Here is a 72,089-nt window from a genome sequence, read left to right as displayed (position 1 = left end):
GGACATATATTAAGAGGCATCGTTTTGTTTTCATTTTGCTCTCTTTGTATTTTGAGGACTTTCTGCTTCATGCGCTTAGCAATTTTTATTTGGTTATTCAAGTTTGTGGTTGTTTTATCTTCTTGGTGGGTTGTAACTTTTATGACTACTTAACATCCCTTCATCTCATTAAATGCTTTTGCCTTTGAATGTTCTTTTATCACATCAGATACATTCCCAGGGTTCTGGTTTGAATTTGCCTTATATATCTTTGCTTCATCTTTCACTTTTGACATTTCTTTCTCATTTCAAATACATTTCTTACAAAAAAACATAAGTACTGGGTTTTTAACCCAATCTGACAGTCTCCGTCTTTTGATAGGGGAATTCAAACAGGAGAACTCAGCACTTCCCATGTATTGCCACAAAAAACAGACATGGCTTTAGTTCCTCCATCTGATTTGACTTTTGCTATTTAATGAACATGGTGGTCTCTTCTTTTCTCCTCTCCTTATTTTTATTGAATGAGTGAACACTCTCTTCGTTCTACCTCTGTCCTCAGTAGAAGTCTTGCTTGACATTTCCCAGTGACCCCTGTCTTCATGGACCAGATGAAATATTTAGAAAGAGGTACCGAGGTTTTGCCTTTCACATCCTGGGTTTTGCTGAGATAGTTTAGAACTGTTAAGTACCAGGCTAACTCATTAACATTTACATTAACCTTCATCTAACAAATTAAAATTCTTTTCAGGTACATGTAACCACGAATAATGAAGGGCTCTTCGCTGATCTGTTTCCTCTCCTCTATTGTCATATTGCTGGTTGGATTCAATGAGGGCATTTGCTTCAGAATAAGACATGAGCAGAGGGTGTCTGACTGGCTCAGTCAGAAGGGCATGCCACTCTTTTCCTTTTTAATTTATTTACTTTGAGGAGGGTGGCAGGTGCAGTGAGAGGGAGAGAAAGAATCCCAAGGAGGCTCTGCGCTGTCAGTGCAGAGCCCAACGTGCGGCTTGAACTCACGAACCGTGAGATCATGACCTGAGCCGAGATCCAGAGCCAGCCGTTTAACAGACTAAGCCATCCAGGTGCCCCAAGAGCATGCCACTCTTAATCTTGGGGCCCTAAGTTTGAGCCTTAGGTTGGGTGTAAAGATTACTTAAAAATAAATAAATAAAACCTACAAAAAATAAGACATGGGATAGAATGCTCTCTGAAAACATCTATGTTTCGAAATATCTTTGCATTAATTTTCTATTGCCACAAAGCAAATCAGCACAAATCTTACAATTTATAAATGAGATATCACATCACACCCGTTAGAATGGCCATCATCAAAAAGACAAGAGATAAATGCTGACGAGGACGTGGAGAAAAGGTGACCCTTGTGCACTGTTGGTGGGAACATCAATTGGTACAGCCACTCTGGAAAACAGTATGGAGAATCACCAAAAAATTAAAAACAGAAATACCATTTAATCCAGCAATTCTACTTCTGGGTATATATTCAAAGAAATGAAAATACTAACTGGGAAAGATATCTGCACCCCCAAGTTCACTGCAGCATTGTTAACAATAGCCAAGACATGGAAACAACCTAAGCGTCCATCATTAAATGGATAGATAGAGAAAATGGACATATACACAATGGAAAATTCTTCAGCCATAAAAAAGGAGGATGTCCTACCATTTGCGACAACATGGATGGACCTTGAAGGCATACCTCTAAGTGAAATAAGTCAGACAGAAAAAGACAAATAATTGTGTAGTCTCACTTTATATGTGTATTTTTTTTTCAAGAGAGAGAGAGAGAGAAGTCAGATTTGTGTTACCAAAGGCAGATGATGGGGTAGCAGAGATTGGAGGAAGGTGGTCAAAAGGTACAGACTTCCAGTTCTAAGAAAAATAAGTAGTGGGCGTGTAATGTACAACATGCTGACTACAGCTAACACTGCTGTATGATATACAGGAAACTTGTTAAGGGAATAAATCCTAAGAGTTCTCATCACAAGGAAAAAATTTTTTTCTTTCCTTTCATTTTATTGTATTATGGTATATGAAATGACAAATGTTAGCTGAACCTACTGTGATAATCGTTTCACAATATATGTAAATCAAACCATCAGGCTGTATGCTTCATGCTTGTACAGTGACATATATCAATTCTTTCTCAATAACACTGGGGGAGAAAACATTACAATATACAACGACACCCACTTAGTATCCCATAATACAATTATGGTCAGAAATTCAGGCAAACTTGGCTGGAATCTCTGCTTAAGCTTTTGCAAGGCTGAACTCAAGGTCAGGATGGGTTCTTATCTGGAAATTATGGATACAAATCCACTTCTTTACTCATTTAGATCGGTGGCCGAATTCGTTCCTTGTGGTTGTAGAACGGGGTCCTCACTTTCCTGGTGGCCATCAGCCAGGGGCCACTCAGGCTGCCTATATTCCTTAGCATATGGTCCCCCTTATCTTCAAGGCCAGCAACGGTGTGACTCTCCAACTTCATCTTCTGTTACCAGTTAGAGAAAATTCTGCATCTACAGAGCTCACCTGATTGGGTCAGACCCATGTGGATAATCTCCATAACTTAAAGTCAAGTAACTTGGGTCTTTGGTTACACGCAAAATCCCTTCATGTTGGTATCTAGATTAGTGTTTGATCAATAGGGAGGGTGGGCTGTTAGGGAGCCATCTTTACAGTCTTGCCTAATGATGAATGACAAATGTCACATCAACCGGAAATTGAATTCTCGGATCACAGTTCTTCACTCTGAATGACCCACTCGATTTATTCCATTGTCTTCTACTTTCTAGTGATGCCCATAAGATATCGTAAGCTATCGGCATACTTTTTTGGTATATAAATAACACCTTTTTACCCCCTACTGGAATCTATTAAGAATTTCTCTCCATCCTTGGAATTCAGGATACTTGGCAGAATACTCCCAGAGCTATTCTCCAAACCCCTTACTGCTTCCTATAATCTGCCTCTGTGTTTTAGCTCTCTGTTGTGAGAGATTTCTTTTTTCAAAGTACTAATTCTGTGCTCTGGAGAAATCGTCTTCTTTTTAAGTTCATCTACCCAACTTTCAAAGGCAGAAAGGATGGGATCAGGCTCCCTAAGTACTTTTAATGCTCTAGTTTTGTCTCCTTGAGAGTTCCCAGGGGTTTTTTATTTGAATTCCCTTCCATTAGCTCTAGTTCCCTGGAACCATCTGATCTGATCAGCAAGGTCCCGCTCTTCCATGTTGCGCAGTCCCCTTGAACGGGTCGTAAATTCCCTTCACCTGCTCATGGTCCTGTCTCGCAACCACATTTGCACAGGTCAGGCAGTCGGGGTCTCTCCACGGAGGCAAATTTGCAGGCATAGCATTTTCCACACTTGTAAGGCCAGGTATGTAAAATGAAAACCTTTTACCTTTTTTTTTCTTTTTTCTTTTTTTTTTTTTAGGTACTGAGAGGCTGTTTTCCATTCTCCACACCTCACAGACAGTCGTTGTCTCTGAACTATATAGTAAAGGCGAGCAGTTTACCTATGAAGGCAGCCTGCCCCCAAGCTCCCCCAGGGTTTCAAGGATCTCCCTGAGGTAGCCCCTCTCATTGAAAAGCAACAGGATTTCTCTGCCTCTGACCTCAGGGCACTGTCTACACTATCATCTTTGTCCCAGGTTGAGCCCAGTCTGAAAGGAGAGTTTCCAGAAGAAACCGTATTAGGATCTGGCACAGGTTTGGTGTATTAGCCCTCGTGCCTGAGCCTGAAACCTTCCTTCTCTTGACTTCGTGCTGCGGATTCAGGAAAGAGACCTTGGATGGAGCTGTGGTCTTCTGGGCTCTGGGAAGAGGCAAAGATCAGCAGTAGAGGGAAAAGTTTGCCCCACCAATAATTTTGAGGTGCAAACACAAGTTTAGGACTCCCTAAGGGAAAAACAGCAGACGGATGACAGTAGATGACCCTCCGATGGCAGTCTTTGCTGCAGGCATCAAGCAGGGCAAGCTTCTCCCTAGTGTCCGATCCCTTCTTCTGCTCAGGGTAACAGCTGAGTCCCCACACCCAACCTATACTTAAGACTAGCGCCCCCCCCCCCCCACACACACACAAAGAACAAATGTTTCCAGATATGGGAAATACAGTGGACCCTTGAACAACACGAGGGTTAGGGGCACACCAACCCCCACCCTTGTGATCAAAATCTGAATATAACTTTGACTCCCCAAAAGCTTAACCACTAATAGCCTACTGTTGACCAAAAGCCTTACCAACAACATACACAGTCGATTAACACATATTTTGTATATATATTATATATTGTATTCTTACAATAAAGCAAGCAAGGGAAAAACTGTCACTAAGAAAATCATAAAGAAGAGAAAATACATTTACAGTGCTGGTCTATAAAAAAATCTGTGTATCAGTGGACCCGCACAGTTCAAACGTGTGTTGTTCAGGGGCTCCTGGGTGGTTCATTTGGTTAAGTGTCAGACTTTGGCTCAGGTCATGATCTCACAGTTCGTGAGTTCGAGCTCCGTGTTGGGGTCTGTGCTGGCAGCTCAGAGCCTGGAGCCTGCTTCAGATTTTGTGGCTCCCTCTCTCTCTGCCTCTTTCTCTCTCTCTCTCTCTCTCTCTCTCTCTCTCAAAAACAAAGATTAAAAAAAATCCTGTGTTGTTCAAGGGTCAACCGTGTATCTGTGGCAATTATCTTTTAGTGTTGCAGTTAGAGATCATGACTACTTCCTTTGCATTTTTTATATTGTCTAAAGTTTATTTCATGAGAACAAATTTCTTTTACAATAAAAAGCAATCTTTGATAAAATATTACGGTTGCTACTGACCTGATTTCTCCTGAACTGTATGGAATAATTTGAGGCTCCTGAGAGCTTTTGTTTTTTATGAGATTGCTATTCTGTGCTATGAGAGTTTTTAAGTTGATTGTTTTGATTGCAAAATCGAAAGATCAAGGTATTTGGAAACACCAAGGATCAAAGCATTTGGAAATACATAAATAGCTGCCTTGTTTTTGTTATTCAAATATTTATTGTTTGGTAAATATAGTCTTTCCAGATGCACAGGTCTTATTACTTGGATTCAAAATACTTAGGGGCACCTGGGTGGCTCGGTCAGTTAAGCTTCTTGATTTTGGCTTAGGTCATGACCTCACAGTTCTGAGATTGAGCCCTGGGTCAGTGTCTACGCTGACAGAGTGGAGACTGCTTGGGATTCCTCCCTTGCTCTCTCTCTCTCTCTCTCTCAATAATAAATAAATAAATATTTTTTAAAAAGCAGTCTCTGCACCCAATGTGGGGCTCGAACTCACAACCCAGAGATCAAGAGTCGCCCGCTCTACCGACTGAGCCAGCCAGGTGCCCCTCCTTTCCTCACCCCACCCCCTGGATCATTTTTGGAGTCTTATCTCACTGCTTGTACCTATTAAGAAATCTCATCCTCCCATATTGTCTCCATGAATTGTACCTCAGGGAGATGGAGACATTAAATCACATATTGTCAGGATATATAGAAGAGATCCACAAAATCCATTCTCGCCCTTATGAAGAATTTTGTTCCCACTGAGTAGATGTGTGCCTTTCCAATGTCTGTTATGCAGTCACACACGACATTAAGCTTATTGTGTGATCTTACGATTATGTAAGGTGAAAGTATCCGGTCCCCAGGAATGCAGCTGGGCAGTAACTTCATGATGAAAATGTGACAAGCTGATGGGGGTGACTTTTGGAATGGCAGAGCTGTCTTGGATACTCATTCCTTAGAAATGTACATATCCACCTGGTGTTAAAAAGTGAATGAATAATTTATATAATAAAGAAAGAGCTACTTTAATTATTGTTCTGCAGAGAAACTCTGGGTTGTTAGACAAGCCGCCAGGCTAACATATGGCTTTTAAATTATTTCACCCATTCAGCCAGGAAAATGGTTTTACATGTTTGTTTGTTTTTTTTCCATCCCTGAATACAATAAAGGATGAAAGATAGCCACAACCCGGCTCATGAATACACAATGGACAGGGACTAGAAGAGACGAGTCTGGTAGCACCTAAAAGAGTAAATCAACCATAACCTAGCCCCTGCTTAATTTTCTGCTCAGTAGGGTGCCATTGCTGTGAACTGAAGGGAACATATGAAGACTCTTACTCTTTGGGAAGGCTTTATGCCTTTATGCCCTGGTGACCTCCAAGGGGGCTGCCAATGGGGTTCTCACCAGGTGTCACCTGGGGAGGGTAGACACCTTGGCTGCAGTGTTCTGCTTCTTTCTTGAATTCTTTGGCTCTCTCTAAAAAAATTGTGTTTTTATTATTCTTTAGCAGTGCAGCTGATGTCCATTTTCCATAGGGACTGCTTACACAGATTCCATGCTATTCATGGAATAATGAATATGCTTCTTAGTCTCTTATGCTTTATCCCTCTTATTAATGTATTAGGACTGAGAATTAACCTATTGTACACTTGTTTGATTTCTAGGTTTCAAATTTTTAATAGCTTTTTTTTAATGCATATTTATTTATTTTTGAGAGAGAGACAGGGAGTGCAAGTGGGGGAGGGACAGAGAGAGACACGCGGAATCCAAAGCAGGCTCCAGGCTCCTAGCTGTCAGCACAGAGCCCAACACAAGGCTTGAACTCACAAACCGTGAGATCATGGCCTGAGCCACAGTTGGACACTTAACTGATTGAGCCACCTAGGCGCCCCTCTAGGTTTCAAATTTATACCATTTGATTCCCCAATCACATTGTGATGATTGAGAATCAGGGCATTCTCTCGGTACAGTAGTCCCCCCTTATCCACGGTTTCAGTGACCCAAGATCAGTGGCAGTTCAGAAGCAGACATATTGTCAGAAGATCAGTGGCAGCCTAACACTAGGTACAAAACCTGCGTCATTCACCTCACGTCATCTCATCAGATAGGCATTTTATCATCCCACATCAAGAAAGGTGAATACAGTACCCAATATATTTTGAGAGAGAAAGAGCACATCTACATAACTTTTTATAGTATATTATTATAATAATTCTATTTTATTATTTATTATTGTTAATCTTTTACCATGCTTAATTTATAAATTAAACCTTATCGTAGGTATGTACATATAGGAGAAAACATGGTATATACACCGGGTTCTGCACTAACCATGATTTCAGGCATCCACTGGGTGTCCTGGAATATATCTTCCACAAATAAGGGGGGACTATGGTACTTCCTTCACTGTGTATATCACACTGCCTGACACTCCGTGTCTTTATTTAATAGATGAGTGGAAAGTTGGATGATGAATAGATGAATGGATGGATGGATGGATGAATCTGCAGATGTCTCTGCACCTGATTTGGCGAATGAGTGGGTAAAGAACAAAATATTGATGTATCAGGCTATATTCCTTTTTGTTTTTATTTTATGTGTAGTAGTAAACTAGCTAATTTCCCAGTGAATTAAGTGTTTTTTAAATATTTTATTTATTTTTGAGAGAGAGAAAGATAGAGCGTTCACACACGTGCATACATGAGAGCTGGGGTGGGAGAGGGACAGAGCGAGAGAGAGACAGAGAGAGAGAGAAAATGAATCCTGAGCAGGCTCCACAACCAGCACAGAGCCCAATGCCAGGCTTGATCTCCCAACTGTGAGATCATGACCTGAGCCAAAATCAAGAATCCTATGCTCAACTGACTGAGCCACCCAGGCACTGTGGGTGTAGAAATTGCTTAAAAAATAAAAAATAAAAATAAAATTATCTGGGCACTAGAGGTCCCACCACTGAGCTTTTCGCCATCCATCACCCTCCTCATTGCTCACCTCCCACCTCACTTGACTAAGTTCTATGCCATTGCTCCAATCACTTCTTGGTCCATATCCTCAGTCCTCTTGTCTCTCTCTCTCTCTCTCTCTCTCTCTCTCTCTCTCTGTCACACTCAACTCACTAAACTCCACCAAGCTGAGTCCCACTGTCCATCAACACTCGTTATTGTCAGTCTTTTATACCTTAACTATTATTATTTAAGGGTAGTGGTATTTCATTGTGATTTTAATTTGCACTCCTCTGATAAATAATGATATTTATGTGTAGAGCCACTTAGATATCTTTTTATGTTAAGTGCCAATCCAGGTATGCTGTCCATTTTTTTCATTGGGCCATTGGTCTTTTTCATATCAATTTGCAATTCTTCATATATCCTGGATATGTATCCTTTGATGTTTATGTCTTTTTTAAATGTCTTCTCCCAGGCCAGACCATATCTTTTTGCTTTCCAGTTGGTGATTTTTGATGAACAGATATTCTTATTTTTAATAATGTCCAAGAGATCTTTTTTTTTTCTGTTACGATTAGTGCTTTTTATGTCCTATTTAAGAAGCCTTTGCCAATGAGCTTACATGTATGAATTCACGGAGAAGATAGAAGCAGCCCCCAAATAGCTGTTATACCCTGAATAACAACAAACCCATCAAGCTACCTGCTCTTCCTCTCATACACTCTGCCCTCACTCCTACTCCAATAGATGAATTTTCCCTGCTCCTAAGATCAGACCTGCTTCTGTGTTTCATCCCCTCTCAACCATTTAAGACCTTCTGTCTTGCAAATATCTTCTACCTCTTCTGCATCAAGTTTTCTCTCTCTACTAGATTATTCCCATCAGCATGCACATATGCTTTAATATCACCCGTTGTCCATCAGAGTACCAGCAGGAAATTGATAGTACTGAATTAGGACAATTTGAGGAGGATTCTTAGAGAGACCATTGACGAAGGCAAGGGTAGGGTGTAGAGAAACATGGAAGATATGGAGCACTGTGCAGTTCTTTTTTTTAACATGAAATTAATTGTCAAATTGGTTTCCATACAATACCCAGTGCTCATCCCAAAAGGTGCCCACCAAACTCCACACCCGAAAAACAAATAATCCAGTGAAGAAATGGGCAGAAAACATGAATAGACACTTCTCTAAAGAAGACATCCAGATGGACAACAGGCACATGAAAAGATGCTCAACGTCGTTCCTCATCAGGAAGCACCGTGCAGTTCTTAACAGTGACATCATTACCAAGACTAGGTCTCTAGTGAAGGAAGAGCCAATGGGCACTCAGAAAGAGTCAGTCATGCAAAACGACTATCGAGAGACGACGTAAAGGGAACCAGCTAGCCAGAGGTTTCCTCCTGCAGGAACAGAGCTAGGGGGACAAATATCACAAATTTCCTTTCTTCTGTCTCAGACTAGGGGTCCCCACTGGCCAAATGCAATTAGAAGCCAGAGGGTAAGATGGCTTGTTATATAATCCACGTAGGTCAGCTTCCTGTGGTGTAGAGAAGGGTGGAGAAGGATAGAGATAGCTTTAAAATGTCAAATGGTGGGTGGACAGCAGAATCCATCCCTTCACCCCCTCCAAGTTCATTCTTATTTTTCAATTGGGTGGAAAGTGTATGTCCCCAATACAAGGGACACACATTTCCTTCAGCTCCCATATTAGCACAAAATGATGTCAATGTGTTCTTCCTTCCACATGAAATCTAAAATGCTAGTATCATCACTGTTCTTTATAGAAGATAAGAGAATGGGGGTAGGGAAAAATAATTAAGTGATTACGGCCCCTTCCTCTGCAGCTGTTGCCAATACCTAAGCTGGTAATATCCCTACCCTTTTTCTATCACTCGTTTCATGTTTCCCTCAAGTTCCATTAGCATCCATTAGCATCTGGATGCAGTTAGTTTTTTATATAGAGACATGACTAAAAATTTTTTTCCTGTAAAATCGGTATACTTCATACTCATATCAATGGGTTGCTGAAGTTTTCCATTGACCGATACTACTGGGCAAGGAAGAGGCACTTCAGTCAAACTTCTCTGCCCCTAATCTGTAGCAGAAATACAATTTCTCTTGGAAATTAAGAAGAACTTACCCCAGGGGTCCCTGGTTGGCTCAGTCAATTGAGCATCTGACTCTTGATCTCAGCTCAGGTCTTGATCTCAGGGTCCTGAGTTCAGGCCCTGTGTTGGGCTCCACACTGGGTGTGAAGCCTACTTAAGAGATCACTCACCCCAGTCTGTATAGTGACCCATTTCTTTGCCTGTCAGTTCATTAGCATGCAAAGCCCAAAATGGCCATGGATTGGTCTCATTTTTCAGTTCATCAGAGCTATGACTATTTTCCTTGGGTACTAGAACCTCCAAAATCATCAGCCATGGGGACTGGAAGAAAAGAAAAAAGAACCCCAAAAAACAAAAAGCAATACAAGTGAGTTATTAGGGACAATAGCAAGAGGCAACTCCCACTTCCTCCCTTGCCTTGATGCTTTCTGACTATGGGGACAGCACCATATACAGGCTGTTAGTTTAAGGCATGAATCTCACCCTTCAGGATGGCACCCAATCCTTGGGGAAACTCCACTCCAGCTGGCACCATGACTGAGTCTTCACTGGGCACCCCTTGATTCTATTGTGCCAGCCACCACAGGGTGTCAGGGTAAGACCATTTCAGGAGGATGAGTCTCACTTTCTTTGCCATAAAATGTGCTGCCTGGCCAGACATGATACTGTATGGGATGCATTGGCAATGAATAAAGCAGGCATTCTGCTAGTCCACAAATGGTAGTGCTATCAGAAACCTTGCAAGCAGAGAAGGCAAATCCGTTGTGAAGGATGTATCTTCCCTATAAGGACAAAGTGATGCACTCTGCATAATGGGAGTGGTGAATTAGAATTAATCTACCATGAGGTAGTCAGCCCAACCGGGTAAATGGTACCAGATGGGACCTCAGCATCAGCATCAGGTTTTAGAAGGTTGGGCATTCAACACAGCAGTAGCCAGATTAGCCTAGGTAAGAAAAGCCTATGAATAGCCTCTCTCCCAGCTGCTATGGCCACGTGGTAACATGGATCCATTAAGTTGGCTCCAAGGTAGTTGGAAAAAGAAGTTGACATCTAGAGAATGAGTCATACTGTCCACCTGATTTCTGAGGGTCTCCTTCACAGTGGTGTCCTATGGAACACATTTACTTAAGACATGTATCTTATACCCCACGCCATTCTGAGATGAATATCCACATCTCTTGTTCCCAGAAGTCTTTCTCCACCATTTTCCAATATGTTCCTAACCCCTGAGTGGCAGGTCAATGTGCTAATGCCTGTCCATCAACCAATGTAGATGTGTACCTTACACCATCTCTCCCTTAACGCCAAGTGGACAACAGATGCACCATCTTAGGTTCTGTCCATAGGGAGGATTTCCCTTCACCAGGGCCCTCCCCACCCCCAGGACACCCAGTGAGAGTGCAGTATAGAAGCTGGTTTTCCTTAGCATATGGGGCAGATACATCTGTAACCAGGACCACGTTTTTCCCTCTTCTTTTAACCAGCCAGTGGGAACCAGTTATGAAGTCATAGGTGTGGGCTGAGGGAGAGGCAGTGAAGCAGGAGAAGCAGGTACCATGGGGATCTGAGCCACCTGATCTTGCAGTTTACTTTTGCCTTTTGGACCTGTTCAGACCCTGTCTCCATGTTCTGTTTCTATTTTATAGAGTGTGACTGTGCGTGTCCAATGTTATGGCTCAGTGGATTAGGTAACACAGTTCATGATTGGCACCTGAGGTCACATACTCAACTTCGTGACTCATAGCCATTCATTCAACTCCACCAGGATCCAGTAGCCAGCCAGGGGCTGGGTTTTCTTTAAGTACCTAATAGTTGTTGGTTGGTAAAGGACAACAGATCTTACTCTAAAACGTTCTCTTGTCCTACTTTGGTTTGTATGGTAGGTATTTTTAAAACTCATTTTATTTGTTTATGCTTAAATATTTCAAAGTCAGTTAATGCCATCTTGATATCACACCCTAAATATCTTAGTCTGCATCTCTAAAATTGAAAACGTTTCCTATTTAGCCAAATGAACATCATTTGTCCTTAACAAAATTAGAATTCCTTAATATCATTTCATACTCTGTCCATATTAAAATTTCCTTAGTTGTGCAAGAAATGTTCCTTTCATTTAACCTAGGGTACTTGAAGGGGCACCTAGGTGGCTCAGCCAGTTAAGCATCTGACTTCAACTAAGGTCATGATCTCACATTCATGAGTTCAACCCTTACGTCAGGCTCTGTGCTGACAGCTCAGAGCCTGGAGCCTGCTTCAGATTCTGTGTCTCCCTCTCTCTCTGTCCCTCCTCTGCTCATGCTCTGTCTGTCCCTCTCTGTCAAAGATAAATAAATATTAAAAAAAAATTTTTTAACCTATGGCACTTGCAACTTTCTCTTGGCTTGACCCTTTCTATTTTTTTTTATTTTTATTTTTTTTAACGTTTATTTATTTTTGAGACAGAGAGAGACAGAGCATGAACGGGGTAGGGTCAGAGAGAGGGAGATACAGAATCTGAAACAGGCTCCAGGCTCTGAGCTGTCAGCACAGAGCCCGACGTGGGGCTCGAACTCACGGACTGCGAGATCATGACCTGAGCCAAAGTTGGCCGCTTAACCAACTGAGCCACCCAGGTGCCCCGGCTTGACACTTTTTAAATGACAATTTTGGGGAAAAAAAGTGTAAAATCAGGGAAAATTCGATTAGACTGCCTATAATGGCATACATAAGTAGCCAAACTTCAAAGAAAAGCAAGTCAACGTGGGACACAGTGGTTAACTGCGGGGAGAGGGCCACAGTTGGAATCAGTTAGGTGCAAACAGGGAGACTTGGAAAGCTGGCAACGTACTATTTCTTGACCAGACTGATGGTTGCTTAAGAATTTCCTTTCTGAGACAGATAAAGAAACTGATCCCATTCACAATTGCACCAAGAAGCATAAAATACCTAGGAATAAATCTAACCAAAGATGTACAAGATTTGTATGCTGAAAACTATAGAAAGCTTATGAAGGAAATTGAAGAAGATATAAAGAAATGGAAAAACATTCTGTGCTCACGGATTGGAACAATAAATATTGTCAAAATGTCAATACTACCCAAAGCTATCTACACATTCAATGCAATCCCAATCAAAATTGCACCAGCATTCTTCTCGAAGCTAGAACAAGCAATCCTAAAATTCATATGGAACCACAAAAGGCCCCGAATAGCCAAAGTAATTTTGAAGAAGAAGACCAAAGCAGGAGGCATCACAGTCCCAGACCTTAGCCTCTACTACAAAGCTGTAATCATCAAGACAGCATGGTATTGGCACAAAAACAGACACATAGACCAATGGACTAGAATAGAAACCCCAGAACTAGACCCACTAAAGTATGGCCAACTCATCTTTGACAAAGCAGGAAAGAACATCCAATGGAAAAAAGACAGTCTCTTCAACAAATGGTGCTGGGAGAACTGGACAGCAACATGCAGAAGGATGAAATTAGACCACTTTCTTACACCATTCACAAAAATAAACTCAAAATGGATAAAGGACCTGAATATGAGACAGGAAACCATCAAAACCCTAGAGGAGAAAGCAGGAAAAGACATCTCTGACCTCAGCCACAGCAATTTCTTACTTGACACATCCCCAAAGGCAAGGGAATTAAAAGCAAAAATGAACTATGGGGACCTCATGAAGATAAAAAGCTTCTGCACAGCAAAGGAAACAATCAACAAAACTAAAAGGCAACCAATGGAATGGGAAAAGATATTTGCAAATGACATATTGGACAAAGGGCTAGTATCCAAAATCTATAAAGAGCTCACCAAACTCCACACCTGGAAAACAAATAATCCAGTGAAGAAATGGGCAGAAAACATGAATAGACACTTCTCTAAAGAAGACATCCAGATGGCCAACAGGCACATGAAAAGATGCTCAATGTCGCTCCTCATCAGGGAAATACAAATCAAAACCACACTCAGATATCACCTCACGCCAGTCAGAGTGGCCAAAATGAACCAATCAGGAGACTATAGATGCTGGAGAGGATGTGGAGAAATGGGAACCCTCTTGCACTTTTGTGGGAATGCAAACTGGTGCAGCCACTCTGGAAAACAGTGTGGAGGTTCCTCAAAAAATTAAAAATAGACCTACCCTATGACCCAGCAGTAGCACTGCTAGGAATTTACCCAAGGGATACAGGAGTACTGATGCATAGGGGCACTTGTACCCCGATGTTTATAGCAGCACTCTCAACAATAGCCAAATTGTGGAAAGAGCTTAAATGTCCATCAACTGATGAATGGATAAAGAAATTGTGGTTTATATACACAATGGAGTACTACGTGGCAATGAGAAAGAATGAAATATGGCCCTTTGTAGCAACGTGGATGGAACTGGAGAGTGTGATGCTAAGTGAAATAAGCCATACAGAGAAAGACAGATACCATATGTTTTCACTCTTATGTGGATCCTGAGAAACTTAACAGGAACCCATGGGGGAGGGGAAGGGAAAAAAAAGAGGTTAGAGTGGGAGAGAGCCAAAGCATAAGAGACTCTTAAAAACTGAGAACAAACTGAGGGTTGATGGGGGGTGGGAGGGAGGGGAGGGTGGGTGATGGGTATTGAAGAGGGCATCTTTTGGGATGAGCACTGGGTGTTGTATGGAAACCAATTTGACAATAAATTTCATATATTAAAAAAATTTCCTTTCTGAATATCCATTAAATTATCACTATATGCCTATGCATTTGAAAAATAAAGTGTGATATATGAATAATTTTAATATATTAATATATAATACTATTAATAATAATATGTTAAAATATTTTGGAAAGTAAATTAATATGCAATTGTCAAGCATTATTATAAAAAATAAAAAGTGAAGAGTAATCATAGCATTTTGATTGATAGCGGCCAAATCTAAATAAAGGCAGCTTTTGTAATGTGTACCGTTTAAGTTCAACCTATCAAAAAAAGTCACTGAGGATTTATTTTCTAGGAGAGCATTGCAATCATGACATTTTTACATGAGGCCATTGGCTTCTATCATAATTTATGACCATCAGTTTTAAATCCTGTTCTGTCTGGTATTCTGAATAATTCCCATGCATTATAATATTACGAGCACAGTTTGTTTTGACAAACGTTCTAACAAAAGCTATTTGAAAATTTTACAAGAGGACTCAGGAAGGAAGTTTTACCGTTGTAAGAGATTACATTTAAAAACTAAAAACGTCCTTTTATTGTCAAAGAGCAATGAAAGTATTAAACTCTTGGCAAAGAGAACATACTCTAGGCACTTCTACGGCAGACAGCTACAGAGTGGCTTAGCGAGCTGCAAATAGATCATTTCAGCATATCCATTTCCCCAAGTCTTCAGACTCACCTCCTAGGTATTCTGGGGAAAATTTCTTTTCTCAACTTTTAAAAGTCCACGCCATCGATGGGTTTATGCTTAGAGGTGCCAACCTGGCCGATGCAAACTATCCCTTCCAAGTGCTTGAACCAGCACATCAAATCCTAACGCCTTGATGGTCCACCCATAGCAATGGGTATTTGGCCCATTTGATCCTTGTATGTCATCCCCCCCGCTCAAACACCCTTAGATTTCCCTCCTGCATTCTCCCGAGGCTCCTCCTCTTGATAGAGATTGCTGAGTCTTACACAGGTTTGGGCTATAGGCTATCTCCGCTCTGAGCAGCTCTTCCATTTAAGCTTCCTGGCTATGCTGATTTCTAAATCTTATAACTGCCTTGGAGGTGGTAGGGATGGGTGTTGAAAGGAACTGGCATCGGTTTGGGAGACAGGTGCCTCAAATGCAGTCATTGAAAGGCTTTTACGGGGGCGCCTGGGTGGCTCAGTCTGTTAAGCATCCCACTCTGGCTCAGGTCATGATCTTGCAGTTCATGAGTTCGAGCCCCACATCGTGCTCTGTGTTGACAGCCCAGAACCCGGAGCCTTCTTCAGATTCTCTGTCTTCCTCTCTCTCGCTGCCCCTCCCCCACTCATGTGCTATCTCTCTCAAAAATAAATACACATTTTAAAAATAAAAAAAATAAAAAGAAAGGCATTTATGGAAGTTCCTCCACAGAGAAAGGGAATTTAGGGGAGGTTCAGGACATTTTGGTCTTGCCCAGATCAGCCCAAATGCCTGGATCCCATTTTTTAGGGTCCCACTTTTTCCCCTCCACTGCCCTGACTTTAGTGTAAGAGACAGTGAGGTCAACTCTGCGACCCTTATAATCTGTCCTGGGATCAGCCCGTAGTCACAGCTACCCTGAAACATTAGGAGTCAAAGCATTCCTTCAAAGCTTTCATAGAGGCCTTCAGGTTTCCCATGTGTGTTCTTTACTGAATGCTCACGGCCTTTTGTTTTCCCTATGTACACTGTCTAGGACCATATGAAGACTGAAGATTCCCATCTTTAGCATCACCTTGTTGCTATAGTGACAAAACTTCACATTCCTGCTTTAGTCTATCCTACCAGCGATAACCTGAGTAACAAGGATTCCACCAAGTGCTGTGGATTAATTACCCTGTTCCTCACTCGTCCCACCACCTTCAAAGAGATTCTATTCCTTGTTTCCCTGACTGACTTATTTCACTTAGCAGGATCTTGAGAAACTTAACAGAAGACCATGGGGAGGGAGGGAGGGGAAAAAAAGTTACAGAGAGGGAGGGAGGCAAACCATAAGGGACTCTTGGATACTGAGAACAAACTGAGGGTTGATGGGGGGTGGGAGGGAGGGGAAAGTGGGTGATGGGCATGGAGGAGGGTACTTGTTGGGATGAGCACTGGGTGTTGTATGGAAACCAATTTGTCAATAAAATTATATTCAAAAAAAGACAGATTCTACTTCTTCAAAATAAAAAGCAATGTCATCTAGGAATACCACTTTGAGGATCTATTCCTTGAAGCCACTTAATTTAACTTACTTTGACTTTCTGTAGAATTGTTGTTTTAAGCCACTAAGTTTGTGGCAATCTGTTACAGCATCAATAGAAAACTAATACATCAACTAACAATTATTATCTCAGGACACCCATCCCCCTTCATTTCATTGAATGGCTGGAGTATAGTTACCTAACAGGGCACTTTAAATATCTTTTATTTTTGGTTTTATTTGGTGGAGTATATGGCTCTTGGCAAATTCTAAAAGGGACTAAAAAGTATTTGTTGTCATCCAGCTGTTTGAACGTTTTATTGAGCACTTATACATATTTTATACATATATATTTGTGTCTCTCAAAAAAATAAATAATAAATACTAATAATATGCACACACATTTTAATTATAACCCTGGAAGTCATTACCCTGAAAAATTACTACTATTACTCTTTATTTTAAAACTATACAAACTAGGGGCCCCTGGGTGGCTCAGTCAGTTAAGCATTGGACTCTTGATTTCAGCTCAGGCTATCATCTCACGGTTGTGAGATCGAGCCCCACATTGGGCTCTGTGCTAAGTGTGGAGCCTGCTTAAGATTCTCTCTCCCTCTGGCCCTCCCTCCCAGCTAACACTTGCCCTCTCTTAAAAATAAATAAATAAAACTATACAAACTAAGTCTTAGAGTAGTTAAGATACTTGCTTAAGGTCATAGAGTTAAGATGCACCAGAACTAGAGGCTAAATTCCAGAACTGTAGGAATCCAAAGTCTTTGCTCATTTCATGACACAATGTGGCTTCCACAGACCCAGTGACACTTTACTCCAAGTCCCTTAGCTAGAACATGCTGACCCTGCTTTTAGTAGAGCAACCAAGAGACGTGTACATAATATGAAAAAGTCACGCCTCCTGAATAGGATCTGGAAGGAGAGGGTGTCAGTGGGCACAGTTCCCCATTTTATCCTGGCCCTTTGTTTTAATTTACTCACTTCAGCTTGCCCCAGTAAAGAGAAACTTCCAAGGAACCAGAGAGCTGCAGGAAGCTGAGAGTTGAATCTGTCAGTCATAGCCCTGGATCATATTAAACCAGGTTGGATTCAATACGGAGGCTTCCAGCCCTGCTTAATGAATTACAGGTCAGAGAAGGGATATTAAAAACTGCAATGTGATTAACCCATTGACAGAGGGGCTCAAATATCACTTTCTACCTATTGACCAAAAACTAGAAACATACATTCCAGAAACATTGGCGTACCTGTTTATCAAAAGCATATTCCCACCTATGAGCTCAGATGGACTTGGTATTAACATGAACAACTATGAAAATCTATTTTACTAACTTCCAACTCTACTCACTCCACCCCAGCCCCCAAACCTAGGCTTAAAACCTAAAAGACTGGACAGGGGCGCCTGGGTGGCTCAGTCAGTTAAGCATCTGACTTCAGCTCAGGTCATGGTCACATGGTTCATGAGTTTGAGCCCTGCATCAGGCTCTGCACTGACAGTGCTGAGTCTGCTTCAGAACCTCTATCTCCCACTCTCTCTGCCCCTGCCCACCCCCCAAAATAAAGAAATATTTTTTTAAAAAAGCTAATAGAATGTAGCACCCCACGCTACAGGATCTTGTCACTGAGATTCTGGGACAGTGTGTTTTCTTATCAAAATACATTCATTTCTCAATAGCATGCTCTATATTTTTCTTGGGTAATTGGTCTTACACGGGTAAGAAAATTGCGTTCACATTTTTTACCCCTTTGAAATTATACAGCTCTGCTGCTATAAATAACCAGCATTCCATTTCTATCAGCAGGAGTCTACAGATGATTGACTCTGAATGGTCACCTGCATAGAGGATTGTCAGAGTGATGTCTCCAAGATGAGAAACGTGAGGGGCAACCCAGCTCGCATAGGTGAATGGGCCACAAAGGCCCACATCCATCATATCAGTGCACCATAGCCATTTCGTCTTCATGCCATTGACCCAAACAGCAGGACCCAAATCGCCGAAGCCAAGTTGCTAAATCGATGTAAAACAAGAAAGCTGGTTAAGATGCAACCACCCGCAATTAGAGCTAGAATCTGTGAATCAGGACTGGGACAAAGAATAAGTGGCCCTTTGTCAGCGCAAACATTTTTTTTTCAATAGCAAAAAGCGCAAGAGTGACACTTGGTGGCCAGTACAAGGCATCACAAAGGACTGAGCCATAGGGAATATTTTCCTCACTGACCTCGCTATGGGGAGTTTTGCCAATAGGAGAGAACTATGCTGTTCTTGGAAGAAAAAGACCTGTGTTTGCAAGAATGGTATTACTCTTGCTCTGTTCAGTAGCTAAGCATGAGAAGGGATACAGCACTGCAGCTGTTTTCAATGAATACAAGTTAATGTGTCCAAAGAAGGACATTTCAGGGGCGGCTGGGTGGCTCAGTCGGTTAAGCGCCCAGATTCTTGATTTTGGTTCGGGTCATGATCTCATGGTTCGTAAATTCGAGCCCCACATCAGGCTCTGCACTGGCAGTGTGGAGCCTGCTTGGGATTCTCTCTCTCTCTCTTTCTCTCTCTCTCTGCCTCTCTCTCTGCCCCTCCCCTACTTGCTCTCTCTCTCTCCCAAAAAAATAAAATAAAACCTTAAAAAAAAGAACAAAAACAAACAAATAAAAACAAAGGACATTTCAGGGAAGAAGAAATAGTCTTTAGAGTACTAATTCAGATAGCCATTAAGAGTCTTGGTAAAAATTCTCTTCTGTGATAAATAACAATTTTTAAAAAGCCATTTTCAGCCACTGCACAGAACTTGGTCGCTGATTCCTGCAGCCTGAAGTTACTCTTCCAGGGCAAATGACTCCAACCTTTAATTCAGATCAAAGCCCCTTCTTATTAAGACTTCTGAGCAGGGGTGCATGGCTGGCTCAGTCAGTAGAACATGAGACCCTTGAGTTTGTGAGTTTGAGCCCCACATTGGGTGTAGAGAGGACTTAAATTTTAAAAACTACAACAACCGGGCACCTGGGTGGCTCAGTCAGTTAAGTGGCTGACTTCGGCTCAGGTCATGATCTCGCAGTCTGTGAGTTCGAGCCCCGCGTCGGGCTCTGTGCTGACAGCTCAGAACCTGGAGCCTGTTTCAGATTCTGTGTCTCCCTCTCTCTGACCCTCCCCTGTTCATGCTCTGTCTCTCCCTGTCTCAAAAATAAATAAAACATTAAAAAGAATTTTTTTAATAAATAAAAAATAAAAATAAAAACAACAACAACAACAAAAGACTTCTGAGCATAACCAAATTAGTGTTCAGTCACTTTAACTACCTTCTTGTCTTCATCAAATCCCAGACCAAACAAAGAGCCTATTTCAAAGTATGTATCGAATAAATACATGTGTAAGTGAATGAAAAAGGTGCAAGCAAATGGAAACCAGAGTAGTTTATGAAATGCTTAGCTGCTAGAGAAGTTAACCTTCCTTCCCCTTCCCCACCACCTTTTATTACAGCTCTATTTCCAGTCTATAAGAAAAAGACACACCCTCAACCAGCCCAGAATATTTGGTGTGCCTTCTCTGAGGCACACCTCCAGGGCACCAAATCTAGGACTCAACATCAGCAACTTCAATCAGGATACTCCATTCACTTCATTAAACATATTTTCAATAAAATATGGTGCTTAATAATTATCAGTATGCATTATTAGTATTGTTTTGATCGTGTGTTAATAATAATTGTAATAACTCACTCAAAAAATGTTAATTCTTGGGGGTGCCTGGGTGGCTCAGTTGGTTGAGTGTCCGACTTCAGCTCAGGTCATGATCTCTTGGTTTGTGAGTTCGATCCCCACAATGGGCTCTCTGCTGACATGACAGCTCAGAGCCTGGATCCTTCTTTGGATTCTGTGTCTCCCTCTCTCTCTGCCTCTCCTCTGCTCAAGCTGTCTCTCTCTCTCTCTCTCTCTCTCTCTCTCAAAAATAAATAAACATTAAACATTTTTTCTTAATAATTTTTTTTAATTCTTAGAACCTATGGTAAGAGCAAATCTTTTGAAAATTACACATGCACACACACAGTTACAGAAATGTATAAGAGGATGAGCAACATCAATGAAAGACTTTCAGAAATACAGTATATCAAGATAAAATTCTGTGTGGAAGTTAAAATGGAAATGCAATTTCAAGCAGAAACATGGGATACAAAATGACTAATTGTTAGTTTTTCATGTATATTTTAAAGGATGTTGGGGGCTATCAAATGTCTGTTGTGTTTATATTCTACTGGGTACATGAAAAGAACCATGCTTTAATTTTAAACGTCAATATTTGCAACATCAGATATCACACTTTTAGCATTTACGTAAACTTATGATAAAAAAATTGTATGCCAATCTAAAACTGGGTAAATTTTTTTCAGAATTCTTTTAGGGGTTTGTGAACCTAAAAGGTTGAAGGCCATTGAATTGGAGTATTTCTAAATCTTGCCTTTCTCTTTTCCTATCTGCCAGCTTTAAGGCTTTATAAGATAGCACAAGTGTTATGTGGGGCCTTTGGGTTTTTGGTTTTGTTTTGAGAACACATGACCTCTGTGGGGATCTGGATAGAGCAGAAGTCTGACAACTGGGAAGCTTCCAGTTATCCAGCCAGAGAACTCTGGGTCCATTACTCCAACCAGTTCTTCACTCAACTATACCACTCTAAGAATACAATGGAAAATCACAAGCTCACACACAAAAAGGAGTAATAATTCTTTTTCTTTAATTTTTTTAATGTTTATTTTTTTTTTGACAGAGAGAGAGGCAGAGAGAGAGAGATAGAGCATGAGCGGGGGAGGGGCAGAGAGAGATGGAGACACAGAATCAGAAACAGGCTCCAGGCTCTGAGCTGTCAGCACAGAGCCCAACGCGGGGCTCAAACTCACAGACCGCGAGATCATGACCAGAGCTGAAGTCGGATGCTCAACCAACTGAGCCACCCAGGTGCCCCATAATTCCTTAAAACTCTATTTCAGGTTCCAAGCACCAGCCTCCCAATCCTTCAAATTCCAATTCCAGCACCAGAATGACAAGTCTGGCTCTTCTTTAGTCTTTACTATAAAGAGGGAAATATGTTATAGCTAGAAAGAACCAGAATAACCAAATTTCAAAGCATTTTTACAAAGTGATCCATCTTTCATTTCACAAAAGCTTTAAAGAAAGATGACCAATAATTGGCTTTCAACACAAAGGGGTCCTAAAAATTTGTCCATTTTGAACACCTTCATTAGAATCTAGGGAGAGGAAGGGGCACCTGGGTGGCTCAGTCGGTTAAGCAGTCAGACTTCTGTTCAGGTCATGATCTTGCAGTTCATGGCTTTGAGCCCCACGTCAGACTCTGTGCTGACAGCTCAGAGCCTGGAGCCTGCTTCAGATTCTGTGTCTCCTTCTTTCTCTGCCCCTCCCACACTCATGCTCTTTCTCTCTCTCTTAAAAATAAATAAACATTTAAAAAAAAGAATCTGGGGAGAGGCAGTCTTTGGGGTACCAGATCTATGGGGCCCATACAGAGAAACACACTTTCCTTAGGATCAGTGTCCAACGGCTGTCTGCTGGGTTGCCTGTGTGTGGAGGTAGAAATTCACCACTGGAAATTCAATCAAGTGTTTTAGACTTATGGCATTTGCCAGCCAGCTTTGAGGAAGGGTTCTAGCCCTGCCTTCAAACTCCCTGGGAGAGACAGGAAGGGATGGGAAAGGGAGGGCTAAGACGGTGGACAGAAAGGAAAAGTCCCCAGTTTTCTCCAGACCTTGGATAGCTTGGGAATAGGAGACTGATGGGTGTCTGAGCAGAAATAGAGGGGCCACCAAACAAAGGTGGAAAGAAGGGGGAGTCAGACACTTGACGTGAGTATTCATTACCCACATTAAATTTGTGACGAGCTAAGTAATGCATTCCCCAGCTAGCCCAACAGCAGTGGAGAACGGTGCCTCGCTTATTTTTTTATCCACATTACTAAGCACACAGACTGGCTCAAAGTCAGTGTTTCGTCCACTATGTTTATTTCCGACATACCTCAGCACCACGAGTGTGCCATTCCAGACTCTTAGAACTCTGCGGGTCTAACTCTCAAGGAATTATGTGCAGGCATTTTAAAACTGCCTGAAAAATTTTTACAGGGCATGACTTAACATTTTACCTGTAACAAGGACTTCACTTTTGAGCTCCCTCGCAGGGCGATGATAATTCATCTTAATTTTTTAACATGGGAAGAGAAAACAAATTTAAACCTCAGTTAAACGAGCTACATAGAAATGAGTGGAATCTTGGTCTCAAGTGATATTTAATAATGGCGCGATATTGCAACCAGGTTAGAGTAAATAGAAACTCTGCCTGTGGACAGTGATCACAGCTACCAATTATTAAGCATTTGCTACTTGTCCAGCACTGTGGACATCTTTATGATAACCCCATACATACCGCTATCCCCTTTAACTGGGGAAGAGGCAAAAATTAAAGAGGCTCTTTGACCTGCCTGTGGTCAGAGACCTGGAAATTGGGTGAGCCAGGTTTCAAGTCCATTTGGAAACCTATGGGTTCCAGAAGAATCTCCAGCTCTGAGACTCACTGGGTTGTGTGCTGATCTCCCCAGAGCCACGAGAATGGCTTGCCCATAAATGGACTGTGTAGCAATGAAGAAAGCTGGAATGAGCTGCGTGAGTATCAGGGCTGTGCAGCTCAGCCTTGTACAGTCCTGTGTGAGATTTTACTGTGCGTTAAGACTCCAGTAACTTTTAGTATGGGGGACCACTATCTGAGTAAGCATTTCCACCGGCTCCCCACTGTTCAGATCTCCAGTAAAAGCAAGTGCAATATAAATGAACCATGCCTGGTTAAGCCCATCCATAATTTAAGACCAGCCCACTTGCACCTAGATGATTTTAAACTATTCAGTCGCCAAGTTTAAAAAAATGACTTTTGGGGGCAAAACCTAGAGTAACGCAAAGCATTTTCTGCATGAAGAAGTGCACTTGACAGTTGGGATTTTAACTCTATTTGTAAAGTAAATTGCTTTTCAAAGAAATCCATGGTTAACATGTTCAATACATGTTTGATTTCTCAGAGTTGCAGAATGTAATGTCATTGTTTTCTGTGCCTCTGTCTGGCACTTTTTTCGTAAAAGAAAGCAGTGAGATTCAGCTCCCAAAAAGTACTTGCTATTGCCACAATACTCCTAGATACACCCTGTGGCCCCAAATTCATCATTTAAAAATGTATAAATAGTTTCTTACAGTCATAGGATTGCAGGATGTACTGAGAGTACCAGGTTATCAAGTGTTATTTAAAGGTACCAGGAGGAGCACCTGAGTGGCTCAGTCCATTAAGCATCCGACTCTGGATTTCAGCACAGGTCATCTCACAGTTGGTGGGATTGAGCACTGTTTTGGGCTCTGCGCTGATAGCAGTGAGCCTGCTTGGGATTCTCTCTCTCTCCCGCTCCTCAAAAAAAAAAAAAAAAAAAAAAGTACCAGGAAACACCAGGCTAGATTCTGAGGTAGAAAAGACCAATTAGCAAAGATGAAGTAGGAAAACCCACATTTAGTATTCAAATAACTTGGCTGACACTGTCTTCTTTTTCAGCCCATTGCAAGCCAGAACTAGCCAGAGTCACTGAAGACGCTGAAAAAGCCAACACAGCAAGGGCCCTTTGTGAAACAAACTCAAACAGAAAGAACAGTTTTTTCAGAAATATACAACCTGTGAGCTTACGGTTGTCATGCGTCCGCTATTTCCTGATGACGCAGTCAGGGTCATATGTGGGTGTGTCTAGTCCTGGGCATGAAATTTATCCTGGAAAACTGGTCCAAGATTTAGCATCTGGTGGCACATTACTCTAAAAAGCAATGCCATTTCCTCCTTGGGTGACCACAGAAAGGTCCCCTAAATGAGGTATGTATACTTAATGCAGAGGGTTACTATGACAATTAAGTAGAGTAATATACATGAATATCTAACACGGTGACTTGTGGACAGCAAATACTCAATAATGTGTAATAGCCATATGTGATTAGACCTCACTGGAAATGAATATAAATCTACAAATTCAAAAGATTGGTCATTGGGGTCAAATAGATCTGCATTCAAATCTAAACTCTATCACTTCCTGTTGGTTTGACTTTGAGAATGTTACTTAATCTCTCTGAATCTCCCTTTCTTAATCTTTTTTTTAAAATTAAGATGTAATTAACATATAACATTCTATTTGTTGCAGGTGTACAACATAAGGATTTGATATTTGTGGGTTTTTTTTAATGTTTATGTATTTATTTTGGGACAGAGAGAGGTAGGCAGAGACAGAATCCCAAGCAGGCTTCTCACTGTCAGGGTTGAAGCCCAACATGGGGTTCAATCTCACAAACCTGTGAGATCATGACTTGAGCAGAAATCAGGAGTGGGACACTTAACCGACTGAGCCATCCAAGCACCCCCAGGATTCAATATTTGCATATGTTGTGAAATGATGACCACAATAAGTTACACCATAGTGAGTTACAAATTTTTCTTCCTGTGATGTACACTTTAATCTTTCCATTGGGCTAATGAAACCTATAGTTTGTGATTACTGAAAAAAATAACAGATAAGACATATCGAGTGCCTAACATTACAACAGCAACACACAGGAACCAAATAATGGTCTGTTGCTGGTCAAGGTGGTTGAGTGGCGAAGGCTAATGAATATCTCCAGCCCTGAAAGGGCTTCTATCCTTTTACCTTTAGAGGAAACATGGCATAGGAAGGGAAAGAACAAGAATGAGAAACAAAGAAATGCTGAAGCTTATGATAAGGGATAAAAGAGAAAAGGGGAAAAAAACGAATGGAGAGTCAAAGTGTGTACTCGCAGAAGGAAGGAAACAACTCAGAGATGATGAACTAAGTCACCTTCACTTGACACAGACCAATTTCTCTATAATACCCTCCAAAATGAGGGACGTAGTTCAACTAGTCTTTGTAGAGAATTGAGGGTTTTTTTCATTTAAATAACCCATTGGGGCACCTGGGTGGCTCAGTCAGTTAAACATCCAACTTCGGCTCAGGTCATGATTTCACGGTTTGTGGGTTCAAGCCCCACATTGGGCTCTGTGCTGACAAGTGCTGAGCCTTCTCGGTATTCTAAGTAAGTAAAAATAAACTTTAAAAAACATAGATTAATTAATTAAAACAACACATTAAGAACCAACCTATAGAAGAAAAGCATGTTTAAATTATTCTAGTTCTCAGAATTATGATGCCTCTTCCATGACCAGTGGTGTACGAAGGGAAGGGTGACGCTTGGGTGCAGGCACGAAGGCTTGTGTGGTCTTTACAAAACTTAAAAGCACGAACACAACTAACTCATCGTGTGCCTGCCTTTTATTATCACCGTGGTCAGATGTGGGGTGTAAGCGAACCACCAGATTTTGGCCTCTTAAGGATTTTATCGATCCAAGTTTTATTTTTGCCCTTTCAGGTACTGTGGGGTCTATTTTATGTGGTGAGTGTGTTTCCCTTTCTCTGGTATTCAGAAGCATTCCATGGGTATCACCCAAAGGTAGTTTTTAAGTTGACTGCTGAAATATTACTATGTTCTCATATAAAGGCATTTCCTTTGTATGGACTCTATATGGGCATTTTATACTAGAATGAAGACATTAGAGACATAATGTGTCACCGCTTAACAAGATTGTCACCAAGAATCAGTCCAAAGCAGTTTGTGCTCTCAGACAGCCAGTCAAGCAGTTAATGACTGAGCAAATCCCCTAGTTAATTTGTCAGTAGAAAACTCAGTGGTTAGCAGCTTCATACAGTACATCCTACTCAACAGACTGTCACCTGAAAATCCCAGAAATGACTGCTGTGTTAAAATCCTCTCCCTCCCTTTTCAAATGGCTGCTTTCTGTGAAAAGCAGTATTCTTATCCATGCTCCAGTGACAAGGCTGACGGACAACAGGCAGAGAAAGCCCAACAGCTGGCCAGCCTGCTCTGTGTCCTTGGACAGCCCAATGCCGTGATGGGGTGGGTATTACTGCCACCACGGTCAGGGACCCGTGCCGGAGCAGGTAAACTAGGAACAGGTCCTGTGCAGAACTGACTTTTTTTTATCATTCTTACTGAATTCAAAATGCCACAGGGTCAAAAGTACAATGCAGACATAAAATCACTTCTAGAAAGTTAGCATGTATGATCATAAGTATTTCCAAGGGGTCAAATGACGAGAACAATAAGGGATCTTCCCATGGTCTTCTGAAGGTCACATGTGGGTGATACATAGGAAGCAGAATGAGTCTATGGCCACTAGACACTGGAATGTCCCCGCTGCTTGGGGCCACATATTAAGGGAAAAGGAAGACACAGAGGGACAGACAAGCAGTTTGGTTGGATATAAAATAATTTTTTTTTCATTTGAGACAGAGAGGGAGTGCACGAATGGGAAAGAAGGGCAGAGGAGGAGGAGAGAGGGAGAGAGAGAGAGAGAGAGAGAGAGAGAGAGAGAGAATCCCAAGCAGGCTCTACACTCATCATGGAGCCAGATGTGGCACTCAATCCCATGACCTGAGCTGAAATCCATAGACACTCAACCAAGTGAGCCACCCAGGTGCCCCTAAAATAATTTTTATACTCACACTTGAAAAAAGGAAAGTGGGCATGGTAATGACAAAATGGTAAGATTCGTGTAGCTGGTTGTGGAATGAAATGTGTGTACCTCATCTAAGGCCATTTTCTTTTTTTTTTCCTTTTTTTAAATTGAAGTCTAGTTGACATACAATGTTATGTTAGTTTCAAGTGTGCAACGTAGTGATCCAACAATTCTATCCACTACAAAATGCTCACTGTAGTTAAGTGTAGTTACCATCTGTGACCTTAAGAAGTTATTACAATATTATCGACTATATTCCTTAAGCTGTACTTTTCATCCCTGGGACTTATTTATTTTATAACTGGAAGTTTTTTGTACCTCCCCCCCCCCATTTTCCATCCCTTCTAGCAACCAGCAGATTGTTCTCTGTATTTATCAGGCTGTTTCTATTTTGTTGGTTCATTGTTTTTTTAAGAATCCACATATAAGTGAAATTGTACAGCATCTGTCTTTCTCTGTCTGGCTTGTTTCACTTGGAGTTATACCGTCCAGGTCCATCTATGTTGTTGCAAATGGCAAGATTTCATTCTTTTTTATGGCTGAGTAATACTCCATTGTGTATATATACCACATCTTCTTTATCCACTTATCTATCCATGGACACTTGAGTCATAAAGCTATTTTTTAATTAATTTATTTATTTTGAGAGAGAAATAGACAGAGAACAAGCAAGCAAGGGAGAGGCATGGAGAGAGGGAGAGAGAGAATCCCAGGCAGGCTCTGTGCTGTCAGTACAGAGCCCGATGTGGGGCTTGATCTCAGGAACTGTGAGATCATGACCTGAGCTGAAACCAAGAGTCAGACTTAACCAGCTGAGCCACCCAGGCGTCTCCAAAGCTATTTTCTTAATGTGCCAGTTTTCTGAAAAAGTCAGTCAGCTAGTTGTATCACCCTCCTCAGCAACTTGGATAATCAGCCTTGGAAGGGACAGAGAGAGTTTCCCTTAAAAAGGAAAAATAAGGTCAGAGCATAAAATGCTTTCCCCAAGGTTACAAGTTGAATTAGAGGTAGAGCTGAGACCAGAAGCACATCCTGACTCCTTGTGCAGTGACATTTCTCTCTGCTGTATATGTGACAAGGAACAGTAAAATATCCTAGTCTTTAAGTCTCCAAACCAGTTTTTCTAATTATAAGACTATACTGGAGTTTCCATAAGGAGGGTCTCATAGGTCAAAATTGGGCAGTAGCATTGTATTCCTCCCTATGGAGGTTTGTTATAAAGACCTGTCCCACCACCCTGATTGTTCAGGGGTCCTTACGCTAACTTCTATCCTGGATTTCCTTCTTAGGCAATGCCCCATGGTCACCGACCGTGCTTACGATCATGCTCTCTTATGCTGAACTCACTTGTCCTGAGCCCTGATCTCTCAAAGTCTCAATGAACATTTGGCTGAAAGATCTGATGAATTTATTCTATGTACACCACAGGGTTTCTTTTTTTCCTCTGCTTTATTTTCATTTAAATAAAATAATAAACAAAATAAAATAAAATAAACTTATTTATTTTTATCTAAATCCCAGTTAGTTAATATGCGGTGTAATATTTTAGTGATTCACCACTTACATACAACACCCAGTGCTCATCACAGCTGCCCTCCTTAATCCTCATCACCTATTTAACCCATCCCCCCACCCACCTCCCATATCCATCAGTTTGTTCTCTACGCTTTTGGTTTCTCTCTTTTTCCCCCCTTCTTTTCCTTTACTCAACTGTTTGTTTCTTAAATTCCACGTGAGTGAAATCATAATGTATTTGTCTTTCTCTGACAAATAATACTCCCTTAACATGATACTCTCTAGCTCCATCCACATTGGTGCAAATAGCAAGACTTCATTCTTTTTGATGGCTGAGTAGTATTCTACTATATATACAGAACCTCTTCTTTATTCATTCGTCAGTCAATGGACAAAGGACATTTGGGCTCTTTCCGTAATTTGGCTATTATTGATAGTGCTGCTATAAGCATCGGGGTGCATGTATCCCTTTGAACCAGTATTTTTTGTATCCTTTGGGTACATACCTAGTAGTGCAATTGCTGGGTCATAGGGCAGTTCTATTTTTAATTTTTTGAGGAATCTCCGCACTGTTTTCCAGAATGGCTGCACCAGCTTGCATTCCCACCAACAGTGTAAAAGCGTTCCCCCTCCTCGCCAACACCTGTTGTTCCCGGTGTGGTTAATTTTAGCCATTCTGATTGGTGGGAGGTGATACCTCATTGCAGTTTTGATTTGCATATCCCTGATGATGAGCGATACTCAGCCTCTTTTCACACCACAAGGTTTCTTAACCTATCTCCACTGAGCTGACTCTGGATTAGACGGTACTGTCCATCCCCTCTTGAGCCCCCAGCATGCTAAGGACTTGCATGGATGGTCTGTGTGTTTGCAGCATACTATGTGTGTAAGTGTGTGTATGTACTTGTGTACACACAACACCTTTTTTGACAGCAACCATAGAGGGGACAGTTGAGAATTTCTATAATATCTTTCTGGTTTCACAGTGGTGTTCCTAACCAAAAGCACGAACACAAAGTAAAACAGCTCATTTTTGTACGCTATTCCTTTCCCTTCACACTTTGCCATCAGCTACTAAAAGCTAAGGCGTTCAAGACTTCAAATTTGATTGTTTTATGATGGGATGCATTAGGCCTGAACAAAGGAAATTGCTTGTTGAATATTCATTGTCTTAACTACGCATTTTCCCCATCTGGAGTTATTTTTTCAATGAGGTACTATGGTATTTATATCTCCCTATTTTTTTGACAATCTTTCTAAAATATTTTTTTAATGTTTATTTATTTTTGAGAGAGAGAGAGAGAGACAGAGCATGAGCTGAGGAGGGGTAGAGAGAGAGGGAGACACAGAATCCAAAGCAGGCTCCAGGCTCTTGAGCTATCAGCACAGAGCCCAATGTGGGGCTTGAGATCACGAACCATGAAATCATGACCTGAGCCAGTCAGACACTTAACTGACTGAGCCAGCTGGTGCCCAACAATCTTTCTGTTTTTATATTTGCTTTCACCAATTTTGCTACAAACATTTTAATGTGTTAAATTGTTTCCAACACTTAATTTTTCATTAGCATAATTAAACATTTTTATTTCAATACTTGGGATTTTACAACGTACAAAAAAAGCTCTTTTATTTCTTGGGGGAAATGTCTCCTCCGGAACCACCACATTGATCATGTGTTTAATTCTGTCTCCCTGAGCACAAAGCAGGTTAATCCCACTCTTGGGATTACTGACAGATTGGAAGAAAATAAAAAACAGTCTCCTGGGAAGATATAACTTATGAAAGTGCTGACTTAAGATCATTTAATAAGTTCAGAACCAACTAGTTGTCTTTGGCGAACCAACAGAGTCAAATAGAAACCCAAATGCTTGTATTCCCTAGACTTTTAGAAATGCTCCCCTTCTTCCATAGACATGCATTTTAAAATAAATATTTTGAGAATCTTTTTATGTTTGTTTGTTTACTTTTAAGTTATCTCTACACCCAATGTGGGGCTCAAACTCATGACCCCCAGATCAAGAGTCACACGCTCTACTGATTGAGCCAGCCGGGCACTCCTTGAGAATCATTTTAGATTTACAAAAGAGTTATAAATATTTACAGAGATTCCTGTATACCGCATACTCACTTTCTCCTAATGCCAACATCTGACATTAGTATGGCATCCTTGTCACAACTAATGAGCCAGTATTGATACTAGCTCTAACTAAAGTCTATACTTTATTCAGATTTCCTTAGTTTTTACCAAATGCATGTTGCTGTTGCAGGATCCTATCCAGGACACAATATTCCATTTAGTTGACAGGTTTCCTTTGGCTTGTCTAGACTGTGACAGCGTCTCAGACTTCCAGTGTTTTGAATCCCCTTGACAATTCTGAGTAGTACTGGTCAGCTACTATGCAGAAGGCCCCTCAATTTGCATGTGTATGAGATTTCTCTCATGATTAAAATGGAGTTATGGGTTCTTGGGGAGCAAGATCACAGAGGTAAGGTACCATTCTCATCAACTGTATGAAGGGTATGTGCTGTCAACATGACTTATCACGGATGATGTTAACCTCGGTCGCCTAGCTGAGGTAGTGTCTGGCAGGTGTCTCCACTGTAAAGTTACTCCTTTTTGCTCTTTCTGTTCTGTGCTATTTCGAAGAAAGTCACTATATACAACCTACATGTAAGACGTGTGAAGTTTTGCTCCATCCTCTGAGCGGGGGGGATCATCTATATAAATTATTTTTAGTTCTATGTAGAATATATGTGCATTTTATGTACCCACTCAGTAATTAACTTACATCAGTATGGACTCATGGATACTTATGTTTTAGATTATAATCCAACATTAAACCATTTCTTTTGTTTCTCAAATTATTCCAGTTTTGGCCACTGGCTCCTTCAGCTGGCCCCTCTGTCCCTTTAACATACCACCATCAATTAAATTTTTTTTTGAGGACTTCCTTTCTGGCACTACAAGACACTCCAGGCTCCTCTTTTACACTCCTTGCCCCAATCCTGAAATCAGCCATTTCTCCAAGGAGCCCTGTTTCTCTTTGTAGGAGGGTGGTATTCAAACCAAATCTGGATGTTGGGTTTGCTCATTGCCCTGAGGCATTGCTGCTTCTAGACTCTGTCAGATAACAGAATAAGAAACTCTATGTAGGTACACTAACCCAAGTATATACACATATCCACATCTATCTGTATCCACATATATATTTATATTAAGCTACACATAGGTTCATACTGGTGTTTCCAATTCTGATCCATTCCCACCTGGATTGTTCTAGCCTAACTTCTGTTTATCTGCAACCTGGCTCCCAGTCTCTGCCATCCATTTACTTATCTGTTCAAGCCCACATGTATGCATCATGGTTGCAGACTTGCTCATCCGTACACCCACAGAAAATAAGTGTAGCAAGTAGAATGCCATCTTTTTGCATTTAGTCTCCACTCACTTCCAAAGCTACTTAGGTCAGCACCTTCTCCCTCCCGTCCCCCACCGCCTTCATGAGTCAGGTTATTTCATACACTTCTTCTGACACATTCTGCATACCATCCTAGGATCGATCAACTCCTGATTTTGTTTTCAATTTATAGATAGGAAAGTTTCCTTTGTGACATAAAGTTCTATAAATGCATGTAGCCTTTTCAGATTGGCTCCTTTTGCTTAGCAATATGCATTTAATATTCATCTATGCTTTTATGTGGGCTAATAGCTCATTCTTTTTTTATCACTGGATAGGATCCCATTGTATGGACGTACCACAGGTTACCTCTTCACCTATTGAAGGATATCCCAGCTGCTTCCAGTTTTTGGTGATTATGAATGATGCTAGTGGTGATTATGTTGGTGATTATGAAGAACGCTTCCCAAAACATATGCGGGTTTTGGGTACACATATTTTCAACCAGCTGGGTCAAAACATAGGAATACAACTGTGAGATTATATGGTAAGACAATGGTTAGCTTTATACAAATCTGCAAAACTGCATTCCAAACTAGCTGTACCTTTTTTCATTCCCACCAGGTATGAATGATAGTTCCTGTTGTTCTTCATCCTTAAAATTTGTTCTGCATACTTATTGCCAGCAATAAGTATTATTGGCTTGGGGCTTTTTTAAATTATTATTTTAGCTATTCTCAGAAGTATGTGGTGGTAACTCATCCTGGTTTAAGTAATACTCCGTGTTCACCACTCCTGCCACACACACATTTTAACATTGCTGAAATAGATACAGGTCTTATAAGCCCCATGTATATTTAGTGTAGTGTTTCTGGTGCTGCCTGTGAAATGCTATGGCTCATCTTAGAACAGATGATGCTTTATAATGTACATAGTGCAAAGGGAATGTGACTTTCAGGAACTGAAGTAGGACATCAAACTTGTGTTTTGCCTCTCTCATGAAGTTGTTAATTGGAATTATATTTGGTTGCAAGTAACGGAATTTTTTTAAGTTTATTTATTTATTTTCAGAGAGACAGGGACACAGAGAGAATCCCAAGCACGAACAGTGTAGAGCCCAATGTGGGGCTCGCACCCACAAACTGTGAGATTATGACCTGAGCCAAAATCAGGAGTTAGGATGTTTAACCGAATGAGCCACCCAGGTGCCCCAACAGAATTTTTGATTAACAGTTGATGAAATAAATAGAGTTTTGCTTCCCTCATACAACAGTCTAGAGAAAGACAATTACTAGTATTAATTCAATTGCTCAGAAATGAAGTCAGAAATTCAGAATCTTTAATATTTTGACTCTACCCAAGTATTTCACTTCATGGTTGTAGGATTCCTCCCCTTGCAGACTAGATGTAATGTCTATTTTTTTTAATATTTACTTATTTTGAGAGAGAAGGAGAGCATGCATGCAAGTGAGCGGAGGAAGGGTGGAAAGAAAGGGAGAAAGAACCCCAAGCAGGCTCCACACTGTCAGCACAGAGCCCAATGCAGGGCTCGATCCCACAAACTTTGAAATTATGACCTAAGCTGAAATCAAGAGTCGGACACTTAACCAACTGAGCCATCCAGGCACCCTGTAATGTCTATTTTTAATACAAGAATTAAAGGTGGGGAGTTATGTCAAAAAAAGTTTCAGAAATAGCCAGTTTACTAATTGTCACTGCTGAAACTTGGCTACAAGAGTACCCACAGCTGCATTGGAGGCTAGGAAAGTAAGTGTTCGGCTGACTGATATTTCAGCCTGAACCAAACTGGGCTTCAGGTAGCAAAGTAAATGAGGACACATGACTAGGCAACTAACAGAATTTGAATTTGGAGAGGATGTAAGAGAGGAAATGAGTATTTTGAAACCTTCCTTTACAATAACAGTCTTAATGACTACTATTCATTTTTTTTAATTGTTTTAATGTTCATTTATTTTTGAGAGAGAGAGACAGAGTGCAAGCAGGGAGAGAGAGAGGGAGACACAGAATCCGAAGCAGGCTCCAGGCTCTGAGCTGTTAGCACAGAGTGCAACACAGAGACTGAATTCACAAACTGTGAGATCATGACCTGAGCCAAAGTTGGCACTCAACCAACTGAGTCACCCAGGAGTCCCATGATTACTACTCTTTTCTGACTAACCTTCCTCAAAGTAAGATATTTTTGTTAAATTGGATAAAATATATCACACTGGCTTAGAAAGTTTAGAGATGGAATAGATTTATAGAGGTGGAAATAAAATGGGACTTAGAAAATCGAATTTCAAGGTTTGTCACTGGCTTTCACTAGCTTCTAAACATTCCATAAATTATATTACCACAGCATCTACTTTCTTTACTTATAAGATCCCTGTTTGCCATGGATAACACTGTTTCCTGTGTGTCAAGTAATTTAGGATTATGTCTTGGACATTGTCAGGACGTGTGATAAAGAATGACTTCTGTTATATTCTTCTGAAGATTATCAACTTTTTTTTCTGATTGCTTGTTTGTTTAACCAGGCAGTCCACTAGGCTGATTTCAGTCTGCAAACTCTGTCTCCTCTGCAACTGGCACCAGCCGAAATTCTAGTTCAGTTCTTTTAGCTTTAGCTGGAGTGCTTGAAGTCTGCCTCATACATGCATAATTCAGGGATCAGCCTGATATTAGGGTGGACTCCCTACACAGAATTTGGAGCTCTCCTTCTCCCACTTTCTCTTTATAGCTCCTTTGGTTATACTGGAGTCTATCCCCTGTCTTCAAGCCAGTAAAACTATAGCTTCTCTGCTAGTGTTAGCTACTCCTCTCTGATTCAGTCTGGGGTCTGACTTCAGGCTAAAAGTCATGAAAATATGGGAAAATCCTCTGATGTTGTTTCTCTCTTCCAAGTGTCGATCCCCTTCCATAACAAGCCTATTTGAGGAAATGGTCTAGTTTGGATAGCTGTTTTTTTTAACATTTGCATAGAGTGTGTAATTGTTATTCGAAGAGGTGGTTTGGAATTGCTCAGTCATGACCAGAATCAGGACCTCAGCTTTGTCATCTATAACATGGGGAATAATAATTATATGTGTCATGGTTCCTTTTGGAATTTTTATGTCTGTCAAATAAGATAATACATATGAAAACTGTTTGTGAACTGTACAGTTGCATTCAGCAGTAATTGTGCAAATGAGAAAATTCAGGCCCAGTGAGACGAGCTGACAGTTAAAAACACAGATTTAGTCAGTATTAAAGGAGGATAACAATCTATGTGTCCCAAATCCCGGTCTAGTCCTATTTCAACTATGCCATGCAATTTGCTCCTTTCTCAAAATTTGTCCTCAAGGCACAAGACAGCCATCAGATTTATCCAAATTTGGTGAAACATTAGGCAATTCAGTGAATCAAAATTAGCCAGAGTGGTTGCTTGCTTCAGTAGACTAGTTGACTGACCAAAACAGCTGCTCCAATATCAGCTTATAGAAGTAGCTAGCTCTATAACTATAGAGCTCTATATAGCTCTGTAACTATATAACCTTCAGCTCAGGTCATGATGAGCTCAGCTCAGGTCCTGAGTTCGAGCCCCACATCAGACTCAGTGTTGTCAGCACAGAGCCCACTTCGCTCTGCCCCCAGTCTGTACCCCTCTCTCTCTGCCCCTCCCCAACTTAAACTCTCTCAAAAATAAAACATTAAAAAAAGAAAAGAAGTAGTTAGAGAATCAGAAATGGCAAGCTAGAGGGGCGCCAGGGTGGCTCAGTCGGTTAAGCAACCAGCTTTGGCTCAGGTCATGATCTCATGCTTTGTGGGTTTGATCCCTGCACTGGGCTGTGTGCTGACAGTTCAGAGGCTGGAGCCTACTTCAGATTCTGTGTCTCCCTCTCTCTGCCCCTCTCCTTCTTGTTCTGTCCCTCTCTTTGTCTCTCAAAAATAAATATATATTTAAAAATTAAAAAAAAAAAAAAAGAAATGATGAGCTAGGACTTTTGCTGGCTAAACAGGAAACGAGCTTCTCAGAGGTAGGAGATGCTCATAGGCTGTCCTTTGTGACTTCTCACTTCCCTCTGAGCACCCCATGTCCCCTTTTCCAACTCTAGGTTGGTCTACACCCAGTATTTATGAGAGATAAAATGGATCCTTTTTCTCTTGCCTCCTCTTTTTTTATATTGGATACTACCAATTGAAAATAAAGTCTCCTTTGAGCAAGGTTATGCATTACTTTATTTTTGCCTATTATGCCAGCTGAGACATCACACAGTCTGGGTGGGAGCAGGGAGGGGAGTATGGGGTGTCTTTTCCCTGTGGGCTCCTCCAGCAAGAAAGTCACAGGGATCACCCAGATTCTCGCTAAAGCTGGGTGAATTATTCTGGGCTCTCTGTCCCTATGAACTGGGGTGAAACAAGATGTGAACAGCACAAAGAAGAAACTTTTCATGTTTTATCAAAATGTATTAGAGAAGCGCCTGGAAATCTTCAAATTGGATACTAAAATCAATGGGGAAAAAAATCTGCAGAACATAAGCAAAGTCTCTTAAGCAGCCACAAACTTTAAAACTCATTCATTTTAATAGTTACCAGCTTATTGCTAGCGCAGCTTTTAGCTAAGTTGTGCAGACTATGCAAACCTTTTATCTTTGTCTAAATAATTCCGCACATTTTATTGATCCTGCTCAGAACATGTGACTAATTACTTTAAGACCTTGTGCTTGGGAGTCAGACTCCCAAAGCAGGCTTTCCCAGGGTTGCATTTGGCCAACCTTGAAGTAGCATGCAAATACTCAGGCAGCCAGCTGGATACTTGGATTTCCGAGACCAGTGTCTTTCAACCTGTGGTCCATAGACCAACAAGGTCAGAATCTCCGGATGCTATTTAAAAATGAAGATTCTGGCTTCCAAACTATGGCATGGGGATCTTCTGAGAAGGGTGGAGGACAGAAACCTGGATCTTTAACAAGGGCTAAAAGCTGTTGTGAAAATGGACATTTCCACATGAGGTCTTATATATAATGAAGGACACCTTGTTTTGATGGTCAGATTGGACCTTTGGAGATGTATTTACAAGAAGGATTTCCAGTTCGCAGCATGATAACCTGAAAAGGGACTCTGACTTTCAAGGTGTACCCATCAGGGACTGAAGCTTTTCTACTTGCCAGTTTATCCCATGCTGATATGCCTTCCTTAGAAGAACACACGACAGCCTTTGTCCAGGTGAAATGTGAATAAAATCTGAAATCCTTAGAAAGCACATTCTGAAGGCGCCTGGGTAGCTTGGTCGGTTAAGCGTCTGACTTCAGCTCAGGTCATAATCTCCCTGTTCGTGAGTTCAAGCCCTGCATCAGGTGCTGTGCTGATAGCTCAGAGCCTGGAGCCTGCTTCAGATTCTTTGTCTTCCTTGCTCTGTGCCCCTCCTCCGCTCATTCTCTCTCTCTCTCTCTCTCTCTCTCTCTCTCTCTCTCTCTCAAAAATAAACATTAGAAAAATCTTTTTTAAAGAATGTACATTCTGACAAGTCTTTAGACATTCATTCATTTAACACATAATTATCAAGCATCTATCATGAGTAGCCATTGTTCCCGGCAAGAGAAACATAGTAATGAACAAGACAGATGAGGTCTCTGGCCTCATGTAGCTTATATGTTAGTGAAGAGAAACCTGCATCTACATATACATGCAGACAAATATATATTCAGGCTGAGGAATAAAAGGAACAGGAGGATGACCTACGGAGTGAATCAGGTGAGGGAGAGAGATTTACCTAGAACATTGCAAACAGGACCTCTGAGAGGTTTGGTCTGAAGAATGAGTCTATCCACTATTTCAGGCACAGGGAACAGTGAATACAAAAGCTAAAGATATGGAAAGGAGGTGAGTGTAGTGAGACCCTGGTGACCAAAGGGAAACATTAGGAGAGGAGTCTTGATAGTAAAGGAGGTAAAGCCAGAAGATAACTATGCCAGCTTTTCAGTACAACTAGTCCATAATCTAACATGCTTGCCTAAAAATCATCCAATTCTCAGGGATCATAACTCACTTTCCACTTACTACTGACTAAACCCCAGGCATTTTACATTCTGTAAACAGAGAGATAAATTTGCAGAGAACTGACAAATGGATTTTTGCCAGGGTGAGCAAATATTCCCAAAGGCTATGGTTTTATTTCTCTGTGGTGTTTTACCCATATTGTATCTCGCTTAGCATTTACTTCAGTTTTCTTTGCTTTTATTTCTCTACTGATCTTCAACGACACATCTGTATCTCATATCCTTTGAACCAACTCTGTTATCTCACTGGGTTCCTCACCCATGAGTCAAAGAAATGTTGGAAAATCAGGCATTTGCAGTTGGAGAGACAGAAAAGAAGTGTTCGCATGGGGGTTCAACATGGTCATTGGGTATGCCTTTCGGGGTGAGGGTGTGAAGGAGGGATGGTGGCCATGGAACGACTGCTGGAGGCCTACTTCAGTAGCCCAAGTGAGAGGTAAAGCAGGCAGAAGAAGGGAGAGGTCTGCGGAGACAGAAAGAAACGGATTGACTTGAGAACCAACTTTTAACCAGCTACTTATTAAGGTTTGGATTGAATAGGGCTCACAGGAATAAATAAGTTCTGACAAGGAACAGTGGGGGGTAAAAGAGGGGAAACATCAAGAAACAATTCTATTAGAGCATGACATTCTTTGGAGGGAAACCAACAGCCTTAGATCATTATGTCGGACATGAAACAACACACCTTTCTGATGGGTAAGAAATAAGGCTCTTGTGTCCCTTCCTTCTAGTCCTACATGGAATGTCCAGACAAACAGATGGGAGAAAAATAAAATATAAACTAAGATGGTAAGAGCAGAAACTGAAGGCTTATTAAATTTCAGGGTTAGAGTTTAAAAACAGCCTTAAATACACTGTATTCAATGCATGAGCAGAAAAAAACATTAGAACTCTCGAGAAGACATACTAAAAGCACTTCATGGATCGACAAGTTGAGAGAAGCAAGAAATCTACTTTACTTAATATGTTTAGGAAACATATGAACCTATGGCTCAGCATTTTCTCCCAGCCATGATTTTCAGAAACAAATTTAGGGAAGGAATTGTGGAATCTTTGATTTGTTTACCGAACCACTAGCAAATTCTGTTTTAGAATATTCACAAAAATCTCCACATCACTGTCCCCAAGTTCATGTACTCTTCCAACTGAATTCCAATACAATCAAGCAACTTTTCTTACGTGTATTCCCTTCTTTTATGTCAGGAGCCAATCGTTTCCTCATTCTATACTGTGGCTCTGACTTTTCTGACAGCAAAGCCATAGACTGTTAAGACAGATTACCATCTGTACTTACCATAGAGCCATACTGAAAGAGAATGTACTCTTGTCAAGGATGAGTTGAATTTTGTCCATAAAAGCACACATGCCCTCAAAGCACCTAGAATCTGACTTACAAATGGGAAGCCCATGTTCAGATTTAGCTTCCATGCATTATATGTCAAAGTTAAAACAAACAGTGGTAAATTACAAAGACAGAATAAAGATATTCTGTCATTTTGGTACATGTAGTAAGCACCAAAGAAAAAGGACCCATATATCAACAGAATCACTGTTATGTAGTTACTGAACCTTCATGAGCAGGAAGTGATTACTCAGTGCTGAAGGTCTGGACTTATTACGTAACATATCCATCAAAGCCAAGGTGATGAAGGATAAGCAGCTTCTGAGATCATCATGTCAGTTAATAGGTACAAGAGCACAAAACAAAAGAGATTAAGAAAGCCAATGTGTTTTATTGATGGAGTCAACCTCGTCTCTCACCAAGGCAAAATACTCATTCAGCCAGCAACCCACTAAAGCTGCTTAGAAAAATACATCTATGCCCCAGGTGAAGACCTAACATGCACTTGTATAGGATAGCACAATCAGTAAATTCATTCATGAAGGTCAACGAGAAGGATTTGCTTGAACTAAAAAATCACAATTTCTTCTCTTTTTTTTAAATCATGATTTCTTAAGAGAGCAGAACAAGATAGTCTTAAAATAAAGAGAAAGGATTTTATTTCATTTAGAAAACCCCTTGAGTTCAAGTAAAAACTATACTGAAGCTTATAAACGTTCAATTAAGAAGGTGTTCCATAGGAGCACCTGGGTGGCTCAGTCGGTTAAGCGTCTGTCTCTTGATTTCAGCTCAGGTCAGGATCTCACAGTATGTGGATTCAAGCCCTGCATCAGGCTCTGCACTGACAGAGTGGAGCTTGCTTGGGATTCTCTCTCTCTCTCCCCACATCTCTGATCCTCCCCCACTTGTGCTGCCTCTCTCTCTCTCTCAAAATAAATAAATAAACTTTTTTTTAAAGGAGGAATTGCATAAATAATTCTAGTCCAAGTACCTCCTTCCAGTTCTTCCCACAAACTGATTCTTTTCCTGTGTGTGAGTCTCTCTATCTTATGGTAGCCAGATTTGGCAAGTAAAAATACAAAACGCTCAGTTAAATTTGAATTTGAGATAAGTAACAAATAATATTTATTATGTGTGATAGCTTGTGCTAGGTCTACAATTACTTGTTGGTACCTCAAATTCAAATTTAACTGGGCTTCCTGTATTTTTCCCAGCAAACTAGTGTGCCTATGTACGTCTCTATGTATTGTCTTCTTGTTATCTACTGTTCTTAACACAAGGACAGATAACATTTGCACATCTGATATCCTTAGAATTATATGTTCTATGTGGCCATCAGGTGGAGGCCCAGACTCTATATCATAAACTTCTGGTACCCAGTGGCTTTCTGGTTGCCCTCAGCTTCTAGCTGCCAGCAGAAATTGGGAATCATGCCCCATTCAAGATAACCCTTTTGCTGGGCTACAATGTCTTCCTGCTCTTGATGAATGACTTACTTCCCACCAATGGTACCTCCCTCATCAGTGTCTACTTTGCCCTATGTCTGTCCCTGATGGTGATCAGCCTGCTGGAGACCACCTTTATCACCTACCTGCTGCACCTGGCCACCACCCAGCCCCCACCCATGCCTCGGTGGCTCCATTCCCTGCCCTTTTACTGCACCTGCCCAACAAAGTGCTGCCCCACTGCACCCCAGAAGAGAAATAAAGCCTTGGGCACCCCCGCCCCCGCCCACCACTTGGTGTGAAGGAGCCTGTGGAGTTAGTGGGGAAGATGCAAAGTCCCAGATAGGCAGTTAAATGGGTGTCCTGGGTCATCAAGGGCCCAGCAGAAAGATGAGATTCAGAAACCACACTTGGTCAGTCTGTGAGTGTAGTTCAGCCACATGATGGACACCTTGCTCTTCTGCCTCTACCTGCTTTTCATGGCCACCTCTGTGCTCACAGTCATCATCCTCTGGAACACCTAGGCATGATGTCTATTTGCTCCTGCAGACCCCAACCCAGAGCTGCTTGTGGCTTCCAGAGACGAGCTAGGTCTTTGCCCCTTGTTGAGTATTGACTGTCATAGCCCAAAGATAACCAGTTCCCTCTTGCATTCCATGCACCTCAATGCAGCCCAACCTCAATGCAGTCTCAACCCAACTCTAGACATTTTCCTCTTGTATCTGCATTCTGTTGGCTTCCCGCACTCCCCTCATGTAGTTCTACAGCCCCTTTATGTCTTCTGCATAGCAGTCCCACCTCCTCTGCTTCCTTCCTTGTCCCAATAAATCACTCTGCCAGAAAAAAAAAAAATTACAGAATTTAAAGCAGGAAAGCACTTAGACACAATGTAGTTTAATGATTTTATTCCACAGTTAAGGAAACTGAGACTCAAACAGATTAAATGACTTGACCAGATCCCATACCTTGTTACTATCCTATTCGGAGAAAGAACTGGGATATAGTTGTCCTGGCTCCCAGTTCTTTCTCTTTTAGAATATATTTTCTCTCTTAAATCTGAAGTTCCAGTTGGTTTTTCAGTGATACATTTGGACCAGACTGATGCTTTCATTTAAATGGGTATACCTATATACAAATCATTTGGTTTCTGTATACAAGACAGAACACATGTGCATGCACACGCACACACACTGCACAAACCAAAAGGAGAGTTTCAAAGCAACATGTTACGTAGTCAGAACATTTGTTGTTTGAGGCTTCCCAATATCCATCCTTCATTTAAGTATTAGCATCCAAAATTCCTTTTAGGGAAGGGCCTTTCTCCCTGCTGAATAAAGTCTAATGGGACCATTGATGAGGGCATCCTTCCTTAGCCAATGAATGGGCACATGACCAAGCTAAGCCAGGTGATGGTTGTCATTTCCCAGCCCTTTCCTAGCCTCCATTTTTAATTTTGAGTGGATAAATAGACTATTCCTCCACCCCCACCCTACTCCAGACAGCAAGATGGTTGCAGATGATTTACTGCATTGGAAGTGACTGGGCAAGACAATAGAGTAGTTCATATTTGCAAGACCTTTGGAGCTAATTGTTTCCTTCTATGTGAAGCCCAGTGCTTCAACTCCTTCACACTCTTCCAATACATTATTTGCTTAGCTTTAAGAAGCAGAGTTAAATTGTTACCTGACAAAAGCTGTAATCACCAAGACAGCATGGTATTGGCACAAAAACAGACACATAGACCAATGGAATAGAATAGAAACCCCAGAACTAGACCCACAAATGTATGGCCAACTCATCTTTGACAAAGAGGAAAGTGCATCCAATGGAAAAAAGACAGTCTCTTTAACAAATGGTGCTGGGAGAACTGGACAGCAACATGCAGAAGATTGAAACTAGATCACTTTCTCACACCATTCACAAACATAAACTCAAAATGGATAAAGGACCTGAATGTGAGACAGGAAACCATCAAAACCCTAGAGGAGAAAGCAGGAAAAGGCCTCTCTGACCTCAGTCGTAGCAATTTCTTACTTAACACATCCCCAAAGGCAAGGGAATTAAAAGCAAAAATGAACTATGGGGACCTCATGAAGATAAAAAGCTTCTGCACAGCAAAGGAAACAATCAACAAAACTAAAAGACAACCAATGGAATGGGAAAAGATATTTGCAAATGACATATCGGACAAAGGGCTAGTATCCAAAATCTATAAAGAGCTCACCAAACTCCACACCCAAAAAACAAATAATCCAGTGAAGAAATGGGCAGAAAACATGAATAGACACCTCTCTAAAGAAGACATCCAGATGGCCAACAGGCACATGAAAAAATGCTCAACGTCGCTCCTCATCAGGGAAATACAAATCAAAACCACACTCAGATTATCACCTCACGCCAGTCAGAGTGGCCAAAATGAACCAATCAGGAGACTATAGATGCTGGAGAGGATGTGGGGAAACGGGAACCCTCTTGTACTGTTGGTGGGAATGCAAATTGGTGCAGCCACTCTGGAAAACAGTGTGGATTCCTCAAAAAAATTAAAAATAGACCAACCCTAATACCCAGCAGTAGCACCGCTAGGAATTTACCCAAGGGATACAGGAGTACTGATGCATAGGGGCACTTGTACCCCAATGTTTATAGCAGCACTCTTAACAATAGCCAAATTGTGGAAAGAGCTCAAATGTCCATCAACTGATGAATGGATAAAGAAATTGTGGCTTATATACACAATGGAGTACTACGTGGCAATGAGAAAGAATGAAATATGGCCCTTTGTAACAACGTGGATGGAACTGGAGAGTGTGATGCTAAGTGAAATAAGCCAAACAGAGAAAGACAGATACCATATGGTTTCACTCTTATGTGGATCCTGAGAAACTTAACAGAAACCCATGGGGGAGGGGAAGGGAAAAAAAAAGAGGTTAGAGTGGGAGAGAGCCAAAGCATAAGAGACTCTTAAAAACTGAGAACAAACTGAGGGTTGATGGGGGGTGGGAGGGAAGGGTGGGTGATGGGGATTGAGGAGGGCACCTTTTGGGATGAGCACTGGGTGTTGTATGGAAACCAATTTGACAATAAATTTCAAAAAAAAATCTGTAAGGTGAAACTTTAAAATAAGGGGAAAAGAGAATTTTATGACAAGTTAGTAGAACAAAATGATAGGGAATCTAAATCTCAATTGGTACTTGGTTTATCAGTAATTACAGGATATAAGTGATGGGTGTGAGGATATTTTTGAAAGTGTGTAGACAGGTAGGACTGTGATCTGGAGGACCAAAATTAAGAGAAGGGAAAATAATTCTCCACCTGGAACTTGAAGTTACACAGTCTTCCAGGAAGCCATATAAGACACACACACACACACACACACACACACACACACACACACACGTATATAACTTATCTAAACCCTTATATAAACATAAGATAAGGGCACCTGGGTGGCTTTTTTGGTTGAATGTCTGACTTGGGCTCAGGTAATGATCTCATAGTTCATGAGGTTGAACCCCACATCAGGCTCACTGCTGTCAGAAGAGAGCCCACTTTGGATCCTCTGTCCCCCTCTCTCTCTGCTCATGCTCTCTCTCTCTCTCTCTCTCTCTCTCTCTCTCTAAAATAAATTAAAAAAATTAAAAAACTAAGATAAATTTGTAGTTTTATAAAATATCATTCTTCATTTTTGTGAAATTTAAATGCTTGAAAATTTGGGATTAAAATCTAAGATCCAAAATAATTTTTACATTTTTTTCATTTGTTCATATTGTTTTATTGACAATACTTCCAGGTTTATAAGCTGTATGTTTAATAATATCTGTTGACAGAAATGCTAGTATTTCTAATTTCAACTGACAGTGTCTAGAGAAAATTTTAACGTTCAAGAGATTCATGAAGATTTTTATCTTACTAACTTGAAAATGATACTCAACAATTTCCCTCAGTAATTCTTGTGGTTTTAAAATTCTTAAGTGCGTGCCACCCTACATGTTATACACATTCTATGTGTGTAGCATCATATTAAACAAATACTACAGCCTCTGAATATTATTCTTCTCCATATTTTCTCATTGTCTTCTATAATGACAGTTTGGGGCTATAGAAACTGGTTTCATAATATGCTAATACTATATGTACAAAGGCCATATGATTTCACTCATGTGTGGAATTTAAGAAAAAAAGCAGATGAACATATGGGGAACAAAAGAGGGGTCAGCCAGGAACAAATTCTTAATTATAGAGAACAGACTGAGGGTTACTGGAGGGGAGGTTGGCAAGGGGGATGGATTAAATGGGTGATGGGTATTAAGGAGGGCACTTGTGATGAACACTGAGTGTTGTGTGTAAGTGATGAATCACTAAGTTCTATACCTGAAACCAATATTACGCTGTATGGTAACAGAAGTTTAAATAAAAACTTGAAAAAATAAAAAATAAAAAATAAAAAAAATAAACTGCTACCTGACAGGGAAAAAAAAAAAAAGAAGCAGAGTTAGTTTCTGTTGTTTTCAACAAAGGAACTGTGATTGACACATAGTATTTATAGATTCCAAAAATGTTGGCCTGGAAAGAACTTTCCATGTCATAGGCAATCCATGAACTGAGGAAGGTAAAAGAAAAAACACCAAGTCACTGATATTTAAAATATATACCTTTCCTGGCACCTGGGTGGCTCAGTTGGTGAGGCGTCCAACTTCAGCTTAAGTCATGAGCTCACAGTACTTGAGTTCGAGCCCTGCGACGGGCTTTGTGCTGACAGCTCAGAGCCCGCTGCCGATTCTGTGTCTTTCTCTCTTTCTGCCCCACCCCTGCTTGCACTCTGCCTCTCTCTGTCTCTCAAAAATGAATACATGTTAAAAAAAATTTTTTTTAATATATACCTTTCAATTGTGTAGATGTAAAACGGATCTGAAAATAAATGTCCAACTGCACAAAATCAAATATAAAACTCAAACTGTTATGTAGATTGTCATTAGTATGCTTCCAAAGACCTAAATACAAAAACTAAAATGATAAAGTTTTTAGAAGAAACAAAAGAGAAAATTGTTTTTACCTTGGGTTAGGCATAGGTTTCTTGAAAAGACACAAAAACCATGAGCCATTTAAAGAAAACACCAATAAATTGGACCTCATCAAAACTGCAAATTTTTCTCCTTCAAAAGATACTGTTCAAGAAATGAAATGACAAGCCCAAGCCAGAGACTGGGGGAAAAGCTTTGCAAAGAATATATCTGATAAAAGATTTGTACCTAAGATATTAAAAAAAAAACTCTCCAAATTCAATAAAAAAAAAACCAATAAAGAGTGAGCAAAAGATTTGAACAGACCCTTCACCAAAGAAGACATACAGATGGCAAATAGCACCTGAAAAGATGTTCAACATTAGTAGTTCTTAGGAAAATGCAAATTTAAAATAGAGTTTAAAAAAATCTCACAACCAAAAGGATGCTAAGGATTCATAATGACTTATTGTGATTTGGTATTCTACATAGCATCCTAGAACAGAATTTGGGAAAAACTAAAGAAATCTAAATGAAGTATGGACTTTACCAATATTGATTCATTAGTTGTAACAAATATACCATACTGATGTAAGAAGTTCATAATAGCGGAAACTGGAAGCAAGGTATATGGCAACTTTTTGCATTCTCTTCTCAATTTTTCTGTAAATCAAAACTGTTCTAAAAAAAAGAAAAGTCTATTGGAAACACACATTTATCCGAATGGCAAAAATTAAAAAGCATGGCTATACCAAGTGTTAACGAGGATGTGGAGAAATCATCACTCTCATATACTGCTGACAGGAATGTACAACACATTGTAAAAATATTAGACAAAAAAAATCTGATTTATATATTAAAAAAAACTTGTATCTAGAATATACTCTTTAAGCTCTTGCACTAATAAGAAGACAACTCAGAAAATAATGGACAGATTTGAATACATACTTTATCAAAAAAGGTATACAAATCTAACACATGAAAAACCACTCAACATCATTACTTATTAGGAAGACACAAATTAATAACCACAATAAAAGATCACTATACTGGAGCACCTGGGTGGCTCAGTCAGTTAAGCATCCGACTCTTGATTTAGGCTCAGGTCATGATCTCACAGTTTGTGAGATCGAGCCTGGAGTCAGACTGCACTGATAGTGAAGAGCAAAGCCTGCTTGGGATTCTCTCTCTCTCTCCTCCCCTTCCCAGCTCGTGCACGAGCATTCACTTGTGTGCACTCTCTCTCTGTCTCTCACAATAAATACTCTCTCTCTCTCTCTCTCTCTGTGTGTGTGTGTGTGTGTGTGTGTGTGTGTGTGTGTATAATTACACTGCTAAAATGGCTACATTTTAAGAGATTTTTGGTACCAGCTACTGGGGAGGGTGCAGAGCAACTAGAACTTCCAGGTACTATCGATGGAAATGCGAAATAGTATAATATCATAGACCATTTGGAAAGCAGTTGGCTAGTTTCCCACGAATGGACATTTACATTTACCATGTGACTCAGCATTCCTCTGCTACATATTTATCCAAGCTATAGGAAAACATATGTCTATACAAAGACTGGGATGTGAGTGTTCACAGCAGCTTTGTTCTAAAAGCCAGAAACTGGAAATAACCCAAATATTTATCAACAAATGAACAGACTGAATGGATAAACAAATCATAGTATAATCATACAATGGAATATTACTCAGAAATAAAGGAATGAACTACTGATACAAGCAAAAATATCAATGAATCTCAAAACCAACACACCAAGTCAAAGAAGCTGGACAATAAAAGCTATATACTACATATTTCATCTATCTGACATTCTGGAAAAAGCAAAACCATAGGGAAGAAAATCACACCAATGGTTATCAAAGGCTGAAAGATGGGGAGAGAGGACTGATTTGCAAAAGGTATGATAAGTCACTTTTGGGGCTGAAGAAAATATTATAGATCTTGATGGTAGTGGTGGTTATACATTTGACAAAACTCATTGAACTATCCACATGAAAAGGGTGAATTTTACTGTATGTGAAGAATTCCACCAAATACCTTAAAAAAAAAAAACTGAGGCAAATACTGGAAAGTTCCAGGATAAATATTAAAATTTGACATATGTTAGTGAAAACATAAAGGCGTTCCCAAGGTATTAAGGCCGAAGCACTGTAAAACGTGAATAAAAATCTATGTGGTAAAGGAGGGGAGTAACGGATGTGTGCAGAGAGTATTCTAAGTAGGCAGTACAGTACACACGTAAGATTAATGATGGCAAGAAATATGGCATACCGCGATCTGGGGAAATGACAATTAGCGACAGGGTTGGGCATAAAAGCAGTGGTAGGCATAGACAGGAGCAAAATTTCACAGTATCGGGTACAAAAGATGGGGTACAGCTTTCCAGCTTACTGAGCTGAATTGACAGTGGTAACATCTCCTAAGGCAGGGACACCAGCTTTGCAAGGGAAGATCATGACTTTGTTCTTGTACATGTCGAATATAAGGTTCCTTAAAGTACACAAATATGACAAGTAAGACAATCAAAAAGTTGGGATTCAATCATATGAAATTACTAATATTCAAACCACCTTGATCTACAAAAGGCAACTCATATGTTTGGATCCAGTTAGTTCCTGGAGCTCCTACCCAACTGAGTGACATTATTGACTTTATAAAAATTTTTTTTTAAAAAGCAAGCAACAATGAATATTCTTCAAGCGTAATTATTATAGCAACACACTTCATAACAGAGAGTCTTTTATGAAGGATATAGAAGTTTCAACATTGCACATGATGTGAAACAGTCTTTATGCATCAGGTATTGTTGGCAGTAGTTATTAATCATTTTATTTCAGGACAAAGTAATTATGATCCATCATAGCAGTTGATATAAATAACTAAAGGAATTTAGGGGAAGAAAACAATTCGCCATTGGAGATTTGCCAAGAAATCAACTCTTCAAGTACAGCTCACAGCTGTGCCTCTGAGATCTGTTAACTGCCTCTACAAGTCAGACTCTGGCTTCTGTAACCACGATTAATCTATCCAATTCTTTCTGTTGTAATATCATATTGCTCAAAATTTTACCAAGTACTATTCAACTGTAGGTATGCACACTTAATCCAACCACTGACTCCACAACAAGTATAGGTTGCAAGAGACTATAAATAAAGGAGAAAAACAAATGTGTGACTCATTATATCAGAAGCATGAAGTTTGATCTATAAATATGCCATTTTCATTATATTGTCAAAGGTGGGCACAATATTACAAGTTACATTTGAAAAGTCAGCTTCTAGTTCTAATACTTGCTTGCTTGCTCTCTTGCTTTCTCATTCTCTCTGTCCGGAAATTACTGTGCCTCAGATGACTGCAGATTCATGGTTGAAACTATCCAAAGGTGCCAACTTATAAAATCAAAGACGTTGTTCTTTTGAGGAACAAGTGACTTCCATTTGAGTCTTATTTGAAGTCATTTATCTTACACATCAACAAAAATGATTTGTCATATGATCCACGTTGGAATTTCTTTGAGACATACGTTTTCAGTCTGCCATTCTATAATTAACAAGTAGAACCATCAAATCAACGAGACAGTAACACTATCTAATAGTATGTACACCTCTGTTTACTCTCATGTTTAGCAATTATATACTTAATAGGACAAGACTGGAAATCTGGATATCTGGGTTCTGCCTCTGCCAGTTCAGTTTTTGTACTGGTAAGTCTTTTATACTCGTAATAAACTGGTTAATTAAAAGTTAGTTAACATCTACATTTCCTTCCATTTCAAAACTTATGTGATATTCTGAAAGTCTGCATAAATAGAAAAAGACAAACTTGAGATAATTACATGAGTACTGCGCTTCTATAACTTTTCTACCAAAGTGGCAAAGAGGAAGGTACACACCTCTCCTCAGTGACCATCCCATGGGTTGGTCTGGGACAGAGCCTGAGGCAACTTTCTGAAGCAAGATTTTTTTTTTGAATTTCTAGACTGACCTTTAAATCCGTTCTCCATTATATTCCATAATATATCTACACTTGGCTTAATATAAAAAGAATATGTTTTCGGGGTGCCTGGGTGGCTCAGTCAGGTAAGCGTCTGACTTCGACTCAGGTCATGATCTCGTGGTCTGTGAGTTCGAGCCCCACATCAGGCTCTGTGCTGACAGCTCAGAGCCTGGAGCCTGCTTCAGATTCTGTGTCTCCTTCTCTCTCTGCCCCTTCCCCACTTGCACTCTCTCTCTCTCTCTCTCTCTCTCTCTCTCTGTCTCTCTCTCTCTCTCTCTTTCTCTCTCTCAAAAACAAATAAACATCAAAAAAAATTTTTTTAATAATAAGATGTTTTCTAAATCCTAAAGCACAATGAACACTCTAGCAAGGTCTATTATGTTTACTGGGTAACACTGAATATTCCCCATAGACCACCTGATAATCCATAGCCTGTTTTGAGAAATACGTATAAGCATCAGAGAAAAGGAGTCTATGCCAGGACTAAAAACTCAAGGTTATGACACTTCGGCAGGAAACGCGTATGAGTGGCATAGGCTGGGGTAGGGGTGGGAACTAGGGTAATCTCCAGATAAACTAAAAGAACACTTGTGAGCTCCAACCAGACTGTTGGCTAGTGTGGCCAAATATTCCACTTCTTCGAGGGAGGTGAAAAGATGAATTTTATATCAATTTTCTCCTCTCTGTTACACACAACATATACAAAATAAAACAGACCACTTGTCCAAATTCAAGGCAAAGCCTTCCTGGTTTTGAGTCCTTAGTCCTAATGCCTGCTCCAGGAAATGAATTCAATTACACAGGAGAGAGAGCATCTCCATGGAGGATGGAATAGAAAAACATTTTCAAAGGGTCAGAGTGAAGGCTATGGACTTCTGAGGGCAGCAGTGGAATTTTCTCCCTTTCAGTTAGATCATTAAAAGCAGAAAAGACTTCAATTTTTCATAGTCATTATGGGCAGCTTAGCCCGGAGGCAGAAGGCTGGATCAGACAGGCTCTGGAGACTGACTTCCAGGATGATGGGAAAGTCGTGCATTTTATGTTTGCATTTAACCTTGGAATAATGACAACATATTTGCACACCAGGTCAAAAAGCTATGGCATATAAATGAAATATATTTAAAAGCCACATGAGTATTGAGTGCACCAAGCTATGGTCCATAGAGCAAACTACTGTATGGTTGCTTCAACCTTTGAGAAAGAAAACATAGGAGCTGCCACTGACATTCAGAAGCTGGTCTGGCACCCACAGCTATGCCATGTGATCCTTTTAGGGAACATTAACGAGCTCACGGCGTGCCAACCTCAGACAAGCTTACTCTGAGACTATGGATTAAATTGAGACAAAACTAGACCACTACCTAATTTTTCCTAAGCAGAGACAAAACTAAGGTCACAGTGCTACCCACAGGCACCCTCACTCTTGGCTAGGATGAGGGATGGCTATTTCTTTACCTGTTAGAGCTCTATGCTCATCCTAGTCTATAGGTAAGATTTCGATATCCAATTATAGAATTGCTCCCGCTTTCTGACGGACAGTTTATTTTTTTTTTAATTTTTTTTTAATGTTTATTTTATTTTTGAGACAGAGAGAGACAGAGCATGAATGGGGGAGGGGCAGAGAGAGAGGGAGACACAGAATCGGAAGCAGGCTCCAGGCTCTGAGCCATCAGCCCAGAGCCTGACGCGGGGCTCGAACTCACGAACCGCGAGATCGTGACCCAGGCTGAAGTCGGACGCTCAACCGACTGAGCCACCCAGGCGCCCCTCTGACGGACAGTTTAGATAAAAGCCCAGCTTCTTTAGTCCTTCTGCCAAATTACCCAGTAAAAACTCAACTCCTATAGTAGATGTTAACATCCTTTTGCGAAGACACCCAGAGTCCCCCACAGTGTGTGTTCTCCCTCGTTGCAATGGGCAATGAACCTAACTCGTTTTACTACAGGTGTGCTCCTGTTGGGACCTGGCCAAAAGACACTGACACACATGTGAAAAATCAGCATGGTCTCCCACCCAACCAGCCCATTCAGTCGAAAGGTGACAACTCTCAAGATGGCCGAAGTGATTCTGCCCAGCTATCATGCACTCTTCCACCAGATACGCTCTGGTCCTAGTTCATTCCACTTCTGTTCCTTTTGTGGTGCTCGATTAGGCATTTTTTCTGTCTCTGATGAATTCAGAGGGTTTGCAGGCCTTTCTGAGATTCATTATTCAGGTAGCATATAAACCAGTGTTTATACATTTACTTTTAGGTGACCTTACTCAAACCAATGAAGTAGGAGCATTGCTCTTAAAATGATCATATCGAGAGTGAAGACAGGTATTGTGGGGGAAACAAACAAACTTCAAGGAAAGCAATACAGGACACAATGTGGTCTGCATTCCATTTCAGTTGCATAAAAAACAAGCAATTAATTTCCAAAACGCTATTAAGCATGGCATTTAACAAGAAGATATATTCCACTTTGTGTGACTTCAGAAGGCAACAAATGGAGTCATGTCTAGAACAGGATGTAATCTGGCAAATTTGTAGTCACCAGGGAATAATTACATTCAGTTTGGGTAAATGAGTGTTAAGACAGTGAAATGTAAAACCAGGACAGCCAACATTATTAGAAGCCTGAAGCTTTTCCCTGACATTAATTCTGGTGTCAACACCGAGGGAGGTATGCAGACATTCACTTCCAGCTGGAAATAACAATCAGAATTTTTAAACATTTATTATGGATTTTAAAGCAGAAACATAAAGACAGAACCAAAACAGTGGCCCACAATCCTGCTGACCTAGTGAACATGCACAGAAGAAAATCCCAACAAAATGGAAAAGTCACAAATAAAATGTCTAGTCTTCCCTCTCATTTTCAAACTGTTTTCCCTCGATGTAACCCTGTTAATAATTTCTATGCATCCATTGAAAACATGAAAAATATTTCAATGAGATATCACTGCATACTTGTTAGAACACCTTTACACAAGACAGACGGAGTGTAATTCCAAATGCAGGTAACTGCCGAGAAATCAAAGCTCTCATATGTCACAGGACAAAATGTAAAATGGTACAGCCACTCTGGAAAATGGTTTGGCAGTTCTTTCACACGATTAAACATGGACTTATTAAGTGACCCAAAAATCACACCCCTGGGGATTTATCCCAGAGAAATAAAAGCTTACATTAATACATGCATACACACACACACACACACACACACACACACACACACACACACACCCTACATGTAAATGTTCATGGAATCTGTATAATAGCAAAAACTGGGAACAACCAAACATTCCTGGATGAATGGCTCAACCAAATCTGATACATGGAACATATAATGGAACATAATTTGCAGTAAAAAGAACAAACTATTTATACATGAAACAACCTGAATGATTCTCAAAGACATTATGCTTAGACAAATAAAGAAATCAGTCTTAAAAACCTGTACTATATGATTCCACTTGCATAACAACCTCAAAACGACAAAACTATAGAGGCTAAGAACATATAGAGCTGTCAGGGTGGGTAGGGTATAAAGGGACAGGATGAGGGAGATCCTTTGTGCTGATGGATCAACTCTATATCTTGATTATGGTGGTAGCTACACAAATATAAATATGGAATAAAGCTCCATAGAATTACACACGCACACACACACACACACACACACACACAGAAACACACACATACACAGAAATGTACATAAACTAAACATGATCTGTAATATTGTACTATTGTCAATTTTGTGGGTTTGATGTGTACTACAGGTACACAAGATGTTACCACTGAGGGATGTTAGATAAAGGGAATGCAGTCTACACTATTTTTGAGACCTCTTGTGAGCCTATGAAGCTTCCAGAATAAAATGTTTTTTTAAAAGCTACATATATACCAACTATATAGATTAGGATTCTTTTGGCCACAAGTAGAAAATTCTAATTCAATCAGCTTAAAGGAACAGAAATATCTTACACTCCCAGCTAACAAGAGTATGGAAATAAGTTAGCTCTGGGAACAATTAAGTGCTCATCAACATCCTCAAGGACTCAGGAATTTTCCATAGTTCTCCTCTGTCATTATTGGCACATGATCTTGGTCCCTTAGGCTGGCTTGTATAATGGCTCAAGATGGATATTGAAAAAGAGTTATTGGGGCACTTGGGTTGCTCAGTTGGTTAAGCACCTAACTCTTGATCTCAGCTCAGGTGTTAATCTCAGGGCCGTGAGTTCAAGTTCTGTGTTGGGTCCCACACTGTGCATGAATACATACATACACACACACACACACACACACACACACACACACACACACACATACATAGAGTTATCACATCCAGTGGTAGAGGGACCATTTCCAGTTAGTATCCATTTTAGTCATAGAAGCAAACATTTTCCAGAAGTCTTATGCTAATTTTCTCTCATGTCCCATTGGCAGGGTCATAAACCAACTCCTAACACAAACGCTAGGGTTAGGGGAGCTGGCAAGGGGAGTCAGAGCAGGAGAAGGATATGTAGGAATGGAACCACCATGAATCATGAGCGACCCTTGGAGCACCAAACAAATGTCTACAACTAAGAGTTAAATAAGTTAAGGTACATGAGCACAACAAAATACCATACAGCTATAAAACATGAACTAGATACCTGTGGGTTAATATGGAATCTTCTCAGAAATCTAATATGAAATGAAATATAAGGTATAGAATCGTGTATATAATATGGCACCTGTTGGGCAAATTTTTTTTTTAATTTTTTTTTCAACGTTTATTTATTTTTGGGACAGAAAGAGACAGAGCATGAACGGGGGAGGGGCAGAGAGAGAGAGGGAGACACAGAATCAGAAACAGGCTCCAGGCTATGAGCCATCAGCCCAGAGCCCGATGCGGGGCTCGAACTCACGGACCGCGAGATCGTGACCTGGCTGAAGTCAGACGCTTAACCGACTGCGCCACCCAGGCGCCCAAGGCAAATTTTTTTAAGAAATACCAAACAATGTTGGCATTAAGGACTGAATATTTGTAGCCCCTCAAAATTCCTATGTTGAAATTCTTTTTTTTTCTTAATGTTAATTTTTGAGATAGACAGAGTGTGAGTGGGGGAGGAGCAGAGAGAGAGAGGGAGACACAGAATCTGAGACAGACTCCAGGCTCTGAGCTGCAACACAGAGCCGGACGTGGAGCTGGAACTCAAAAATGGTGAGATCATGACCTAGGCTAAAGTCGGATGCTTAACTGACTGAGCCACCCAGGTGCCCCCCTATGTTGAAATTCTAAACCCCAGTGTGATTATATTAGGAGGTGGGGGACTTCCGTGGGTGCTTAGGTCATGAGGGTGGAGCCCAACTGTCCACAGGCCAGGAAGCACGCCCTCAAGTAGACACTGGATCTGTTGGCACCTTCATCTTGGACTCCCCAACCTCCAGAACTGCGAGAAATAAGTATTTGTTATTTAATCCCCTCCCCACCTCCCACTGTGGTATATTTGTGATAGCAGCTTGAGCCCCTGACCAAAACAGTTAATATATTCTAATTCCTTGCTCTTCATTCTTAACTTTAGAACCTCCATTGCATCCAGGAACACATACCATTCAACAGGGCAACTTCCTATATATTCATTAGAACCATTTGTGACAATTTAATAGATTGAAAATAGCACATCACTATTGTTTGAAGGTTTTGGGGGGCTTTGGGGGGGGTTGGTTTTTTTGTTTTGTTTTGTTTTTTAGAGAAAGAGAGAGGAGGGGGAGGAGCAGAGAGAGAAAGGGAGAGAGAGAATCCCAAGCAGGCTCCACAGTCAGTGCAGAGCCCAACATGGGGCTCAATCCCATGACCCTGGGGCTCATGATCTGAGCCAAAATCAAGAGTTGGTTGCTCAATCGACTGAGCCACCCAGACGCTCCCGAACCTAAGAATTTTTAATAATGAATGAGGTTAAACAAGCTTCCATAGTCTTCAACATTTGACTTTATATTCTTTAACATTTTCAATCAAGTCATTTTTCTTCTACTTTTTGAATCATGTGAATTTTTTATAAACCTAAGAAAACTAACTTTTTAATCAGCCATAAAAGTTGCAGGTATTTTCTCCTTTGTGATTTTGTCTTTGTTTTTGATGATACAATTGGCTATGCAGAAGTTTCTACTTTTCAAATAATTAAATGTATCAAAGTTTTCCCTTTCTAGGTTTCTTGACTGCTTTGAAAAGCTTTTTCTGTAAGACTGTAAGTAAATCCACCCAGGCTGTCTCATAGAACTTCCCAGGGACAGAAATATCCTATACCTGCCTTAATCCAACATGGTAGCCACTAGCCCCAGGGGCTGTTGAGTCATTAGTTTGAGTGAGGAAGTGAATTTTCCATTTTATTTAAGTTTAATGAATTTTAATGTAAATAGCAACATGTGGCTAGTGGCTACACCCTGGGCAATGCAATTCTAGAATCTTCGTGGTTTCATTTTTTTAAATATCTAAATATTTGTGCCTTTAGAGATTTATTTGGACAAAAGGAGTGAATTACCAGGATTTAAATCAGTGATTGCTGTGTTTTATTGGGAACACAGGCCACCTTAAGATTCAAATGAAAGTTGTAGAAACTACCTCCAGAAAAATGAGTGTATGGAGATACAGACAGTGTCCTGAAGCTTATATTCCAGTAGCATGAAATAAATACCCAAGTCAATCATAAATCAAGACAATTTCTGATGATGATCAGAGCAAGAAGGAGCTGAGACATGAGGTAGAGACTGACAGTGGGGAGGAGAGGTGGAAGGCACCAGTTTAGGGAAGGCAGATAAGAAAGGCCCTTCTGGGGAGAGGAAATTTGAGCCAAAAGGTAAATGATGAGTTAGAAGCCAGACCCCAGGGGTGCCTGGGTGGCTCAGTCAGTCAAGCGTCCAACTCTTGATTTGAGCTCAGGTCATGATCTCATGGTTTTGTGAGTTTGAGCACCACATCAGGCTTTACGCTGTCAACATGGAGCCTGCTTGGGATTCTCTTCCCTGCTTATGATCTCTCTGTGTCTCTCTCAAAATAAATAAACAAACTTTAAAAAAAAAACAAAGAAAACAGACCCCAAAATGCTGGATGAAGAACCTTTAAGCTGAGGAACAGCAAGAACAAAGGCTTGGAGGCAGGAGTGAGTTTGCTCCTTGGAAGGCGGAAAAGACTTCCAGGGTAAAGCCCAGAGAACAAGGCAGGAGTTAGATGAGATAACAGTGGAGGATGCAGGAGCCACATCAGCTCTCTTCTAAATTGTGCAATTTAACCTTAAACACAGTAAGTAAGGAGACAAAGTTCACACACGGTTGGAGGTGGTGGAATCGGGACACCAGTTACTCCAAAGTCTCTACTCTCCCCCTACGGCAGTGCCTGTCCTGGGGTGTCCTTCTGAGTCTAAGCTGCTCCTCTACTGCCTAAATAATTACACCTGATATGACCTTTACTCTTGCCTCCAGGTTTATTGCCCCCAAAATCTATCACCTCAACTACTGACGTGTCCTCGGAGAAGCCATCCTGGCGTCTCTCCAAAAGCTCTTTGTGTCTGCAGTGCCCTCCCGTGCCACAGATGCCTGATAAACAGTAACTCACCCCTGACCTCCCTGAGCCTCTGCCTGCCCTGCAGCTCTAGCAGATACATTAATCTCTTCCCTCATAGCCCCCCTAGCTGGTGCATTCTGCCGTGGACCTACTTACTACCGGAGATGGTACATTTTGGTAATATGCTGTCACTTCCAACTACAACTCAAGTCACTTAATCATGTCTTACTCATCTCAGCACATTGCCTGACACATACATCTTTTTTAATTCATGACTGAGTTAATGAATCAATTTCTACAGAAGAACACACTTCCCATTCTGTTCTCTGTTATGAACCATGACAAGCACACTATAGCACTCAGCTGATAATGGGTCTATTTGTCCTGAACTGTGAAGCTGAGGTCTAAACTGGTGTTTCAGCCACACTGCTGGCTTCCTAATATATTATGATAATGCTTTCAAGCTCCCCATATCGTCAATTGATGTCCTGTCTAATAAAGAGCCTATCATTTTTAGCATTCCCTTGAGTCCTCAGTTAATAATCATTTCCATTTTCACCTGACATTCTAAAAAGCCCAATCTATTGTTGTCAAAACCCACACAGACTTGATACTTTGTACACATGCTACACTGAACATGCAGGAAGCTTAGAAAATTTTATATTGGCCAACATGATTTTCAAGCCATCACGTGAGTACCTAACAAAAAATTACCACCCCATTTAAGACAGATTCAAATAGCTTTGTCTTGAATGAATCTGTAGCTTAGTATGATCCAGCTTTCATTTTCTATGTCATGATTTGGTTTAATTTAACATTGATTGAGCAAGCTGAGTAAATATAAATTGATTTTTTTTCAGGGATAATGCTTTGATCATTTGGCTCTATATGTGGCTTATACCTGTTAGTCATTACAAAGATAAATCAAGAAACAGAATTGAAGCAATGTTATATACTCAATGGGGAATCACTGGTCATGTAGCATGTGTGCACAAAATGACCTTGTCAAATTAGCCATGGAAACATCAAGTGCTATGGAATTTAAAAGCAATGTAATCAGGTATCAGAGCAAAGGTCTACCTTAGACTACACAACTTAGAAAACAAGTTTATTGTCAGTACCTGGGTCTTTCCTTTCAATGTCCAGTCTACCCGTAAAACTACAGTAAAATTCCTGATAATGTCATCTGGTTGAAAAATGTGCTACTGCCATGATATGTTCTACTGAAAGCACTCTAACTTGGAAGGGCCACCAACTGGCATCTGGAAGACCACAGAAAATTCCAAAGGGTCTAGAAAATGTGCCTTCGTTAGAATAGTTCATATGATTGGCATGTGTTGTCAAGATTATAAGAAACTTTGCTTTTGCTTCCAACATGGCCAAGTGGAACAGACTAGACCCAATTTTTGCAGATAACAACTATCAACTTGGGATAAAATACAAAAACAAAGCAAAACCAATTGGAAATGATTTAGCTACAGTAACATGAATAAAGGAAGGGCTGAATCTGGAGGAGAGTCACTTGGAAGAAGGGAATCACAGTGTGAGCTACTCATGTATAGTTTTGGGCCTGAGAGTAGTCCATAGTCAGAACCATGCATTTCTCAAATCAAAGCTTTCTCTTGCTCTAAATACACTATGGTTCCCTATATCCTTTATGATAAACTCAAAACTTTTCACCTATTCTTCAAAGGGCATCATGACAAGACCTGGATGCCTCTATAACTTTATATCTTTTTATGCAGCAGGCTTCCAAGTTTCTGGGCTTCTGTTCAGGCCAACTCCTTCTCTTGGGTACTGTATCCCATTTTCATTTGCTAGTTCAAGAACATGGTTACTCCAATTGACCTCTTTCTTGACTGCCTTATCTCTTCTCTCATCTAATCCTGTACCCCTCCAGCTACTGCTCTAGCTCTTGGATCCTCTTTACAAAAGATGTCCTTGAAAGCGTTGTTTATAGTCTTTCCATGCAGTCTCTCTTCAGCCAACCCCAATTATGCTTTATTTCTCCAATCTTCCACTAAAATTGTCCTTGCTAAGGTAACTAATGACTTTCCAGTTGCTGTCTAGTGATCGATTCACAGTCCCATCCTATCTGAACTACCAATAACTTTTGTCACATCTGATTACTGCCTCCTCCTTCAAATACCTTATTCTCTTGCCTTCTGGATGCCACACATCCTAGGTCTCCTTTTCCTGAAAAGATGTTCCTTCTCTGCCTCCTTTCATGGATTCTCCTTACTTTCTGAATCCCTAGAGATTGGAATCCCTGAGAGTGATTCCTCAGAACTGTTCTCTTCCTACATTCCTTTCCTGAGTGATCTCCTCTAATCCTAAAGTTTTAAATATCATCAATACAACCAAGAATCATAAATTTGTATTTCCAGCTATGAATCTTCTCTTATCTTCAGTCTGTAACAGTCAATTACCTGCTCAACATCTCCAACATGTATGCCCAATAGATGTCTGAGACTGCATATCATCCACTGAATTCCTGATTCCAACTCCATCCCCACTCTACTGCCCAGCATGTTCCTCTGGTGATTATGCCCATCTTGGTAAATAACAACTCTGCCCCTCCTGTGAGTGTGAGAACCAACACCTTAGCATCATCATTTCATTCTTTCTCACACTTCAATATCCAACTAATCAGCAAAACCTATTGGTTCTGCCTTTAAAATACACCCCAAATCTGTGGTGCCTGGGGGAGCTCTGTCAGTTAACCATCCGACTCTTGACCTTAGCTCAGGTCTTGATCTCAGAGTCATGAGATTGAGCCCAGAGTCAGGCTCTGAGCTGAGTGTGGAACCTGCTTGGGATTCTCTCTCTCCCTCTCTTTCTCTCTCTCTGCCCATCCCCTGTTTGCTCTCTCTAAATAAATAAATAAACATAAAAAAAAGAAATGCCAACAACTGAATGAGTCATTTAGGTATGGGGGGGGATTTACTAATGACCCTGATGCTTCTACCTGGGGAAACTATGTGGACGAGACTGCCATTAGTTAAGCACCTGAAAACAGAAAGATGAGGTTTGGGGAGCATAGGGATTGGAAAATTAATGAGGTCCATTTTAAGTCTGTTGTGTTAAAGTGCTTTTGAGCCTTTAACTATTGGAAATACTCAATAGTAACTTGGCAAAACAAGTGTGAAGCTGGGTTATTTGTAGTAACTAACACCAGGGGTGGATGAAATGGCTAGAGAGTGTGCAAAGAAAGAAGAAAGGGTGGTCCTAAATTCTGAAGAACATAACACCTCAAGGGGCAGGTAGAGAAGTTGACACAGCTGAGATAGAAAGAGTGTACTCCATGAGCAGGAAGAAAACCGAAACAGTATCAGAAATCAATGGGGAAGGGGCACCTGGGTGGCTCAGTTGGTTGAGCATCCAGCTCTTGATTTCTGCTCAGGTCCTGATCCCAGGGTCATGGGACCAAGCCCCACATTAGGTTCCACGCTGAGCATGGAGCTTGCTTAGGATTCTCTCCCTCTCTCTCTGCCCCTCTCCTCTTCTTGTGCTCTCTCTCCCTAAAATATATATATATATATATTTTATATTTTATATATTTTATATATATATATAAAATTAGTGGGGACAAACCTTCAAGATGGAGGGAATAGCTATCACCACTAGAGCCCCCCAAAGAGACAAAATGAAAGGAGGCTTAAGAGACAACAAATGATAGTTTGCAGGAGACATTTCAGTTCTGTGGCCCAAAGAGAACTCAGATGGTAGAGTACTGAATGGGGGAATGAGATAAAAGAGGTGCACCCTGACTCAGTCAGTTAAGCATCCAACTTCGCTCAGGTCATGATCTCATGATTCGTGAGTTCGATCCCCGCGATCAGGCTCTGTGCTGATAGCTCAGAGCCTGGAGCCTGCTTCAGATACTGTGTCTCCTTCTCTCTCTGCCCCTCCCCCACTCATGCTCTGACTTTCTGTCTCTCAAAAATAAATAAGCATTTAAAAAACAAAAACAGGCGCACCCTTTCCAGAAGCTTTATGATGTCAGGAAGTAGAGAGAGGACGTTCAATATAGAGGCAGGCTCAATATACATTTTTTTTTTGGAAGGAGAGATACTCGAGCATGTTTTTAGTATCCAAAGAAGAAGAAATCCCAACAGTTGAACATTACAGATGGGGAAAAAGAAGCAATAACCAAAATTCCAGGGGAGACACATCTTTAAAGTACAGACTGAGAAAAGAGCATAGAAAGAAAAAGGGAAATATCATTCATTCACACTTTCAAAAACCATTTGTAGAGCATCAACTATGTGCCAAGCACTGTTGTCGACACTTGAAATCTATCTATGAAGAAAATAAAGAAGACTGCCCTTCTGTAGCTTATATCTTAGCAAGGTTAGTAGGGGGAGAGGGGACATAAAATAACAAAGAACACTATAAATACATAAATTATGAGTATGATTTGATAGAAGGCACCAAGTACCAAGGAATAAAAATAGAACACTGTAAGGGAGATCGAGAGAGTCAAAACAGGGAATTGTATAGCAATTCTGTAAAAGAGTAATGTCAAAGAAGAGCTTATACACAAACTAAGACAAATGAGGGAATTTGCCACGTGTAATACAGGCAAAAAGAAAGAATGGGTGCAAGCTTATGCACAAAGAGGAGAAATAAAATTTACACTTTCAGTATCAGAGAAACTAAAAGATAAATTAGCTATCAAAGGAAGAAATATTGCCACAATTTAGCTGTATGTTTCTTTTTTTAAAAAAAATTGTAATGTTTATTTATTTTTGAAGGAGAGAGAAACAGAGCATGATAGCTACATGTTTCTTGAAGAGAGGAGCCATTAAGCAGAATTAACCTCTTGGGACACATGGGTGGCTTAGTTGGTAGAATGTATGACTCTTGATTTTGGCTCAGGTCACGATCTCCTGGTTGGTGGGATTGAGCCCCGCATCAGGCTCTGCCCTGAGAGCGTGGAGTCTGCTTGGGATTCTGTCTCTCCCTCTCTGCCTCTCCCTTGCTTGTGCACACACACTCTTTCTCTCTCTCTCTCTCTCTCAAACATAAATAAATAAACAAGCAAACAAACAAAGAATCTCTTTCTGTGTGTTCTCCAGGGAGCCAAGCTAGTATCTCTGGACTCAGTGTATTATACTTAGATTAGATTAGCAGTGGGGTCACTGAAAAGTCAGGAGGCCCATGATTAATTAATAGGATCTGGGGGCACCTGGCCAGTTTAGTGGGTAGAGCATGTAGCTCTTGATCTCAGGGTCATGAGTTCGAGCCCCAGATCGGGTGGAGAGATTGCTTACATACATAAACTTAAAAGTAAAAACAGGATCTTCTTCCATCAGCTACAGCCCAGAGAAGCTCACCGTAGAGTTCCATCTCACTATTACAAAACAGCCAAGCAAGGAATTTCATAGTTATTACTCATACCTCTCTTTATTGATTCATTTGGGCAGCAATAATTTATTATTAAAGCTAATTTACTCAAAATGTTCATACACACAGTAATAAATAAGGCCTCTAGATTCACATATGAAGCAGATCTAAATAAAACTGCACACTACCTATAGAATTCCTCCTTCACCTAAAGGCAGCAACTCAATCAAAGAAAAGTCTGTCCAGATGGCTAGGAAGTTTTAGGGATTTCATGAGACCAAGAAAGGATGATTGCTACTCTCTACGTCCAAATTTCTCACACGTTCTGTATTTTCAAAGACCAGTACAGTTGAAAATGGCCTTGTATTCACCGCATTGATACACACTCAAAATTTCCCACAGTGAAGACACCTGAAAGATAAAAACTCAGAGTGCCACAAAAACCACCGCAGAAGCTAAGAGGAAGCTCCATTACCCAGCAAAAGTGATGGGGTGAGGTGACCCCCATTCCCCCCCCAAAAAAAGCTATTCTGATCTGCCCTCTGTCTGAAAGAAAGTAAAGAGATACGATTTCCCTCCTCTACCAACAGCTTCCCTTGTCCAGGGACTCGGCCTCTGAAAACAACATTAAATATGGTCTGTCGAGGGGCGCCTGGGAGGCTCAGTCGGTTGTCTGACTTCGGCTCAGGTCATGATCTCGCGGTTTATGGGTTCGAGCCCCACATCAGGCTCTGTGCTGACAGCGCAGAGCCTGGAGCCTGCTTCAGATTCTGTGTCTGCCTCTCTCTCTGCCCTTCCCCACTCATGCTCTGGCTCTCTCACTCTCAAAAATAAATAAACATTAAAAAATTAAAATAAATAAATAAACAAATATGGTCTGTCCGTTCTTAATTGTATTCCTCAAGGAAGCAGATCACAGCCCCTCAGTTTTTTCTCTATAGCCCTTTAGAGCCAAATCATCCAGCCTAACTTGGGGCTAGGAAGGCATGCGCTGACAGTGAGCCAGTGTAATCTAGGATGTGTAGACCCTACAATGAGGTGCTCCAGTTGGAAGCATGGAAATTCCCTGGCAGAAAAATCCCTGGCAGTTGTTGGCCCTGTAATTATAGCTTCGCATGGATTGCATCTGTTAAGAGCATCAGACAGCCAAGAATTGGGAGCAAGGGAGGCCCCCACCTCAGTGCAGTCAGGCTGTATTACACAAATGCCCACTCAAAATTAGGAATTTGGCTGGAGGCTGTCCACATCAATTTCTCCTCTAAGCAGGAGATTTGACAAGGGGATTTGACCAGTACTCAAGTTGACAATGAGTAAAGCCAAGAGAATTCCACACATCTAGTCTTTCGACAAAGATAGAGTCTAGATCTCTCCTGCCTTATTTGAATAAAAGTAAGAAAAAAGCTTTGGACCTATGAGAATATATGCAGAAAGGGAGAGAAACATTCTCCTAAAGATTCAGAGTAATAGTGGGTGAGTGAAATGACTTATCCCAAGAAATAGACAGTTATTTTGAGAAACATGTGTCCCTAAAGGACCCAAGAAACCACTGTCTATATAAAGAAAATCATAAGAAGTAAAAGGCAAACTGCAAATACAACAGGCTAAGTCACAAAGATATTAAGTTGGGATAAAAAAGGAGCTCCATGCATTGTAAAAGAGTATAAAGAAAGGAAAATTTCACCAGATGAAGTATAAAATTCTCACTAAAGAAAGGAAAAGTAGAAGTATTGTTATAGAATTTAAAATCTTAGATGTGGAAAAAAAGTCTTGGGGAAGTGAGTCAAAGCCTGGGAACAGAAATATTCCTTTGTTGGTAGAAACAGCATTGAAATAGGAGGTTTGATAGAAATCAGAGGACAGGGAGCAAAATCCAGATCATGTATCTCAACCCTACCCATCCCCTACCCATCCCCATATCCCCATATTCATTCCCAGAGCCCCCAGTATCAGAGAAGCAAGATGTGGGGGAGGGGAGAGGAGGAAGCCTGGGTGACTCAGTCGGTTAAGCATCCGACTTCAGCTCAGGTCATGATCCCATGGTTTGTGAGTTTAAGCCCCACATCAGGCTCTCTGCTGTCCGTGTGGAGCCGCTTTGGATCCTCTGTCCCCCTCTCTCTCTGCCCCTCCCCCACTCATGCTCACATTCTCTGTCTCTCTCAAAAATACATAAACATTAAAAACAAAACAGCAAAATGGAACTAACACCTCCCTCTCAAAATATCATTTGGGAGGAAGGGAGAAAACAGACTCCAATTAGGTATGACAGGTGCCAAGGAGAATCAACCCAGGTTGCATCAGAGTATAAAGAAGATCTGGAGAGAGTCACTCAAACACGAGCCACAGGAAGAGCAGAGGCATGGCATTCCTGAAAGTTTTCTGTGCTGGATGTCTCCCACTGGCCCTTCTCGCCACCCTGTCTCCACCCGCCGCCTGCATTCTCTATGCCCTGGAAGGTTGAACTTTCTTTATGCACAAACCCCTTTTGGCTTCTCTCTGGAAGCCACCTGCAAAAGATTATAGGAAAGGAGAAATTAGGTTTAAGGTAATTCATTCCCACCTCTCTCATATGACCTCCTATGACCATGGACAAGGTTGTCTCTCCATAGAAGACTACAGTTTCTACTGGGTGGACTCTTCTGTAACTCTCTTCTCTGGGCTCCAAGGACCACATCCTCTTTTTGCCTCTTCAGCCCTGGGGGTGAGAATGGCTCCCTGCTGTTGCTGGCCAAAGGGTACTAGCTTTTGTTGGCATGGGCATCCCTAACTCCTGCCTATAGCTTTGTGAACAGTTTCCCTATTAAACTTCCTCAATTATCCCAGTTTGCATCTATCATCCATTTCCAGCCAGGACCCTGAAACATATACTTGAGCAAATGTAAAATAAAGTAAGAGAAAGAACATACCAAAGAGAGAGAAATAGCCTGAAACTGAAGCAAGTGTAACCCAAGCAAGAGAACATGCCTCGCATACTTTTGCCTTTCGTTCGATGAGTAAGAGCTCAAGGACAAGATTATCAAGTCAAGAATGATATTTAAAAGGAGATTAGAGGGGTGCCTGGGTGACTCAGTAGGTTGAGCATCTGACTTTGGCTCAGGTCATGATCTCACGGTTCATGAGTTCAAGCCCCACATCGGGTTCTGTGCTGACAGCTCAGAGCCTGGAGCCTGCTTTGGATTCTGTGTCTTCCTCTCTTTCTCCCCCTCCCCTGTTCATGCTCTGTCTGTCTCTCTCTTGAAAATAAACATTAAAAAAGAATTTTAATAGATAAATAAAAGAAGATTAGAAATAAGACAACAAACTGATAACTTGATAACTAAGACATGAACTACTGCCATTTACTACCCAGGTAAAAATTAATTTCAGATAGCAAAAAATGAAATGAATAGAGCTGAGAAGCAAATTAATGATGTTGAGAAGGTTACAATGACTACAAAAGAAAAAAAGTATGGCAATTAGAGAAGAAATGAGGGATGTAGAAGACAAACACATTTTTACACAAAGATAATCAAGGTCTCTGAAGTCAAGGACACAAAAGTGATGCCCAAAGTATTCTGACATCTTTAAGTCTTCTCTGAAATGAAGGAAGAACTGACCCTACAGATAAAAACAGCTTATCTGTTTAATTAAATGGGTCAATACCAAGATATCTGGGAAATAAACTTTAATGATAAAAAAAATAATTTTTTGGGCAACCAAATGCAGAGTGAGAAGGCACACCAGCCTCAGTTTCCCCCAAAGCAATGATCAATGCCAAAAGATTAGGAGACATGTCTACAGGGCCAAGAAGAATATCATACTCAGACAAGTTTTAATTCAAGTATAAAAGCAACAGGAAGACACATCAAGAAACATCAAGAAACAGTAACACCCACGAAAAGTTTTTGAAAAAAAAATAGTCCATAATGAAATCCAGGCAAACAAGAAAAAAACTAGAAATAAAGTATAGAGGAAGAAAGTAGTCAGGACAGAAGGCTTGGTGAAAAGCAGAATGCATTAGAAGATAATTTGCAAATTATATGTGTGATAAGGGCTTAATATCCAAAACATATCAGGAACTTACACTGCTCAACACCAAAAAAACAAATAATTTGACTTAAAAACGGGTGGAGGAGATGAACTGACATTTTTCCAAAGGAGATGTGAAATCCAAATGAAGATGTGATATATGTATCATATAACATATGTGATATGATACATGCCATATGTGATATGATATATACCATATGTGATGTCATATATATGTCATATATCATATGTGAGATATACATATCATGTTTTCTTTATCATTCATATATATATGTTATTCATATATATGTATATATATATGCAACAGAATATTACTCAGCTATTAAAAACAAGAATGAAATCTTGTCACTTATCACGATATGGATGGACTTAGAAGATACTGTGTGAAGTGAAATAAGTCAAAGAAAGACAAATACAGCATGAGTTCACTTATATGTGTAATATATAAAACAGAACAAACGAACAAACAAAACAAAACAGCAACAGACTCAGATACAGAGAAGAAACTGGTGGTTGCCAGAGGGGGGAGTGGTCAAGAGCTGGGCAAAATAAGTAAAGGAAATTAAGAGGTACAAACCTCCAGTTATAAAATAAATGTCACAGGGATGTCATGTAAAGCATAGGGAATATAGTCAATATTGTAATAACTTTGTATAATGACTAGTTATCATGGGGATCATTTCATAAAATACAAACATATTGAATCATGGTGATGCACACCTGAAACTAACAGGATACTGTATGTTAATTACTCTTCAATAAGTTTTTTTTTAATTGACATGCATAAGGGCTCAGAAAATATACCACCCAAATGCCCTTAAAACTTAAAGACATGTACCAGATAATCACAAAATGGATTAGCACTGAGAGTTCACAAGTTGGAAAGTGACTGTATAAAAAGGCCAATAGTTCCTCTCCTGTTGGAAGTCAATTCTAATGGCCGAGCCTCAACCATGGAAATGCCCCCATTCAAGGATAGCTGTCAACTTCACAACCCAACCTTATTCCTGTAGGTCTGGTTTCCCCATCAGACCTAAGATATCAGCAATTCTGGGAAACCCTGGAGGGAGGGATGGTGATGGCACAGGAAAGAAAACACTGTGCTGAAATCAAGGTCAACTTATAAAAATAAATGGCCTAGCATTTCTGCTACTACTAAGAAATGCCAGGTAGTTGAACATTCATACTGAGAACAACTAGAAAATCCAGAGCTTTGGAAGCAGTGAGAACCAGAGGGGCTAAAATTTTAGAGAGAAGAGAACCTTTGAGACATGAACTTTTCAGGCTGAATCTCAATGTGGTTAGTGTCTTTTTTGTTAATTTTTTTTTTTTTTAATTTTAGGTGGGGAGAGAGAGCAAACAGAGGAGAGGGGGAAAGGAGAGAGAGAGAGGATCTTAAATAGGCTCCACACCCAGTGTGGAGCCCAACAAGGGGCTCTGTCCCACAACCCTGAAATCATGACCTGAGCCCGAATCAAGAATCGAATGCAGGGCCCCTGGGTGGCTCAGTCATTTAAGCATCCGACTTCGGCTCAGGTCATGATCTTGCAGTTTGTGAGTTCCAGCCCCGGATCAGGCTCCGTGTTGACAGCCTAGAGCCTAGAACCTGCTTCGAATTCTGTGTCTCCCTTTCTCTGTCCCTCTCCTGCTTGCACTCTGTCTCTCTCTCTCTCAAAAATAAATAAACATTAAAAACAATTTAAAAAAAGAAAAGAGTTAGATGCTCAATCAACTGAGCCACCCAGGTGTCCCTCCCAATGTAGTTACAGCCTGAAAATCAGGCCCCGTCCCAGGCAGAGGGGCCACAGATGGGGGACAGAGACGCCAATGAGCTTTTGGTGGTCATGCTGAGAAGTCGAGACAAACTTGTACACTTGAGGGGCTTCAAACACACGGACGGTTTTCCTTCAACATTTGTGGAATTCCAAACCTGTGCAGGGCTGGAGGCTAAAGGGCTAAGAAGGCAATCTCTGAAGCCAAACTGGAATGTTACGCATTTCCTTGGTGCTTAAGAGAAAAAAAACACCTGCCAAGAAGAGCCCTATAAAATTAAAATTCCTAGAGAGAGCAAATAATTCACTCTGATGAGCTGCAACTGTTTGGGGTTTTTTTGCTTTGTTTTGTTTTGTTTGGTTTTTGTTTTGTTTTGTTTTATTAGGGAGAAGATGACAATCTGGGCCAATGTAGAGACTTAGTATCCAGACTTAGGCCCCAGTAGATGAACAGAAAACAGAGCAGAGCTTTGGCAGTTATGTGGGGCTAGAGTGGCAAATGTGGAGATTGGAGACATTGCAAACTCACTGCTGGTCTCCCCTAGAATCACTGCCAAAGTCTAGAGTTTGTGGGATAGAAAAGATTAAAAATTAAGTCTAGAATTTCTAAATTTTTTTTTAACATTTGTACATTTTTTGAGAGACAGATCATGAGTGGGGGAGGGACAGAGAGAGAGGGAGACACAGAATCCAAAGCAGGCTCTGGGTTCTGAGCTGTCAGCACAGAGCCTGATGCAGGGCTCGAACCCACAAACCATGAGTTCATGACTTGAGCCAAAGTCGGACCTCTTAACCGACTGAGCCACCCAGGCGCCCCAAGTCTGTAACTTCTAAAAAGCAGAATAAAAATCCCCAGTCGTTCAGTCATAAGACAAGTAACTGTCATATTCTCAAATGAAAGCCACGAAAAGCCACAACCCTGAAACAGGGGAAAGCCAGGTAGACTGGGTCTTACCTAAGCTACAGCTCAAATGTGAGTCTTATTTAATCTCTGGCTGAATTCAGGGAATCATGTCCATACTCTTATTCCTCAGTAGAGGAAAAGGTAAACCTCCTCTGATGGAAAATCGCATCATCTGGTGTCTCTGACTTTTTTTGTTTTTAATATACAGCATCCCACATTTGATAAGAAATTAGTAGACATGCCAAGGCACAGGATCCATGTGACAAATACCAAAAGAAAAAAATAGCCAAAACAAGAAAACTCACTGATAATTCTGGACCCCAGAGAACAGAGCTAGCAGAATCAAATGGACATTCTAGAACTGAAAGCTGTAATACTGAAATCAAGGATCCAATAGATAGGTTTAATGGCAGATTGGATCTAACAGAAGGATCAGTGAACTGAAAACATGGTTTAACAAAAATATCCAAAATGAACAATAAAAAAAAAAAGAGAATGGGGAGAAATAATGACCCTCCTATATTACAGCAATAATTGGTTAAAAATGTTTTTTATAGGTGCCTGAGTGGCTCAGTCGGTAAGTATCTGACTTCAGCTCAGGTCATGATCTCGTGGTTTGTGAGTTCGAGCCCCACATCAGGCTCCGTGCCTACAGCTCAGAGTCTGGAGCCTCTTCAGGTTCTGTGTGTCTCTCTCTCTGCCCCTCCCCCCCCAAAAAATAAAAATAAATAAACATTTTAAAAATGTTTGTTTTAAAAGATCCCATTTGCATTGCAACACAAATAATAAAGCAGCTAAGAATAAATCCACAGAAGAAATGTCCAGAAATTTTATGGAGAAAGATGTTGAGAATTTACTAAAGGCTGTAAGAGAAGGCATGAATACATGGTTAGATAGATCATACCCAGAGCTAGAAAGGCCACATTAAAATATAAGAATTCTGAGGTACCTGGGTGGCTCAGTCAGTTACACGTCTGACTTTGTCTCAGGTCACGATCTCGTGGTTTGTGAGTTCAAGCCTGCATCAGGCTCTGTGCTAACAGCTCAGAGCCTGGAACCTGCCTTGGATTCTGTGTGTGTGTCTCTCTCTGCCCCTCCCCTGTTCATGCTCTCTCTCTCTCTCTCTCTCTCAAGAATAAACATTAAAAAAATTAAAATATATGAATTCTACCTGCATTAATCTACACATACAAAAAATTCAATCAAAATTCCAGTAAGATTTGAAAATTCACTTTATAAAGAAAGAATCTCAAAACATTGGGGAAAGATGCAGGATTTAATAAAGGGCTATGGAACAACTGACTATCCATTTGGGGAAACAAAAATAGGCTTCTATTTCAATATTTCCTCCTGTCTCACTCCTTCATATTTTTCTATATATCCGTATACATTACTGTGCTCACAAAAAAGAAGTAGAACCTTGATAGATGAGAAATTGGAAGCGGGGATGGGAGGACACAAGACCATTGATGAGATCAATGTGAACATTTTCATCACAGTCCAAAACCTATTCAGGAGATACCACTGAAAAAGTTGGAAGAGGGTGCCTGGGTGGCTCAGTTAAGCATCTGACTTTGGCTCAGGTCATGATCTCACGGTCTGTGAGTTCAAGTCCCACATCAGGTGAGCTCAAGTCCCACTTTGGGTGAATACAAGCCTCAGGTGAGTCCCGCTTCTCTCATCTCTCTCCCTTTGCCTCTTCTGCCCCTCGTGGAATTCTCTCTCTCTCTCCCTATCCCTCTCTCTCTCTGCCCCTGAATCACTTGCACCCTCACTCTCAAAAAAAAAAGTTGATACGAAGAGCGCTCCATCTCCAGAGATGGTAAATACAAGGTACAAGTTGCTGAGGGCAAGTGACAGAATTTTTAGTCTGCTGCACCATGCAGCAGGGTCATCCGGGTGAGAAGCCATCCCACACATTTCCCCCTCGTCCCCAGCTAGACCAGGCAACAATGAAAGTGTTTGCCTTCAGGAAGGACAAGAGACTGTGAGAGCTTATCTGAAGGGGTCTATAGGATTAGAAACATCCAGGAAGATTGGAGAACAACACCCAGATCTTCAATAAGAGGCCATGGAGAACCACCCATTGCAATATATCATAAGAGCTTAACAAAGTTGCTGGTCAGATCAATGTATTAAAATCAATATCTATCAGTGAAACCAACTAGAAAATGTGCTAAGAAAAAAACTGTGCCTTTCAGGCACATGCATCTCAATGTGTATAGCAGCATTATCCACAATAGCCAAAGTATGGAAAGAGCCCAGATGCCCATCGATGGATGAATGAAGAAGATATAGTATATACATACAATGAAGTATTACTCGGCAATCAAAAAGAATGAAATCTTGCCATTTGCAACTACGTGGATGGAACTGGAGAGTATGATACTAAGTGAAATTAGTCAGAGAAAGACAAATATCATATGACTT

At 40.7% G+C, this 72,089-nt stretch overlaps 1 pseudogene; it reads left to right on the top strand.

Moving 5' to 3' along the window:
• Nucleotides 1-40,948: 40,948 nt before the first annotated feature.
• On the top strand, nt 40,949-41,598 carry LOC113604576 (5-hydroxytryptamine receptor 3C-like; annotated as a pseudogene).
• The last annotated feature ends 30,491 nt before the right edge of the window (nt 41,599-72,089 follow it).

Source organism: Acinonyx jubatus, chromosome A1, assembly GCF_027475565.1.
Source record: "Acinonyx jubatus isolate Ajub_Pintada_27869175 chromosome A1, VMU_Ajub_asm_v1.0, whole genome shotgun sequence".
In the NCBI taxonomy this organism is placed as follows: domain Eukaryota; kingdom Metazoa; phylum Chordata; class Mammalia; order Carnivora; family Felidae; genus Acinonyx; species Acinonyx jubatus.
The sequence above is the reverse complement of the archived record's forward strand: the minus strand, read 5'-3'. Positions and strand labels throughout refer to the sequence as shown.